The sequence below is a fragment of the Pararge aegeria genome, chromosome 9 (genome assembly GCF_905163445.1).
Source record: "Pararge aegeria chromosome 9, ilParAegt1.1, whole genome shotgun sequence".
In the NCBI taxonomy this organism is placed as follows: Eukaryota; Metazoa; Arthropoda; class Insecta; order Lepidoptera; family Nymphalidae; genus Pararge; species Pararge aegeria.
The window spans coordinates 16,003,313-16,075,401 of NC_053188.1; the positions used below are offsets into that span (position 1 = coordinate 16,003,313).

A 72,089-nucleotide genomic window follows, 5' to 3' on the forward strand; every position below is an offset into this window, starting at 1 on the left:
GGCCGTAGTCCACCACGCTAGCCCAGTGCGGGTTGGTGGACTCCACACACCTTTGAGAACATAATGTAAAACTCTTAGGTATGCAGGTTTCCTCACGATGTTTCCCTTCACCGTTAAAGTAATTAATATTTTGATACGTAGGTATTTATAAACTCATAATAACTCTTGCTCGTAAACTTCGTCAACTTTTGTTGCGGTTTCATAAAAAAATAGAGATAAAATGTATTTTATGTCAATTTTTAGGATGCAAGCTATACTAAAATTCGCACAATAAGGTTTAGCTTTACACCGTCCGTAGGTAAGAAAAGGCTTTTTTAATTTCGCTGGAACGTTTCACAATGTTTTCCGGTAGAAAAATATCCTATAATTATATAATGTGCAAAAATTATGAAGCCTCTCTCGGTCTCCTCTGAGAATGTGCTGGCCAAAAGCAGACTGGTAGACTTAACACGTCTTTGAGAACATTATACAGAACATTACACAGGCAAGCAAATGATATTTAATTGCTTAACATAACGAACAGTTGCCATGCCTAAAATAATACATATTTTAGTTGACTCCCCACTTCTTCTAAGTAATATCGATTTTGCATGTCGTAGGTTAAATGCAAGGCGTAAACCTCCCTTTGCGTAGGCTAGATGGAAGACAAGGTATTCGGCAAATAACTTTTTATCTCGTGCGTGCAATGCTTTTAACAACAAATATTGTGAGACGGACATTTTCATGACAAAATTGGCACTTTTAGGAAATTTATTATGACAAAATAAGTACTATAGCTTTAAAGTTTTTGTTTTTCATTTTTGTTTTCATTTTTGTTTTAATTAAATTATTATATTTTTTTTCTTTTTTTGTATAATAATAGCTTGCTAGGTACTTATTCCTAAGCAATTGTGGTCAATGTTATCGTATTATATGTATAACCAAGTTGTGGAAACTTCATTGGTTTATGTGATACAAAAATACGGCCTTACTTTTATGTGTAATAATACTGTTTGTTTCCCTTGAAAAGCTAATAAATAAATAAATGCCGAGAATCGAATTCATTACCTCCGAAAGGGAAACCGTAGTCTTACCCACTCGACTATCACCGCTTTTTAACACTATATTATGATTTGCTAACTATTTGACTACGTAAACATACGACATCAAGCCAGAAATTCGTAGGGAGTCTCTGGACACATATGGCACTGAACCGAGGAGTGTGGAGGTTCTTACAGAAAATCTTTGTCCAGCAGTGGACGTCTGATAATGTCGTGAGCTACATGACCAACGAACAAAATAAATGGCGATATTCAAAGTGGTGTTATAGTCGTTTTGAGTTCAAAAATCAATGCCCAAAGCTATCAGATGCCCCAAATAAAGTTTGATAACAGTATTATGCGATACTGCACAATTGCAAAAAGAGCGGGGATCGCTATAAATAAAAGAAAAAACGTTACCAACGAACGGTGAGAGTGACAGCGATCGAGGCCCGACGCACGCGCAAGACCGCGCACGAGAAAGTTCCACATTCGAAATACAAATTTGGCGCCAACGTTCACCATTTTGAAAATCGTGATCAACATAGATATTTTTATAAACTGTGTAACATCGATTTCATTAATTCTTAATTATTATCTGTGTCTGGATTGTGTGAATCGATAGTGACTTTCTCGTAACACATGTTTAGCAGGATGACTAACAAACGTAACATCAAGGTATGTTTTTTTGTTTGTATTTTAAAAACACTAGGTATAACGCATATTTAGTTTATAGATTTATTTTGAGTTGAAATAATACTGAAGCGTAAGGTATTTGTGTCTGTGATTTTCGAAATAATTGCTCATTTCTCATTATATTTAATACATAACTATATCTGATTAAATATTTTCAATTTTATTTAAATGCTCATCACGTAGGTTCCATTATTTATACAAAACAATACCAAAATGGTAAGAATTACCATTTAAAATTGACAACTAAAGAAATAAAACTTACCTATCTCGATTATGAAAAGAAAAGTAATAAATGGAATTTATAGAAAGGGCGTGGCCGAAAATTGTGTGGAAGTCAGCCCCGGAATGCCCAGATCTAAAATCTATGTCATTAAATAGTACAGACCTTCTTTTTACAGGATAACTAAGTTACATGTAGCTAGGCAGTCGCAGGTAAAAACTATGAACGTTGAAAAAAGTTGATTTCTTTGCTCACATTGCCGTAATTTTACTTTTTTAATTAATATATTTACTCTATGAACTTACTGATTAAAACCTTTGACGTTTATTCTAGGTCTTTTTGAAAATTAATAAAATTAGTGACTGGCAACATTAAAACAAAAGGTTTAATCATTGTACATATACAATAAAAATGTCTAAATGATTCTTACGTTTATTCAACAAAGGTCAATTGACTTAGAACAAAAAAATTGTTTATAATTATTCTTTTCTTTTCAATATATTTTGAGTGCATGCTATGAAACACAAAAAGTTGTTTGAAAATTCATTTTTAATTATATATACATTTTGAATTACGCTCATATGTGACACCAGCCTGGGGCAAAATTCGGCCATGTCGTTTATGTTGATCACGATAAAATTAAAACTAATTCTGTATAGTTATATATAACATTTATTATTTATATTTATATGCATATAACATATATATTTATACTTATATATATATAGTTATATATAACAGTTATTATTTATAGCTAGCACAGTTTTTTTTACAATTATCGGTTGAAAATGTTTCCCCTTGGACTGCGGATAATAAATGCAACTACCACCTCATTGGTCTAGTGGTCAGCGTGTTGAACTATGAATATTTAGTAAGGATTTTGTATGTTAAAATATGCGTTAGAATGTCTCTGCAAACAGTAATAAATAAATAAATCCTGTAACAGCCCACTATTGGACTAATAGTCTCTCGCTACGGGAGAGTTTGCCCATAATTGAAGCATAGGATGAACTTATATTTACTTACTATACCGATTTGACGACAAAACATTTCTATTAAGTAGTATGTTTTATTTTCCATATTAATATTTTAAAGAGGAAAGATTTTTTTGTTTGTTTGTACCCAATAGGCTCCGAAAGTACTGTACAGATTTTAATTATTTCTTCACAAAAGACAGCTCATCTATCTCAAAGTAACATAGGATATAATTTATTTTGAAAACAAATGGAGATCCTTAAGAAAATTGCAATAATGTAACGCAAAGTAGCAATTTTTTTCTTTCGTATGAATACTTGGTGTGCGCTAAGAAAACTATTGATGGTAAATAAATATTATGAACTACATAATTAAAGTACTATAATTAACTACAAAAAAGTACGTGAGGCAATATATCTAACCAAGCACATACTTATTGAAAACACAATAGTAACTTTTGTGTTCCAAAATTTTATTAGATCACAGATAGAAACAAAAGTGGGTTGCATTGATAACGCAGTAATTCTTATTCAAATAAAAAGTTTAATCATCAAGGCATTTATATAGTAATAAAATCCTTTTAATGTATCGGGAATAAAAAAATTTAGGACAACACGTAAACAAAACAGTTTATTTGTAAAAATAACCCCCGATTTACACAACTTAAATATATGCTTTCAAATAAAAAAAAAAACGCGGACGAAGTCGCGGGCAATAGCTTATAATAATGTAAGTAGCATATTGATTTATCAGCGGGTGGAATTAATATAGACCAACCCGTGATAGGTCTTTAACCTATGGTAAAACTAGTTCTTATTTACAAGTTCTAGAAAAAGCTTTCTATAATATATATGTGAATTAAGAAAACCCATAACTTTCGCAGACGATTTGTGCTCAGATTTAATCGATTCTAACCCGAATCTTATTTTTGTTGACATACTGTCTCGAATCTCGATGAAGCTCGTCTGAAGCGAGAAAGTAGTTTCGGCTTGAGCGTGATTGTCTATGGCATCGAAGCACGATCTAATAAATAAATAAATATACTACGACAACATCGCCATCTAGCCCCAAAGTAAGTGTTCTTGTGTTATGGGTACTAAGATGACTGATCAATATTTTAATGAATAATATACATAAATACTTATAATAAAACATATAAACACCCAGCCACTGAAAAACATTCATATTCATCACACAAACATTTTTCCAGTTCTGAAAATCGAACCCACGGCCTTAGAGACCCAGAAAGCATAGCAGAATCCAAATCTAATACATTTTGTACAAAAACTAACTTTGACACCTCTTCAATAAATTATTATATAAAATTACAAGCGGTCCCTCGCGACTCCGTCTGCGTGTAAGTCAACCTTAAAAGATAGACATATGCTGTTACGGATATTTAAGATTTTAGAACTTTTGAAGGGGAACAATTTTGTCATATACGCCTCGCACTTAGTGGAAGCTCTCAAAACGAAAACGAACCCTGATTTCGAAACATTCTTATTTTTGTGCCTGTAGTTTATTATGTTGCCCACGTGTATATTTTCGTGCCCACTTACATATTTTCTTAAATTAAGTCAATGAAATGTGGTAGTAAAACAATGTGTATACATACTTAAGTATAATAGGAGTCACTTAAAAAGAGCACGGAACTGTCAGTTGAGCTATACAATCGCACTGATTCACATGCTGTACATAGAACTTAATCTTAGTGTAAGATTTGAAAGTTCCTACCTGAAGATCGGTTGCGACTGTCGATACTCTGTAACGTCAGATTAAAATGGAATTTAGCGGCTTTGTTTTATAGCTGAAAGTCTTATACAACGTGTAACAGAATTACGAAATTATATCGAAAGAAGGAATAAGTATAATTCATAAAGAATCACCCTGTAAAAATATATATTTAAAAAATCATATTTAATTTTCCATACAAACTAATTCATAACATTTTAAGTCTTTACTTATGACAACCCTATTGAAGATAAAATACCATCACACGCATTGTACCTACGCCACGCTACTACTACTTATGCTACTATTAGGTTTTCGGTTCCACAGATGAGTCTCAGAGACAGTATATAATGCAGGTACATTATATACTGTCTCTGAGACTCATCTGAAGTATTATTTCGGTTTTCATTTACAAGTTGGATATAATAAAATTAAATACTATTACTGAAGAAGCCAAATACGAGCCCTTATATAAAGAGGCACCATGTGAATGTCCCACTGGGAAGGTCGACCGATAGCAACCTTTTTACTGTACATCTGCTATAAATCATAACATGCAGTTTTCACTGGTGAACAATAGTGCGAAGTAAAAAGAGCAAATAAACGCATTGTTGTGAAGAGCGTACACTTTTCCGATACCATGGGAAACTGCTGAATTTCATTCATATGAAGTAAAGTGAAGTCATGTCAAAGTTTCTTTAGAAAAACGGGTATGTTTATTACTAGCGCATGCCCGTGATTTCCCATACACTCTTTTGTCCCCTTATCTTAAAGCGCGGGGTATTTATGAAATAAACGCTTGTATGGGAAATTTATTTAAAACTTACTTCCTAAACATAGAATTTAAAACCTTTGAGAACATTATGGAGAACTCTCAGGTTGCAGGTTTCCTTATCGTTTCCATATTAATTAAACAACCGCAAATGATTGAATTTAAACCGCCGCCGCATCGCGACGTTTACACTCGATATAGGGTAGTTATAATTGACGGGCCTATTTGATGCTCAGTGCAAAACCGTCGGCTATAAACAAAGCAATACTCAGCACGGCATGGAAGGAACACGTGATGCATCATTCCGCCCTGTGTCCAAGCTGAGGCGAGGGTGTTAAGCCAGTAATTTCACTGGTTACCGCACCTTTCAGATTGAAAGCATTGCAATAACGCTGCTTAGCGGCACAAATAAGCATGGCGGTAGAACATTCCCGAAGGAGCAGGAATAATTAGATTTATTTCTATTCTTCTTCTTCTTCTAAAACATATCCAATGCATTGCACACTAGGTATGTTAAATGTATAACAATATTATCGTTACCTACACAACCTGTGTTACAAAAAGCCTAATGGATGTTGTATCGACCTGCATTCAACTTTTCCTGTCACGAAGTTAAGGACATCATCCAGATCGATTGCAAATATAATCCGTTACTGAAGTGCTACTAGCGATTTTATTATTTGCACTATATCGTTTTTACCTACACTAGGTGGAAATGTCATATATTTTTTTTTTTAATCTTGTAAAAATTTAGGAATTGACAGTATATACCTGCGACTCTCTGGCAATCGCGGCCTCTACTCTTTACGACCAAGCTTCGGCTCTCGTACCACCAGCGCCGAAATTAATATCTGCCTTCATCAGTCTTATAGAATTATATTATATGTTAGGAAACATTGACATTTCGATCTACTTTTTGAACTCTAAATCATTAGGTATATCATGCTGCAACGGCAGGAGCCATTTTTGAAATTAGAATTTTTAGAATTCTTTCTGGTCTTGTCTGGTGACTAGATCCTACTGACAAAGCCTTTTAACGATTTAACGTTCTGGTACGATGTCGCGTAGAAACTGATTTTAATATGGGAAAAAAATAATGACGTTCCCTTACCTACCAACCTACTAACCAATCTACCTACCAACTAGTTACCCAACTACCATTTTAACTATCTTTTAATTTTACTACTAATTAACCCTCGACTGCAATTTCACCTGGTGGTAAGTGATGATGCAGTCTAAGATGGTAGCGGGCTTACCTGTTAGGGGGCATGGCAGTTATATTGAACCTATACCCCTAATCGGTTTCGGAACGCTAAATCGCTTAGCGGCACATCTTTTTCTGGGGTGGTAACTAGCCACGGCCAAAACTACAACCAGACAAACCTACCACCAGGTAAGGGATTAAAGGAATTGCAGTCAGAGGCTAATTTGTAGTAGAATAAATAATATTGGAAAAGAGCGACTCGCTGGTTTCTCGATAATATCTGTAGATAGAGTACAAACACAAACACAGCACACAGACATGCTTGGCATTTCAAACGTGCTTAGAGATAAAGCCTACTTGAAAAATTAAATTAATTTGGAATTTGAATAAACAAGGGTTTGTTTTAATTCAAATTCAAAATTTACTTCTTTTACTAGGCCTAAACATCTGCAGGTACACATATGTACTTACAAGTGCTCAGGCACACAGACACATTCCTGTTTCTTTATCTATATTTGACGGCCGACTGGCGCAGTTGGCAGCGACCCTGCTTTCTGAGTCCAAGGTCGTGGGTTCGGTTCCCACAACTGGAAAATGTTTGTGTGGTGAACATGATTGTTTTTCAGTGTCTGGGTGTTTATCTGTATATTATAAGTATTTATGTATATATTCATAAAAATATTCAACAGTTATCGTAGTACCCATAACACGAGCTACGCTTACTTTGGGGCTAGATGGCGATGTGTGGTATTGTAGTAGTATATTTATTTATTATTTATTTATTTATATATTTAAAAGGAAGTTGTGTTAGTTACACCTTTTATAACTCAAGAACTCTATTTTTATGGTATTTGATTTTTTTAAATTCCTCTTAGGCCGGACTAGGATAATAAGTATTAAAATATAACATTCATAAAAAAAAAATCCGCGTTACGAAGTTCGCCGGGACCGCTAGTTTTTATTAATAATTACTATGTCATCTATAAAAGATACAGTATTAACTGTGTCTAACCTATTTCATAATAGTAATTAAAATCGATTGTTAGTTAAAGAAGTTTTTTTTTTTTGTTTTTTTTTTTTTTATAAATAAATATACTACGACAATACACAAATCGCAATCAAGCCCCAAAGTAAGCGTAGCTTGTGTTATGGGTACTACGATGACTGATGAATATTTTTATGAATAATATACATAAAATACTTATAATAAACAGATAAACACCCAGACACTGAAAAACATTCATGTTCATCACACAAATATTTTCCAGTCGTGGGAATCGAACCCACGGCCTTTGACTCAGAAAGCAGGGTCGCTGCAAACTGCGCCAATGGGCCGTAGATAGGTTTAAAAAGTTTAGCATCTACTCATTTGAAACTTTACTTCGGTAAGCAATAATCATATTTCCATTGACCATTGAACTTTACGTAAGATGTATAATAAAGGTTTTTATACATTCATGTACGTATTAGCGCACCAAAGTGGTAACTTTCACATATTTGACTCATCCAAGTAGGTAGTTACAGTACAGCAAAAAGCTTAGAAATACGTATAATTAGCGGACACCCGCAACTGCGTTTCCTGATTTATCCTGATATCTTTAATCATGATTTGTGTATAAAGAAAAAAAATGGAATGGAAATTGTTGGAAAAGAGAAAACTGCTGAGTTCCTTCAATATATTTATATGTCTTTTGAATTAATAAATTTGTACACTGCCCATGAGTGCATGGGTCTCCCCCCACAATGAGAAGGGGTTAAGGCCGGATTGGTGGGTTTCACACACCTTTGAAAACATTATGGAGAACTCACAGGTTTCCTCACGATGTTTTCCTTCACCGGTGAAGCAATTGATATATTAATTGCTTAAAAAACACATAACTTAGAGAAAAGTTAGAGTTGCGGGCAGGGATTCGAACTCGCACCCCCGAATGTGGAGTCATAGTCCTACCTACTGGGCTATCACTGCTTCCATTTGTTACTTGAAATAAATTTAATTTTTGAATTTTAATTTACATCAGGAATTCAAACCTTTCGTTGTAGTCCCTGTACATAACTTAAGAAGAAGAAGAAACACTTTATTGCACGTAAACACAAAGGAAAAGAAACATTAAGGAGTATACAGTAAATAATGTAGACATGCAAAGGCGGCCTTATTGCTGTAAGCATTCCCTTACAGGCAACCTTTGTAGAAAGGACTTACAGCAAGAGAACGGGATAGTGCCAAGCGTGTTTAATATAGGTATACTTAAATACCAAAAATGTATATTGTATACAAATACATAGATAATTTAGATAAATATAGTGTTATTATAGGACATACCATGCAAAATGACACTCTTATACAACGTCTAAATGAAAACATCATGTACTGTCTCTGAGGCTTATCCGTGAAACCGAAAACTTGTTTTTGAGTAAACCACTGTCATAGTTTTTACTGAAAGTAAAATGTGTCTCCTGTCACTTTATAAGGTACGCGACGCGTAGCGTAGGTACTATGCACTTGTCAGACTTTTATCTTCAATAGGGTTGTCATATTAAGCACACACACGCATCCTTCAATATTATTTCGTAATTCTGTTACACGTTGTATCATTGTTACTTTTGATCCAGAACCGTTAGAAACAATACTTTATACAGTATCAAATAGTCAGCCACTACTCCATTATATTTGTCAGACAGTGTAAAAGTCAGTCAGTTCCAGTTCTGTGTTATAATATTGAATAAGTATGAAAGGAAAAAAAATTTAAAAGGTATGAAAGAGTTATGCAACACTAGTAGTTAGTATATAATTAGGAGCTTCCTCAGAAAGTACTTGTAGGAAAGTGAAGTGGAGTAAAGTGAAAGCAGCGAACCTATTCATTGCGTTCACAGACGGACAGGTGAACTCTTGACATTTTTGATGACTCTGTTATAACAAAACAAGGCACAAATACTGAGGATAGATAATAAATAGGTTTCTCTAAGCACAGGGGGTTATATCGGTTAGTGAACAGATCGAATAATTACCGCTACACGCAAAGCTTACACACAAAAAACTAATTTAAGATTTAAGTTTTTTTTTGTATTTTCGGTGATTTATATTCAGGACGGCGCTGATAGACTCTTCCTTAATTTCTTCTACGAGAGAGGAGAGTTGCGCCCAGAAGAATAATAACTCTCGTAGAAGAAATTGACTATGAGCTCAGAAACGTTTTGGATCCCTTTGCCACTAATGGTTTGGACCACTGGTAGTGTTCTCAACGCCAATCTGCATGGTAGAAAATATATTATCTATCTATAGTATCTATCTATAAATATATATCTATTATCCACACGTTTACATGATGTTGATGTCATAATAATTCTATATAAGTACTTCCATTCAGAGTGGCCGTCTGCCCATTAAATCTTACAATATTTAATAACTCACAAATAATGCAGTTATGGCTACTAAAAGACCAAAGAAAGATTAATTACCAAACAGAAATGCATATTCACATTCTCATCTGACACAGTTTAGTTGCACAAGAGTCGATTACATTCTCAGTGAATGTTTAGTGTTTTATAATATGTCTGTATTAACATTAATGTTTGAACCTTGCGAATAATTTCAAAATTATACATTCCAAATAGCATGAAGCTTTTATTTTTTTGGCACACAAAACAGATTATGCCATAACATAACAAACAGTTTTCACAATATTTTGACAAACTTTCGTTCTACGATTCTTTTCCTAAAAACTAAAAACCTAGTAACACTACATCCCGACATAAGAATTAATAAAATGAGTGAATAAACGCTTCAGTATAACTTTGAAGAGATATAATTTAAAGAAAGATTTTTAAAATTTAGATTTTATAGATGGAAAGATAGCAAGAAGAAGTCTCAGTTCATACCAACTACTGGATTTTAGATTGATAACTTGTTTTTATTATTAAGTAATATGATGTTATATAATATATATATAAGAATATACAATATTTTGTGTCAAAATAACAGCAATGACAACATGTCCATGTTGAAACCCCATTCGTCGAAACGTCGCTGGTCTTCTTCCCATACGACCGTAGCTTATAATATCACAACAGCTGACACTGCGTTGCTTAAATTCGAGTTAATACCAGAACTGACAGCTTAAAGTGCTCTCTCAGACAATTTGGCGAACTGACCTCCGGGATTGTATTGAAATCTCTTGCAATAAGTACAAGCCCAAAGTTGTCACAATATAAAAAACAAATATTTTCAATTAATAATTGAATAAATATTATTTTCAGTGCTAATAACTTGCTTATAACCGTATATAATCACATCCATCTTGTTATTTCTTTTTATTTACCTTCACGCATTTATGGAATATCGGTATTTTATAATAATTACGCGATCTTGAGGCCGAGCCCTTTTCTGAGTACGAACAGCTTTCTTTCCACCAGTGCATCCGGTTAAGGAATTTCTTGACATTTATACTACCATTTTGTCAGCTAGTAAAACAAAAGTCCATAATAAATGAGAAACCAAAAATCAATGTGAGACATCATTATTATACTTTTATCATTAATTATCTCCCCGTGAATGTGTTTAGTAGGGTAATAAATTAATAACTTATTGACTTGAATAGGACCTCTGTTTTAACAACTGATACGCTGGATCGCTTTCCGGTCAGGTCATAAATTAAAATGTATAAAGTAGTTTTAGATCTTTAATAGATGAAGGTAGAACTAGTAAAGTGTCTATCTTCGAAGAAATGGGTCAATGGAAATTTTAAGGTCACAATCGAAGGACCAGTCTTCTGCTTTTGTTCTATAACTTAAACGTAGTTTCAACATTCGTGATGGCCAAAGGCTAAGTGTTAAAGAGTTCAAATCCCAGCCCCGTGAATCAATTCGTAAGTTTATATGCTTGGGAACTCACAAAACTAAATGATTATATTTGTTCAGCACTTATTGGCGGCGTGGTAAAACACTTTATCCGATGAATAAAAAAGTTTAAAAAGTAAACCATCAAGTTCCGTTTTAACCTTTTTGGTTAACGTAATGACTCGTCTCGCCAGTTTGGGTTTTGACACGAGATTACGTAACGTGCACTCATTACGTCCGTCGAATAGTCAAGTCTTTGAAAAGATTAAATCTCGCAAACTACTTATTTCCAAAACATAAATCTTGTTTTTCTAGGCTTGTTTATTTGCAAGATAGATAGTGTTGTAGTTTATTTGCAAGATAGATAGGTTTATTGATCTAATTTGTTTATGCAACAGAATAATGCTAAACAAGAAAGTAGAAGGACAAAGAATTAGAGGTCGAATTAAAGGGGAGTAGGACGAAGACCTGATTATAGTGTGAGTAAGGATGTAAATGAAAAATGTTGTAGAATTAAGGTTTTTAAATGATTTTAGTGGAAAAGAAATGATTTGAAAAGGAGTTGGGGGTTTATAGAAGTAACTGGAGAAAACAAAAATGTTTTGTCCACTCCAGAATACTACGTGGAACAGAAGGTAAGACAAGAAGAAGTATCACGCAAGAATTGTTCAATTCAAAAGCAAATATACAGACTTTAATACTTATCAACTTTTTATTTGACACAGTCTTTTAAAACCCGAAACTAGCCCGAATTTCACACAGTTGGTGATTAAAATGGTTGATGACGAAGATTAAGTAAAGATTACATTAGAATTTTAAACGGGATAAAAAATATCTTATACCCGTTGTCAATTAAAATCGGTCATCTTCTTTTACTTGGCCTGTTCTGGCCTGGCTTCTTCACTTAGAACTTCTAATCCATTTAACGCTAAGAACCTTTCCTCGCCAGCAATGCTACCCCAAGTATCCAAGCTCGCCCCAGAAACCCAGAAGGCATGCAAAAGAGTCATTCATAAATCTATAAATCTGTCTTCCGCTAGTGATGGGCGTCTCTACTTTCTATCTATAATAGTCACATGTCAAACACAATAAATATGACAAATGCAGATAATTTGTGGCACAGCTGTGGTTCAGAAAGCAAAACGGACTCACTTTCGTTCATACGGTTACGTTATAAGTCGTTGGCCGCAACCTGGCCTGCGACAAGGCATAACTTACCTACTCGCATTTTTCATACAAAAAACCCGTTATGCGCGTCGATATCGACGCCTTAATACTGCTTGCTTTATAACACTTACAACTCATTCATGGAGATGTTTTTGCAGTATTAGAACTGTAGTTATACCATTACACCAAAATAAGACGAGATGGAACAACTGCTGAAGAACATGGTACAGCTGTACATTTTAAGTATCGCGATTTGCCAATCAATACTTTTGTATGTTGGTCGCATTTGCAAAGTGTGGCAAACGCGCGACTGTTTTGGATGACATCGAGTGAAAAAAGAGCGTTATCGATTGATGTATTGCGACAATAACAATGCCGAATTGCGGTGAGGTAAGATATACCAGTGACAGTATCGCGACTATAGGTAAAACAGTCTTTTTGCGATTCGGTCGCTACTGAATGGCTACCTTTCTAAAAACTTCCTAAAGAATTAATGAATTAATGAATATACTTTAATTGCACACCACAAAAAGTACATAAAAAAGAATAACAAAACAACGTATACAATTTGACGGCCTTATCGCTTCCTTATTCTCCTTCGCTTATATATCTAAATAATATATGTTTACAGAAAACCATTTATTTTAATAACCATTCTTCTTCACCATTTTATGCTACACTGTCTCCGATTAAGCAGTGAAAACTTTCCGGTCTCTTGACAGATATCTATCATTTATACATTTGTATTGCACACGTTTTAATATTTTTGATCTACACCAGGAAGATTTTACCATGTAATGTAATTCTAAAAATGTACTATAAATGTTACCATTCCACTCAGGAAACTCTATGTCAATAAAGCATATCAGTAAATTGTCACACTGGACACCACACAATCATGTTGACCAGGCAAGCGTGCATTTCACCATAACCTATCATAATCACATATTGGTCATTTCCTTTAAGACATTTTTTATATGGAGTTTGAGGATATGAAAATTGAGGGTTGTCCGACCTGCTGCAATTTTTTCATAGGTACCTATTATGCCTTTCGTACCATTGAGCTTGTCGAATCATTCATATGGCAAAGTACGAGGATAATTACCATGAGTCTTTTGTTAATGACAAGGTTTCTTGGAAGTTAATTTTCTTAACTTTATTTATTCAGATATATCACGTACTATATTTTTCCATTGCTGTGGTGTGATGGTATAATAACTCTTTAAATTCTTCAACTTAAAACTTAAACAGCGTGGGTTTCAATGTGTAACTTGGAACTCGAGAGCCATGAGAAAAATAACATCATGAAATTATGTAAATAACTATTCGGTAATTACTAAAATATAAGTAGTGAAGTATTATAATAATTTAAATTATTCATAACAATAATTTACATATAATAAGTTCTAAAGTAGGTTTTATAAAAAGAAAATTTTCAATAAAAGAAAATAACAAACAAGATGTATAACTTGGTTCCGAAAGGATTTCAACTCTTGTAGTTTGACTTCAACATTCGCCTACCAAGGTATTAAGCATAGCAACTTCAGACGTAATATAATGAAGAATTGGTATTAAGAACAATAGGTAATCCTTTCTACATTAACCCACAAAAATTATTGACAACAGGAAGTGAAGCTATTAGCATTTGGCCACGAAACTTACTGACTTTAAATTATAAACCACTAAATAATCAAAGCGTAAATTTCTATTAAGTATGAAAAAAATTGATTACTAAAGGCCTACAAATGACTGAATGGATAAATTAAATAACATAATTTAAAAAACCTAAAACTAGGTTCAAATCATATTTACTATCTAAAGTAAGATCAGACGTTACGAAACTATACGTATTGTGTAAAATGGCAACTATCAACAAAAATTTAAATGATAGTCTAAAATGTTATGGCGTTTAGTGATAGTTTTTGACGTGACAACTTCTTATAATTCGATGGAACCGGCTGCACGCACGAAAAAACATGACGTATGCAGCGTTACCTCGCTCTGAGGCGTTCCAATCAAGGCTTGAAGTGCAAGCGAGAGCGCGGAACGAGCGACAAAGAGCGCGTTCGACATCTGTCTCTCTCCGCGTCCGCGTGGACAGCTTCTATACAATAATACATTTACATGTTTTCGGCAAGGATGAAGTGCAGTGAAAAGTGAATGTGGTGTCAGTTGTTTATAGCAACGATAATATCTATCAAACAAATAAAATTAAAATATTCTTTTGAAAAATGCAACCATTCCATCAGTATTTTCTTACGACGTTGTCACGTTCAACTATCGTCAGTAAACCGACTTTACAGACAACCAATTTTTTGAATTTCATTTCGTATCATCATCATCATTGGCCAATTTTAATGTCCCACTGATGAATTACACTCGCACTCGCACGCCTCTCACATTTAATAAACTTAGACCTCTCATACTGATGTTGCTCTAGAACTGATTACTGATTACTGAGGTTTTTGGGAAGAAAATCCCGGTACCCAATTTTTTTTTAATATTGTAATACATTTAAAATACCTAGGATGCAATGCAACGGATATATTTTAGTAATATGATAGAGCTTTTTGTGGCATCTCCTCTGGGGAAGTACTACCACCAAGCTTATTTCTTTGCTATGCTATGAAGGACGTGGTTGCCGGTATAATTACAGGCACATGAGCCTTAACTCTACGCCTCAGGTTGATGACCATGGCGGCACTTTATAAGACGTGTTGCTAGCATGCCCTGCAAAATGTTCTTATGTTTATAGGCGATGGTTTTCCACATACCATCGGGTAGACCATTCGCTATGTCCGTCAAAAAAAGATCTGTTACAATGCTAACATCAGTAAATTCATCCGCATATTTTGTGGCCGCACTAAGAACCAGTAAGCCGTAAGCGGAAGCAGGGCGGCTGTGGTAACGGCGCACGTATCACTTTCGCTTTTCACTGCCAAGGCGAGTACTTGCGGGATGCTTAAAAAGACAAACGTTGGTATAATGTATCAAAATGTTTCCCTTTAATAATTTATAAATTCAAAATTTCTTTATTCATGTAGGCCTATCACAGGCAGTTATGAAGCGTTCATACATAAATGTTTACATAATTGTAAGGGGATGGTGATAACTTCGTTCGCCAACTTAATCCTAAAGCTACGAGGGTTCCAAACGCGCCCTGGTCTAAGAAGAGCCCACAACAAACTTAGCCGAAATATATATGTGTATAAAGACATTGCCGTGACGGACTGGCAGACATCATCATCATCAATTTAACCAAATGACGTCCACTGCTGGACATAGATCTTCTAGGGAGTTCTACAATCCACGGATCTTGGCCGCTTGCCTCCAGCTGCTCTCAATGACTAGCCTGATATCGTCTGTCCACCTCGTTGGGGGTCGACCTACGCTGCGTTTTCCAGTGCAGACCACCTATGCCTAACCTTAACGACTCAATGTTGATTTAAAAAATTAAATCAACATTCAGCCGCTTAGCTTATTTACCGTCTATAAGGGGGATAAACAAGGGAAGAAAATTTATATGAAAGCCTGTTTGATATTTGTACATCCATGAAATTTGGAAGTTATTCTTGCTAAAAATAAGAAAAAACGCTATCCACTGGTTCTAAAAATTCCGACTCGGCCAGGTTTAATAAGTTTGAAAAGTATCTTATTTTGTAATATATTTATAATATCAAGAATTCTATGCAGACGATTTTTCTCGCATCTCCTATTTAAGAAAAAAATTAATTGTGTTATTGGTTCGCCTGAAAGAGCCGATGATATAAATCATAATCTTGAAGTTCAATAAACAATAATAAGCCTCAATGTGAACTGTATTTTAAATAAAGAACCTAATGACACTGACAGACATAAAGTGTCAACTGTATTTAAATAAAGAACTTCAAATGACACTGACAGACAAAGTTTCGATTACAAAATCGCAAACTATTACCGGAATATTGTAATTACTCTACCTGGAAATAAGACAATAAATAATTCATTAAGAATCATCCTCATAACTATAAACATGACTCCAACCACAATATATTAATAATTGACACCATATTAGCACACCATGCTTTTAGTTCCGCAATATCCGTCGCACTGTGTGGTTAACATAATATGTAACATGGTTAAGAGATCAACAAACTCGTAACGCTAACTTAGCTCTCAGTAACTATATCTGTCCTGTGGCACCGTTGACTAACGAACCGGAGGTTTCCTCATTTTAACCAATATTATACAATTGGCAAGTAATCTATATCTTGTGGTCGTGACAAATTCCCGCACGCTAATATCGTCACTCAAAGTTTTACAGTACAGGTGATTTTTCCATGCGTCATTTTGTCATTACGTACCGGACACTTCATAAAGTGTCGGCTATAGCAAGCTTGTTATTTGTGATGTAAGATTCGGATGTTTGTGTTGATCATGTAATGTGATGGGCATATCTAAGTTTAATGTCTGATTGTTCAGAACACAGCTAAAATTTTTGTGTCTTGTTTCAGTAGGAAATGCACTCTAGGAAAAAATAAATTGAGCGATGCTACGTTACTATTTTACAATACTCTGTGAATTGTTAGTATTCGTTATAGTATGTGTTTAGCTTCTCGGTGCCTTATATCTCTACTATGTTACAACGTTTTACAGTACCTAAGATAACTGATGCTCCAAATAGTCTAATAGAATATTGGCTTATTAGACTCGGAATACAGTTAATCTGGCATTCATCCATCTCTTATTATCTATGCATTCAGATATTCATTTCTCCTCTTCTACATTCCTCGTTGTTTTCAGATCTGTTTACTAGATTATTATTATTATTATTATTTTATTGCATACACAAAAACAAAATAAAAAGAGAAACATAATAGATAAAATAAAAAAATAATAGAAAACTAGTTTAGGTGTGCAAAGGTGGTCTTTTCGCTAAAGCGATCTCTCCCAAACCTTGATCATTAATTATATCCTGCAGATCATAAGTTCAAAGTGATATTCCTCATATTCCCCTCGTTTCATTTTTAATGCGCAACATTATTATTATCTTGATAATGCAGATAATCAACAATAACTTAAGGTGTAAGTTCAAGAGTTAATGATGGTCAAGCATCAAAGTGCATAGACAGTTAAAGAATTACGTAAACATACAAAAGTTTGGAAATTAAGATAAATCATTACCATTACTTTCATTTTGGTTTGTCGTCATGATTTGCTGCATGACTTGCAAACAATGTCTTAAATTATACTTTAAACAATTAAATGGCTATTTCATTCCGTCTAATGACTGTTTTGTTTACTTTGTGTCTTCTTTGTACACTATTTGTGACTTTGTAACCTATCAAAAATATCACCACATGAATACACTACAAATGGGATGTGTATTTTTTAATTATTCTAACTAATACAGGTACTCGAATTAAATTTGATTACTACAAATTTAATTTATTCCAATATTTTTCCTGTACGTAACTTTAATGTATAATCTATCATCTTACTATAACTAACTTAAGATTGACACCTGAGATATCTTTTTATTAGGTTTTGTCTTGACGAAGCGGTAAACCACAGGTTTTAAGTTGGAGGGCCCGGGTTCAATTCCCGGCAGGGGAGATTTGGGAATTTATTATTTCCGAATTTCCTCTGGTCTGGTCTGGCGGGAGGCTTCGCCGTGGCTAGTTACCGCTCTTAGTATGTTACTTAAGCTTAATTTGCTAAAACCAAAGCACCATACAGATTCTCCTGCTTGTCGCGGAGTATAGCAAATTAAATAATACATAACGTACCTCTTAAGCCCTTTGTAAGTGTGTAAGTACATAACGTACCTCTAAACTTCGGTTTTCATTTACACGTTGTATATATCTTTTATCATCTTCCCCAGGTCTGGATCTGCATGTTATGCATGGCTACCTCAATGGCCTATCCAGCACAGAATCCTGTACAGCTGGACATCATCGATATGGCTGCTATCAGTAGGATGTCACCGCAGCAGTTAGAACTATTAGCTGAGGGGCTAGCGGCAGAGGAAATTATGAGGTACGCCACTTAACAGTTCTAGACGTATAAATGTTTTGAGTAGACGACTAGTAACAAACTTTCATTTATGAGGATAAATTAGATAGTGAGTTACTAATTTACCGGCATCATTATCATCAACCATATACCGGCCCACTACAGAACACGGGTCACCTCTCAGACTGAGAAGGATTTAGGCCGTAGTCTACTGGCCAAGTACGAATTGTTAGGCTTCACACGCCCTTTGCATTACAAACAGACTGACTTGACGTTTCAAAAGTGCTTATAAATTAGGCCTACTTGAAATAAATGAATTTTGAATTGAATTGAATTTGAATTTGGAAAACGTTATGGGCAACTCTCAGGCATTCAGGTTTCCTCACGATGCTTTCCTCACGATGTTTTCTTCTCGTTTATGCGTTGAGGTTAAACAATATCGACAACCGGTTAGCGCAGTGGGCAGCGACCCTGCTTTCTGCGTCCAACGCCTTGGGTACGATTCCCATAACTGGAAAAAATGTTTGTGTGATGAACATAAATGTCTTCAGTGTCTGGGTGTTTATCTGTATATTAAAAGTATTTATGTGTGTTATATTCATAAAAATATTCATCAGATATCTCAGTACCCATAACACAAGCTACGCTTACTTTGGGGCTAGATGGTGATGTGTGTATTTTCGTGGTATATTTGTTTATTTATTTATATCAAAATGTATCAGACAAAGACAGTCTAAAGGTTTACTTTTCTCAACAGAACAAAACGATCATCCGCCAAAGCGTTAACATCAGCTGTAGTATCCAAAGCCTCATCAGGATTGCAGAGTAAAGTTGGTTTTCTCAGCCAGGCATCCGCTGGTGCCGCGTCTTTCATAGCGTCAGCATCCAGCAAGACCGGCCACTCTGCTGACACGGGATATTCATATGAACCGGTAAATATCTTCCTCTCTATCTTAAGTTAAGTTCTTAAACTACACTAGCGTAAGTCTTGCACTAGTTTCATGTTGTTTCACCTTTTACATGTAGACCGTTAAAATCTGCACATGTAACAGGTAAAAACTACTACAAAAATATAAAAAAAAAAAATCATTTCGTTTAGTAAAGTTGAAGCATAATACAATATGTAAAGGTTTACCAAAGATAATTACAATATGTGTGTCCACTTGTGGTGTGCTTGTGTGTCTGTGCGTGACAATGAATGAAGGAATGAGTACACTTTTATTGTACACCACATAAAATTATAAATAAAAATTTAACAAAAAGCATACAATTTCTCGGCCTTATCGCTACATAGCGATCTCTTCCAGGCAACCAAAGGCGTTAAACACAGCTCAAGAAGAGAGGTAGGAGCATTTAAATAAACATGCATATGTACCTATAAATACATTTATTATGTATACATATAATAAACTTACAATAAAATATATAGATACTGACAATGTATGGGATTCAAATTCATATCTACATTTGTTGCATCAAATCCTCCGCTTCATAATAGTTTAATTTATGCAACCTCTCAGTAAGCACTTTTTTACATTTATGAACTACTTGCACAAGCTACTGGTCCATATCTAATGCTTGCACAACTAATTGACTGGGATTACTTGCCCTTTGCTTTATGTCTGTGGAAACCCCCGACCCCAACTTGGGTTGGTTAGGTTAGATGAACGAATTCGTGCAACTCGTAACTCAATTGCAAGGATGACCCTGTTTATCGTGTACCTTAATATACTATCTTGCATCATAATAGCTAATTTAAATTAAAAAATTAAATTAAAAATATTTTTTTTTTTTTTAAATTAAATTAAAATTAAATTAAAAATATTTATTTCGTTTCGTACAGCAAAATAATACATTGAAATTGGGGTCATCCTAGTAAGTTACTAGTATTACTACTAGCACTTGTGGCGAGCGGCCCCGCTCTTCCATAACATCATATACAAATTGAAATAAATAAGTAGATCAAAGTTATATAAATCAAAATTAAGTATAATTCAAAGTTATAAAGGTAAACCAAAGATAATTATAACATGTGTGTCTACTTGAAGTGCGTTAGTGTGTGTGTGTGTGTGTGTGGGTGTGTGTGTGTGTGGGTGTGTGTGTGTGTGGGTGTGGGTGTGTGTGTGTGTGTGTGGGTGTGTGTGTGTGTGTGTGTGTGTGTGTGTGTGTGTGTGTAAGTGAGTGTATGTGTAAACGAATGGATGTATAAGTTATAAACGTGTGCTTGTGTGTCTTTTCATGACAATGTATGGGATGCAAAATTCATACGTTCATTTGTTGCATCAAATCCTGATACATTGTACAATACATTGTACGCATTAAATGCGCCCGCAAAGTTGCGCTTAATAAAGTATGTGAATGTATAGTAAAACAGTCATGACTATTAGCTCACTGCTCAGTCCATATAACTAGATCTTCAACTAAGTTGATAACTAGTTTAGGCCTGATCGACTGAGGTTACTGCACTCATTGAAGTTTAACCAGCAAGGTGACTCTATAAGTAAAACTAATTACGCGTTTATCTGTCCCAACATCGCAATGTTGATAAACCTCACTAATATTATAAATGCGAAAGTGTGTTTCTTTGTTAGTTTGTCCTTTCTTCACGCTTGAACTCAGCAGCCAATTGACTTGATTTTTGGCATTGGATTAGTTGAAAGTACGGAGAGTAACGTAAGTTACTTTTTATCCCAGGGAAACATACGGTTCCCACGGGATTTGAAATACATGAACATAAATGTTTTCCAGTCTCTGGGTGTTTATCTGTATAAAGGTATTTATGTATATTATTCATAAAAATATTCATCAGTTATCTAGGTACCCATACATAAAACTAGCTACGCTTACTTTGGGGCTAGATGGCGATGTGTGTATAGTCGTAGTATATTTATTTATTAATTTTATTATACTTATGACAACCCTATTGAAGATAAAAGACCGGCACACGCATAGTACCTGCGCTGCCCGACGCGTAACTAATAAAGTGACATGAGCCACAAGATTTTAATTTTGCGTGTGATGCTAGGGCTGTATCTGATTTCTTTAAGTAAAAACTATGGCAGTTGTTACTGAAAATCTCAGTCTCAGAGACATGATGTACCTCTAAACAGTGGCGTGCACTTAATATATGCACAAAAGCACTGCCTACCCTAAAATTTATATATAGCCCGTATAAGAGGAGAATTTTTGCTATTTTATGTATGTTTCCTGCTGTATGCATAACGTGGTAAGAAACTCAGTTCACTCCACTGCCACTCTATGATTTCGGTTTTCATATTTTCCGCATTTGTGAAAACTTCGATAATGCGATGTAGAATCTTGTAGCGCCATCTAGTTAGGTAATGTTAAGACCTTCACAACCCTTTTAATCGCAAAGTCAGTTAGTCTTGCGTTCCCATAATATCATTCCGGACCCTCTCGATAAACGACCTTCTTCGCTTCATAAATTGTAATAAAGAGGTCTATATTCGGTACGGTAATTTAGACCGTGCGATGTTGTAATCGATGTCAATAGTATTTTCCTCAGAGTCATCCTTATCGATAGTAATCTTAGTCTTTAATTATTATTAAATTTTGAAAACCCATGACTATAAATGACATGACTGTTGAAAGTTGAGCATGTTGTTGAAAGACCCGAATTATTAGCGGAGAAAACCGTGGTACTGACTTAGATAGGAAATTCCAACTTTTTATACATCCGATGGCAAAAGGTGAATGTCTCACGATGGTCATGGGTAGGTATTTCCATGCATTCATACAAACGATTTCTGATAAGGACAACAGAGGAGCTGCAAGTCTTATCTTCACAAACTTCTGCTATAGTCCGTGCGACAGCGCTCGTCACCTAAGGCGATATGTCACAATACTGTCTGAGGAGAATAGCACTTGCGCTCGATTTATAGCGACGCGTTATTCATTAATCGTAATTCGTAAATTGTTATTATTTTCACAGCATAGCGAAAAAGTGGATTACTGGGGCTTGAAAAAATCTATCCTATACACTCTCTTCCAAGCCGTAAAAGCTATCACTGGCGGTGTTACTATCCTGAAGGGCCAGCTTATTAAGGGAGGTGGAGCCTTAGCAGCCACTTTGGGCAAAGTGATATCATCAAAGGGTGATACTGTCAGCAACATTGGAAAGAAGATCGTCAGCTCAGCGGCTTTGAGTCCTAAGAAACCAGTTTGTGAGTATATAAATAGATTAAGATAGACAATAATCTATTGTAATATAGAAATATGTAAACAATATTTTCGAAACTAATATATTAAGTACCCAAGGTCATGAAACTGCAAAAGTTTGTAACTTACTTTCTGGTAATACTTAAAAGGTATCACAATTTTAACATGGCAATCAAAATATAAGCTAAAACAAAACGCTTCTATTAAAAATGTCTAATAGGACACTTTATTTTTCCATCTCATTCAAAAATCCTATCTTTATTTCCTTCCTACCCGTCGTTTGGGGTTCGCAAATTTATGAACAAAAAATCGACCTCCGACTACCGCGAGCACGTACTATTCGTGAGAACAAAAAATTAATATCGTTTCGCATAACGCCTTATTGAGTATTGTGGTGGTGAATCTATTGTGTACCTAAGTTAAAATAAGTGACACGCTGGATTCGCGAAGGGGTACCGTGAGTTGATTCCTTTTAATCCAGATTTTTCCTTCACGTCTTTTCCGAATCTTTAAAATCTTTTGTTTTCGCTTATCAATACAGACCACTTGCTTTAAAATATTACAGCTCTCAAAACGCTTTATTCCCACCACTTTCATGTAATAAAATGTTGACCCTTTGTAAAATTTAAGTGCTATCATTAAAACTTTGTTCATTTACCTTACGTAATAATACTTATCAAATTGCACAGTTAAAATTTTACGAGATAACTAATGCATGAGATTTTACATGAATAAAATAACAGACATGAGCTAGAATAAATTACACTCTTTGTTTTCTATTAGGTATGTTTTCGTCATATTAAGTAATAAGTAATAATACTAAAGATCATCTCGATGAGATGTGTACTTATGTGGAACTAATGAATAAACTTGCTTAAGCAAACGCTGAGCAACTTGCTCTGCAAAACCTTCTGATTTAAGTCGTACTTTTGAGTTTTACTAACATCTTATTCTTTTCTTATTTTAACGCTTTAATAAGCTTTTATAATATCATAAACGTAGAAACTATTTTATTGCTCTGCGAATTCTTTTATTATTTACGTGTGAAAGTACTTAGACCCAGCTCCTGCCATCACTTTCATTGCATGTTTAATTCTTTCACATTAAGTTTTCATATTTCCCATAACACAAGCTACGCTTACTTTGGGGCTAGGTGGCGATGTGTGTATTGTCGTAGTAGTATATTTTTTTTTTTTTTTATATTTGATATTACGGCAATGAAAATTAAGCTTAGTTTGCTTTACTCCGCAAAACGCAGGAGAATCTAACGAATGAAAGAAATCATCCGCAATGTACTCTCTACGCACGTTTTGCCCCGACATCGAAAGAAAGCTGAGCATCAGGAGATGTTTAATTTGTATAGTTTTTAACAGATTCTTCTGCTTTTCGCGGAGCATAGCAAACAAAGCATTATTTTAATTGTACATGATGGAATTCCGCAAAGTAACGCCTGTTTATATCCAATACCTATTGCGGCTTTACCAACGTTAATATGTAATGCTCCATCATCATCATCACATCCTCAGTCTATGTATACATACGTCTATGTATGTAAGTAAAAACATTTTTGTTTAAGTAAGCCAAAGCAGTTCACCTTTGAAACTAAACGCGATCAAGCAATCTAAACCTAGTTTTAAAAACTTTAAACTGGATTCAGGGCTGCAATCCGGACTTTTGGAAGTTTATTAAAACATATCTTACTTACTTTGAAAGCAAAAGCGAAATTAGCCCTTAACTATGGGCTTTTACACCGTTCGGTTTCAAAATCAATTATCAAAGTTTATATGGGAGAATTTAACGTATAGTTTCTATCGTATCGTAGCTGTAGCAAAAATTGTACACGGAATAAAACGCGGACAACCGCTGCTCTCTAGCGAATACAGACGACAGCGGCGTTCAAGTTCGCGTCATGTGAGCCACCAATTACAAGACTCTCGCAAGAACGTGCGCTTCATGATTGGTTGTACTCGTATGTTAACGCAAAAATAGAGACAGGTTGGTTGGTCTAAAGTAGCGTATAGTTTTGAACCGAAAATCACAGATTTTCGGTTTAAACGAGTACATGTGATTGGTAGCAAACAAGACGCAAACTTGCACGCAGGATGAACGCCGAATGGTTTGACTTACCTTAAAAAAAAAACCATTGTAAATTCCAGCCACAGCTGTCTACGGTCCTCCTCCCACACATATCGAGTACGGTCCACCGAGCGCGTACGGCGCCACCGCACCCGCTGCGTACGCGCACACAGGACCCTCTGCACCCACGGGATTCGCTGCACACAAATACCCTTCACAATTAGATGGTATGACGCCTTTTTAATGTTCCAAAACCTAGTATAAGTTTATTTTAAATAGAATGAAAACTTATACTTAGTTTGCGCTTAGCTTGATCTGTTAGGAGACTGCAGCCGTGGCTAGTTACCACCGTACCAACGAAGACACGCCGTAAAACGATCCGGCGTTACGTTTCTAATGCCGCGTAGAAACCGATTTGGGGTATTGGATATAATATAATTGCCACATAATTAACAGGTTAGCCCGCTGCAATCATATACTGCATAATTACTTACCATATTGCAGTCAAGAGCAAATTTGGCTGAAATTAATTAAACAGTGGCGTATCGTCAGCCTGGGGTAGTAAACATACTACCTCTCCCAGCCGCAACTGGCAGTAGTCGACTGGAGTGCTCACGCACCGGAAAGTAAATATAAATGATGATTAGACTAGCCCTATAACTGGGCCTTTATTACTTTGTCAGGCACAAGCTATTAGATACTAGACTAGTACTTATAGACTAGATGCTATAGCAGAGTTTCTAAGACCACCTTTTGCATCGATTATCATTTTTACCGAAGTATGTTTACTTAATGATCGGGCGGCGCGAATGGAAAAGCGTCTGGGTTTTGAATATACCAAAACACTCATGAGTAGCAGCGATCGGATAATCGCCCGGTGCAAAAGTCCCGTGGCCAGCACATAACAGAGTTATGCCAAATTTCAGCTAAATCGGATATTAATAACTTGGAAAATGGATTACAAATTTTAATCCTTAAAGCTGGTATTGAACAAAAACAGGTCAATAAAGACTTTCGTTGAGGCGATTAAAAAATTATAAAATATAAAACTTTGAATACGCACGGTACAGTTAATTCGTGCAAGTTTAATTATTTCAAATGGTAACAGTATGTATAATATAACTATAACAGCAAAAAGGCTTATATCTAAAAGTTAAATTTATTTTAATATTTTAAACAAATATTAAAATGTAGCGAAAGTTATGGTAAGAATAAAATTATAAAAAATAAGGTCATTGTTAGTATGTTTAATGAAAATATTACCAAGATATTGTTAGGTAAAATGGAATTTAATGTATACTTTAAACTTACCTACTTATTAATATTACTTTGTAGGAAAATTTCTTTTCTAGATAAAGTTCGACGAAACAATTTGTAATAATTGGGTAGGAATTAAAATTAGTTAAATGCCGACAAATGAACAAAGCAGAAGTAGAAAAAGAGCACACAGGCTAATAAAAATAAACCTTAATTCACGCAATACCCGTACACGCTGTATGGACATTATGTAATTTGAACACAGAATTAAGACTATGTTTTTAGTTAGTTGGTTTAGTTGAAATAATCCCAAACACTAATGCCTAGTTCGCACTATGTTAGAAGCGAGTAATTTAGTAACCAAACGTGTCTAACCATAAAAAAATTATGGTAGGTTAGAAAATTGTTTAGCCGAGTCCATCCATTTCATTCCTATATATTTCATATATTTTTCGGTGCCCCCCCCCCCCCCCCCACTCGTCCGTGCCTGCTGGTTCACCGGCTAAAACTAACAGAACCTGTCAATCTAGTCTACTTCATGATCTGTTGAAAAATTACTTTTACGTTGACTAATTACTATTGCATAGTAGGATGTTCATCTTGCCAAACAACACTCAATTGTAAACTGTACTCGACTACTGTTTGAACGATTTTTGGGTAGTAGCGAGTATTTTAGCTACTAAACTACTAAAACTACTAAATAATTTAGCTAACTAATTATAGAAATTATAGTTTTCTTAACTCTTAAACTTAACTAAACTAGTTCACCGAACGGATATATGCATCGCTAGATGATTCAAAAAATCATATAACATTTTGATACCGAATTACACAATACTAGCTTGTTTTGATTCGAATGTAGAACAAATTCATCCTTGCGTAAGATTAGGTTAAAGTTGAATAACTTGCAGAGCCGGTTAAATAAAGGGGGGTTATGTAACATTAAAATAAACAAGAGTCACCTGGACATGATTGTGGGAACAACGTTTTATTATTAATGCTGGGATTCATATAGATTCGTTGTTGAAATTTCTGTGTTCAATTCATACGCTTTCATAATACATTAATGCAAGTGAGATAAACGAAACTTATGACCTACTAGCGTACCCAGCCCGCTTCGCCGGGCTAGATTTTGCTTTATTTTATTTAAACAATAAACTTACATCATTAAATTTTTAATTTAGGTCTCATAATATATTAAATCATTTATTTCTCTCAAATCTATTTATTCTCTCTAATATCATCATAGTAAATAAAAGCTGTATTTGACAGTTCAAAAATAGGAGTGCTCCGATCGTCACCAAACTTTACAGGATTACTCGCCAGGTCAATCCGGAGATTCCCTGAAAGTTTCATTGAAATCGGTCCAGCCATTTCGGAACATACCCATTTATCTTTTATATATATAGATAACAAAAGTTATTGAGGCAAGATAAATTTTTGTAATTTTTTTTATGGTGCTTAATACGTCAATGATTAATTGACGTATTAACAATCATATTATAAAAGCGTATACTTAATTCTTCGTTAATATAGGTAAATAAACTTGAACTAGACTATACTTCAATGATACTGCAGATGTTTAATGGTGAAAAATGCAAATCAAATTTCAATAATGATATAACATTATTCATGTCGATTATAAAAACATAATTTTGTAGTATTCGTAAACTTAATAAAATGTCCAAATCATGAGGCAATCATGTTAGCCTAGTAGTCCCAATTCTATAAAATTACATAACTTCAGTAATTCAATAAATTAAACTTAATTTATAAATTGGTGACAGATCGTTTATATAATGTGAATTTGAACTGCATGACGTTATAAGAAAATGCTTGTTGAAAAGAAAATGAAAGTGATTGCTGAGGTAGCTTTAGCTAAAATGCTGTATGTTTAATTCTACGAGATGATTATCTTTACTTTTCAGAATACATAGTGATGTCATCCGTAGTAGACGATGACGTGTTATCAGAGCCATTTCACTCGATACCATTTCCTCTGGAAGAGCTTCCGTATCTAAATTACGATTTAGTAGATTACATCTTGTGGTAAGACCTTCATCTGTGGTCAAAATGTCTATGCCATGTGAATTATGCTTCTCCGATGATATACTTTCTGATCTTCAATATTGTATATAATCATCTCATATTGTACATATCAATAAATTACTTTTTTGTTTTTGTTTTGATATTTCAGTTCTTTTTTATATTTTTGATAAATATATAAGATGTGTATATTTGGAAGAAGTTTGAATATCTTTAATACTTCTCTCTGCTGTATACGCTTTAAATGCTTGCATTCGATAGGTTTGTAATCCTATGTATCTACAAAGGAATAAAATGTATTGATCTGCGTAACCACAAAGCATACAGTATTTCGTCTGATTTCGCCACAACAAAATTCAACATTCATAATATTTAGGAATAGTTAACTAATTTTAGTTTTTTGTATATAGGTATTTTTTTAAACTTAGGATGAATTAATTCTGTTACGTTAAATTAACTTAACTTCTTGCTGTTCCAAAAACATATGGTTTGCCTTATTAGCATAATCGTCTACTTTCCTTTTTTTAAGCGGAAACCGGCATTGGTTAACGTAACACTTTGCTTTGCATCAAGTAGCATTTATTTAGGTTTGACAATAAGTGAGAAATTATGTAATATTCCTTTGTAATATTTCGGGATCTGAAAACTTTGTGTAGTAATTTTTGTTTAAGGTCTTATAGTAAATTAAATGGCAAGGTAAAATTCATAGTTAATATCAACAAATATTTCATAATTCATAAAGGTAGGTTAGGTTCTTACCTATGCTTTAGCTAAATCACGTGATTAAACATTTTTTTTATATTATTTATTGCACGTGAATGACTCATATCTAGGATTCATCATTATCATCATTATTGATCCGTTACCGACCTTCTAGAGGGCGCGGGTCTCTATCAGAGTGAGAAGATCCACTGCGTATTGGTGGACTCCACACAACATTGGGATCATTTTGGAGAACTCTCTGGCATGCCGGTTTTCCCACGGTCTTTTCGTTCACCGTTGAAGCAAGTTATATTTAAAATTGCTTCATGCACATAACGTAGAAACAAAGGTGTGTGCTGGGATTCAAACTCGGCTCTCCGAAAGTGGAGTGGAAAACCCACGGATTACCATACACACCTTTGAGAACATTATGGATAAATCACAGGAATGCAGGTTACCTCGCGATGTTTTCCATCAAAGTTAAAGCAAGTGTTATTTATTTGCTTAAAACGCACTCTGAGAAGTTAGAACTAGAGGCCTAGGCGAGGTGTATCTAGGTTAATAAATCATAAGTTCGTAGGATCATAGCGCTATTTGCTAATAAGGATGTACCGAATTTCCAGAACGTTCCTTGTAACAGAAAAGCGAAAGCACTAGCACCAATAAATAGGTACATTATTCATCCCCTATTTTCAAATGTGCAAAGCCATTAAGGTTATGATTAACATCCGCTTGTAGAAAATTATTACTGTATTGAAAGTCATTAGGGTCGATATTTACATCGATAATATTATATAACCCGATGGAACCCAGAGCTCTAAAATGACCTAGATTTCTATCATTAATTGAAAACCTTTCACGTTAAAACGATTACCCAGGAAGACCCACAATGCCAGTGAGTTTATCGAATCACTTGTGAACCCGGTGCATTCAATGAAAGTGTATTATGTCACCGGTCCGGTTGACCCACAATCACAAAGTGAATCAGAAGTTAATACACGCACGTAACTCTTAAAGGATGCTTAAGTATATATTTCTTAAATTTGGCATACGAAGTTCGTAAATAAATAAATAAATTTAATAAACATACCACGACAAAACACGCATCTCCATCTAGCCTCAAAGTAAGCGTAGCATGTGTTATGAGTACAAAAATGATAGTTAAATATTTTTATGAATAATTTACATAAATACTAATTATATACAGATAAATTCCAGACACTGAAATCCAGATATTACACAGACATTTTCCATTTGTGTGATCGAACCCACAGTCTTGTACTCAAAAAGCAGGGTCGCTGCCCACTCCGCAAATCGGCCGTAAAAATTGCAGTTTCTGGTAGGAGTTTACTGGTAGAGATCGCCTCCGAACAAAAAGCGTTATACCGGCTCCGGCTATTAAATAGAAACCCATTTTTAATGCCATAGAGTTGAAGGGCTATACAGGATTCCTAATATTTTCTTGCAAAACGGCTGATTAAGTTTAACCTCCTCTGTCAACACAGTGCTATACCAAGTGCGGACTGGTAGACTTCACACCCCGTTGAGGACATTATCGAGAGATCTCAGCCCAGTTGGTAGGACTTCAACTTCACTTTCGGGGGTCCTAGTTCGAATCTCAGCACGTATCTCTAACGTTCCTAAGTTATGTGCGTACTAAGCAATTAAAATATCACTCACTTCAACAGTGAAGGATACTATCTTGAGAAAACCTGCATGTCTGAGAGTTCTCCATAACGTTCTCAAAGTTGTGTGGAGTCCACCAATCAGCACTGGGTCAGCGTGGTGGACTACACCTTTAATTTTCTCATTGTTAGAGGATACCGTGCCCTGTAGTGGCCCGGTAATGGGTTTGTATGATGATTATGTGTACTTTGTGAAAAAGGATAGAATTAATTTCAATGGTATGTCAATAAAGTTCAGTTGAGAGATTCGTTGACAACAGAATTGGCAACAGTATGTTATGACACTGAAGTTAATTATTGCCGTGTACCTACCATCAAAGCACCTAAGTTACGCGTCTTATGTTCAGACCTATCTGTTTGCCTATCTCTTTAAACTCCTTCCTTATATGACGCAATGCTGTCGTGCCAACAAATATATAACATATTTTCCTGATTTCAACGAGCACACGGGAGCGTAATGTCCACTATCACTGTAACGTAAATGTTACTTTGAGAAAATATATCTGTAGTATATATCTTTCTAACTATGAATCTTTTAAATACAAAACGTTAATTTGAATATAACTTGTAGTTAGAATGCCTTTTGTAGGAAAACGATTGGATAAACGATTTATTACCCCAAAATTTACGTTTGGTGAAATTTCTTTTACAGCCTTCAAAGTTTCGTATCGCTTCTAAAGTTGTGATTCTGTCAAAATGTATTGATAAACTCATACTCAATAACATTACTATACTATAGGTTGGTAATACATACTAATATTTTAAATGCAAAAGTATGTTTTTTCACTTGGTTTTACTTTACACCCTAACTATGCATAGTTAGGGTGTAAAGTAAGTTCTAACGATATGCCAAAAATCAAGTCGATTGGCTGCTCCTCATCGACTTGATTTATGCATAGTGTTAGTTGAAAGGACGGAGAGTTACATAAGCTACTTTTGATCCCAGAATAAACAAAGAGTTCTCACGGGATTTGTTATAAATCGAAATAAAAAAAACGGTAGGTATTATATGCTTCTAGACATCACGGTCTGAGATGTTATTTCCTATCAGAAAAAATCCATTTCTAATTCAATAAGCTTTAACGTTCATGAAAGATAAAATACAGCACATTATCTCATTAACACCCATAATAAATACATCGAATGCCGTATTACAAAACCCAATATGGAAATTTTGTTATGCCATAAGCATTTAGAGTTTCGCGAATTGATACAACGTCGATGTTGTTCTCATTTTCACAGGACATTACGTATGGTGACAACCTGTTATTGTTATGTAAAATTTAGGGGTTTGCGCAATGCAGCAAAAACACTTTGCGTGTTAAAAATTTTATGAAATGGTAATCATAGTATAGTGATATGAGAGCCAAACAATTAAGGCACTTAGGGATTCCCTTTGGGTGCACCTGCAATAGTATCGGCCTTGTAGGTCTAGTTTGCAAGTTTCCCTCGATCCTGGATTTGGTTTAAAGTTGTAAGGTGGTAACTTGGTTTTACATAACGAGAAATTCTTGAGGCTAGCCTGGAGGTACCCAGGTATAGCGCTAAATTAAAATCAGTTTAAACCCACATAACAGCTAAAGAGCTAGAAGGGTCTGGGTCTAAGCCCTAAAACCACTCTACTGTAAAAAATACGAGGAACATAAATACGCTAAAGATTAATGGTTCATCCAGTTATTTCTTCATGAACGATTTTCAATAAGAAAATTTATCATTGAGTCTTCTACTCTTAGCGTACAAAATAAAATCTAGATTAGAATATCTAACTACTAACTTGTCAATCTTCGAAATTGATAGTTCCATGACCTTTTCTTCTTCTACAAATACCCCTTTCTTTACGAATATTCACTATTTATTTATACTCATCCAGTTGCCTTGCCAGAAGCTCCATCTGCAGCTGAAGATTTTCCAAGGCAGTGACCGAAAGGCTCCAAACTGCGAGTTAACATTAGAAGTAGGGCTTGTGGCCGGGACAGCACCCTTTAGATCCTTCTGTAGACTATCTTTATTTTATCAATGTAACTGCTTGAAAAAACGATTTTGTTTTCGTTGCTGACAGAGATTCTAGAATCAGGTGGCTAATTGCATGCCAGGAATTTTACATACCATTTTGTCTAGTTTCCATGATCCTCCCTAGAAATTTTAGTTTTTTATGACTGTCCCCAAAATTTACGTTATGAAATATCCAGCTTGGTTTTCATTCTTTGCAGAACCATAACATGTGTACTTTGTCTGTCCCTTATTATTATGGGCGCGCCTTGAAATAAACTTCTGTTTGCATTCATAATAAACACAAAAATCTTATAACACAATTTTCCAAAGCAATTTTAACATCTTGCAAATACAGGAATGTGTCTTAGAAATCAATCAATAGCCTCAGTAGCTTAAAAACCTCGATTTGATTAAGCGATGGAAAACCTATATTAAACAGTGTTATTTAATCTTTAACAGTTGTTATGTCACTGTTAAATGAGCGACTAACATTGTCTATATAAATATTTATTCCTGCACTAATAACCCACAAAATTTTGTTACGTACCGTATAAAATTATAGGTATCGAGGTTCGAAATTGTGCCGTATGACACGGTCCAGTCATTCAATGGACACGTGTTTTGCAAAGCTGTTAACGGCTAGGACCGTCTTGCGTAACACCTTACTAGCCGAAAGAATTTGTGAAAGGCGTAAAAGACATCATCTTTGTTCGGTAGTTTGCTGTTACTTCGACTAAAAATGCAAAAACTATCGAATGTAAATCCCGTATATAAAAAACAATAAACTAAAGAACGATATAAAACAGCTAGATCGATCTGGCTAATTATTTTTTAGTTGTTTTCGTAATTGTCACGATAGGATGTGTATGGAAGAAATTAAAAATAAACTTTCATCTTAACCCGAAGTTGGAAGAGTTATGAATCCTGAATCCTGAGTCTTTACAACTTTAAGGGTTAACCTTAATACCAATTTTTATCAATACATTTAATTCCAAAAGTTACGTACGTAACTTTTGAAAAACAAAAATAATTCATTATCCAAAAATTTAGTTTTTTCGGAAGCTATTATGGTTAATACCAAACTAAGTCTAAGGCTAGTCAAAACGTCTTGTCGATTGCGAGCTTGAAAATTTTTTCACGCGTTATTTTACGTTAGTTTACTTATTTAGTCTACTTATACTCCATAAATGTACCTACTTATATTAAAGCCATCTGTATTAAAGAGAGAAAGGGTAAGTTTTTTACTAGGCCAATTAATATCCTACTTATTTTAATATATTATTAACTACAACGACACTGACCAAATAATGATCGCCCACTCAGCATCATTTGCAGCAAGCTGCAGCACTGTAAGACTTGTCCTTGTCTTGAAATCACAGTTTTCGCACCGTTATTTTACTGTATAATCCTTAATTATGCATATTGTTACCATTGCTTTAATCCCTCTATCTATTTATGATTTCATTATCCAAGTTAGTTTTCATGGAATAATGACTAAGTGTTATTATATTTTACCGCTTTATGATGACTAATATTATTCATCATGTTTTTCATAATAATTTGCGAGGAACCTATCTACTCCGATCAGATATTAATATTGCCGGTAATTGAATATAATTACATAGAATTTAGCTCATCAATATTGCAGTAAGGCGTTGTATCTATATTTAATGTTATAATCATCTGCATTGCATTAGAAAGGAGTACATATCTGATTTGGCATCATTGTGTAATCAAAAGTGCGTGTACTGACCGATGACGTAACTTATGCTTGACTGACATTTCTCTGAGACAGGAAGGGGAAAACTGAATGGCTTGCACGCTGGACTGGTGATACTAACACCTGTAGGAGATGTCGCACACAGCGAGTCTCAACATGCAACACATCAACACCAAGGATACACCGCATTAGACCCACCACCATCAATACTAAATACTGTATTTAGTGCAGTCAAAGACGTATTTACATCAGCAGCACCCATCCACGCAGATAATACAGCTGTAATCGATCAAATGCCGCCACCACCGCAATCATTCCCACCGTTCAAACCAATGTCTTGGGGTGCTGTAAATTCTTATGGAGAACCTGCTATGGCAGACAGTTATACAGATTACGACCCAAGGCACACATATTCTTACGACCACGCCTCATCTAAGCACTCAGTAGTACCAGCAGCCCATAAACACGAAGGTTTAACATCAGCTAAAATCCAAAAAATTAACGCTAATCTAGCGAAAGTTAACGCATATTTAAATGAGAACCAGAGGTCGTCAGAAGATCTTCCGAGATTTAACAATCAGTATGCAGAAATGCTTAAGAAGGGCGTCGTTTCTCTACTACCGACTCCGGTTGTGAGTGATAATGAGATCGGTGTGCTTCCGGCTGAACTACTACCAGATCCATTGACGACTACAAGTACAACGACTACGATTAGAACAACAACGAAGACGACGACTACACCAAAGACTGAGAAGGAGACCCCAGAAAATATTAGGAGAAAAAAGGAAGTTAAATTCATACTACGAGGAAACAGGATTGTTCAAGTGTGACGATTGACTGTTGACTGACTTATGAGGTATGTTGACTTGTATGACGAAAGACTCAGACAGACATTACTCTGAATAAAACATTGCGGCCTTTACAAACATTGCTATGAAGTCTCACTGTGCAAGTGCCACCAACACTTTATCTTTTAATTATCAATTAAAAGATAAAGTGTAATCGTCAGATTTAAATAGCACAGATGAAAAAATGTACTTAATAAAAATATTTCGAATGCGCAAATGAGGGTTCATATTGATTTTTGTGAATTTATCATGATTTATTTAACGTAGTGTTTTTTATCTGGCACCATACGGGGAAATAAAACTATAGCAGATACAAGACAGAGATGTTTTGTTAGACTGAATCGGGCATTCACTAACAAGTTGCCAACTCGGCTCCTTCACAAAAAGGCAAAATTTTATAGCGACAGTTTTCAACTCATCGCATATTTGGTTATAACATGTTGCTACTGTAAATAGTTAGAGAATCAGACAGCAGGGTCCTTTAATATGGAACTATTAAATCAGCATCACGTAAATACATCCCAGTAGGTACTGAAGGATTACTTAGTTAAACGAATTCTATTTTTTTTAAGTCGAGCAGCATAAAAAATACGTAATATTTATGGCTAGCTCACAATTGACACAGAAATTTACCGTGTAATCATTAGAACTTATGATTGAAAACATTTTTTTTAATAAAACCGAAGGATTACTTACTAACGTCGGAAACTATTCATAATAATCAAACCAAAACAAAACAAAATTAAAACAAAAACAAAACAAAATCTTCAAATCAAGGATTAAATTCTATTCTAATATCTATTTCTTAAGTTATATGTATCTCTAAATTTCTCGTGTTGATAGACGTATCTTTAAAGTTTATGCTATCCTGTGCTTTTGGATGGGTTTATTATAAAAAATAGTTACAACGTAGGTATCTTGTGTTGTTTCGGATTTCCCCATACTGTCCCAGGTAAAAAAACTTGTAACATAATAAACCATATTGACTGTATGTATCAACCATGTTGTATGTTTGACTGTTTCAGTTTAAAATGCAGTTAATGTCAACTGCATTTTAACACGACTTAATAACTATGACTGTACAAAACTAACAATTTGGAAGTTTAATAAGCACAAAGTGCTTTTTAAACCCTTTAGGTATACAGCTAATTGTACCATAAAACCGTGTAAATATTACTGCTTTATGATTCGTTATATTTAAATAAGAATATTGTAGGAACATTTATCTCTTATCCGATTAATGTGCATTATTCTCATTTAAATATAACGATATTATGTTGATTTTTCTTGAAAATAAAATCTTTCCTTATTTAAATATAATACGCTTTTAGGAGAAGATCAAAATGAGTTAATATTTCTGAATTAAGACCTAACTGGCTAGCTGAGCCGGTTGTTGCCATGTAAAACGATTAAGAGTCGCATATAATCGCTAATACAAAACTTAATTTTAGAGAAAGTATCAAACCATTTTTTATGAAAATTAATGAAGGATATGTTGACTTTTCAATAAATAATTGTAACAATAGTACTGAGGATGCTCCGTTTTCGGAGCGAAACGTGCGCAGAGGGTACATTGCCGAAGATCTGTTTGGTGTCGAGTATAAGGATTGAAGAAATTATAAATTACTCCATACAGATTCTCCTGCTTTTCGCGGAGTGTAAAACTTAATTTTCATAATATAACATGGATTTCCGCAAATTAACGTCTGCTTCTATCCAAAACATTTTTTTATTTTACTATGTCTCAAAAAGCTTGCCTTATCTCCTTTATATCGTAAAATATGATACCGAAGAGAATAATATTGCGCTACATGCGCGACTTCATTCATACAATGCGTAACAACCTGCGTACCTTTCGCAAACTATATTTTTCCTCTATGTTTCCGTGGCCGCATAAAACCATGTAATAATACATAGAATTAATACTAATAAAAATTGTATAAAAAATAACAATCATTCTATAGGTACAAAACTTGTAAAAAAATCATCCATAACACTAAAATTACAACTTAAATGTTGGATAGATCATAAAGAAGCGTCACTTAAAAAATTATATATATATAACATCATCAAATCTAGTTTCTTTAATCCGCGACAACCAAAAACATCTGTGTGATTTAATATATTCTCATTATGTATTTTTTTTTCCTTACATATTATAATATATCTTTTATCAGTCAGTTCCTACGAAATACGCTCTCAATGCACGTTTCGCTATGATAACTGACCGTCCAGGTGTCCAGATGTGTATGTTTCAACAGAATTTTTTTTTTAAATATATGGCAAAAATACATTAAAAATATATGTAACCCCAGACATATTAGTTGACGCGGATTAAGAAACATAACACAATGTTAAACGTACATCAGAAATGTTGTATAAAAGAACTCAATGATTCGATGAGCGTTTTAAATGCCGTACAAAAGTTGAGAAAGATACTAATATAGATAATATTTCTGTTTTCAGAGGTCCCTCTCTACAATGCCGTGATCAACGCGGAGCAACTACAGCACTACCATGTGTAGTCGTGTAAATAAAACTTAATTTATTACCAATAACAGCTCCATAAATTACTAACTTAACGATTGGCCGATAAATTGGCGTACTTATACGCATTTATACGTAAGCAGCCATTTTTTTTTGAGATCATAATGATTCTTTGGCACCATGGCTCTGTCTCAAATGAAGAAGTTATAACGTCGATTTCATAAATCATGTTTATAATTCCTAACACTGCTTTATCGGTAGATACCTGATTTTGCAAAGTTCTTAAAACACTTCTAATTTATTGTCCCAAAACTAGCATGATATGAAGAGCTAAAGAAAAGTTATACAAGCTATAAAAGAGTACTATACATCGTGTAACGGAATTACGATATACTGTTGAAGTGTGCATAAGTATATTTCAAAACCAAAGAGGACGAAAGACAAATTCAAAACATTCTAAGTTACCATACTAAGTTAACATTCTAACTTATGACAACCCTATTGAAGATAAAAGACTGACACGTGCACTATGCACGTGTCAGTCTTTTATCTTACGCCTACGCTAAGTGACGTGTAACTTATAAAGTGACAGGAGTCACTTGATTTTACTTTTGCATGTGATTTTAGGACTGAATCTGATTTCTGCTGATGGCAGTGGTTTACTCAAAAATTATTAGCGTTTCGGTTTCAAAGATAAGTCTCAGAGACAGTAAATATGTACTTCTAAAGCTTCTGAAGTATTATTTCGGTTTTCATTTGAACTTGATAAGATACCATTTTCATTTCTCTAACTCTTTGTCTTTGTAAATTGATAACAATTTCTCATTTTGGATAACCAGCAAGGTCATTCACCATAGAAAGCTCTATACACATTCATTTATATTTCATTGTACTGATTTTATTCGTTCATCGTTAGATATAAACTTCACTCATTAATTCGTTAATCACCGACTAAGCTATCGACCATTCAAAAGTAAGTAATTTGTGGGAGCTCTAATTTTTAAGCATAAAAATGCAATGCACACAGGAATATGTTTACTGAGACCATGGTGTTATATATAAGTTAGGTATATTTAAGTTAACAGACGAGACAGCGGCGTTGACTTGCGATCAAACGTGTTGAGTGGGTATTACTGTCAGTTTACGCACACCGAGTGATTCTCCAACTTTAAATGTCACTTTTTTTATTCTTTATTGCTTTTATAAGTGAATATAAATAGACAAATGTTGAGAAAAAACACTATTTTTAACACTCGTGATATTTTTAAATCTCTTTTTATTATTTAAACTAATTACAAAATTGCTTTAAAAAGTTCTGTCTTGGACGTCCGTGTGTCTGTATGTGCGGATCCCGTATCTTGTGGTCACGATAACGAGCGAAATACTTCACTTATCGAGTTTTTTTTATAGGTTTCAATATTTTGAGGAATAGAATTTTCACGGTATAATTAGATATAGTTTAATTATTATATACAAATAATCTCAGTTTTATTGTAATGAATGAGATTATGAGGCGGGAACTTTTGGATTTTGCAACTATTTAGGAATGCAAATAGTTCGTCGATCAAAAAAACTCATAATTTCCAAAATTATAACTGTATTTGTGCTTAATAAAATATAGCTTCTTGCTGAATTTCATAATCCTAGGTCAACAGAGAGTCCTAGCTTTTGATTCTCCAGGGATTGTCATAATTTGCTGCCTATACTACTGCATCTTTGTAACAACTTAAAAGTTTGACTTTTCCACAGCTATTTGATTCTAATTCTTACTTTATCTACACGCATCCCTCAAAAAAGAGTTTTTATATACAGAGACACGGACAGACCGACGACGAAATGATCCTATAAAGGTTCATTGTTTCCTTTTGAGGTAAGGTACCCTAAAAATAACAGATTGACTTTGGCGCCGATGTGTTGTTTGTTTGCTTAAAAACATTTGGCTTTCAGTTAAATTACTATCAGTCCCTTGTAGTATATAATTAAGTTATTGGATCGACTTGAAACGATATCGGAACCAAAAAGGAACTTCGTGCTTATTAGTAGTTCATTATTAATTCGAAAAAGTTATCTTAGAATGGCGGATCTGTATCTACATTTTTTTTATTAAGTTAACCGTCACGATAACTTCAGGGTGTAGGTAGCCATCAATATTAAAATAATACTGATTTAAGCGATGGTAGTAAGCGTCCATAGTTCATTAATTAAAACGGGAATGAAATAGAATGTTTTATTTACATACAGTATTAATTACTACTCAATTAGATAACATTTTTATCTGTTGTTGAAATTGTAAAGGATGTTCTGAAATTGTACATAAAATTATGCTCAGTTAATTTAAATTAATTTTTATTTATATTCTAACATACTCGTAACTATAAGTATTTAGTATTTTTGTAAATAAATGAATAAATAATGTGGGATTTGTTTTATTTTTTACTAATTACTACAGCGCCATCTAGACCCAAATGTAAAAAACCTATGGCGTTCGCGTACCTAACTAATTCCACAGAAAACATTAAGCTACTAGATGGTAGAGGGCGTTAGCTATTACTTTTTAATGGCCTGTTTTAAATAATAATTAGAACTTGGATTTCGAGAGACGGGCACACTGAATAAAAAAAAAATATATTTTATTTCTTTAATGGTGGATGGGTTACCTATTAATTTTGCTCTAATAAAAATAATAGATCAAGAAAAACTTAAAAAAATCGCTATTATGAATAAAACTAAACTAAACTAAAAGAAAGAAATTAGTTTAGTTTTTTATACCAAGCGTGTTTTTTTAGTTTGTTTGAACTATTTAATTATTCATAAAAATATTCATCAGTCATCTTAGAACCTACGCAACACAACACGACACAAGCTACGCTTTCTTTGAGGCTAGATGGCAATGTGTGTATTTTCGCAGTATATTTATTTAGTAATAATTTTTATCCTTTGTTCATTATTGAAGCGGTAATAGCACTGGACTTGGGCTTCACTTTCGGAGAGCCAAGTTGGAATCAAGCACCTCTAAGTTTTATAACTTATGAGCGTTTTAAGTAATTCAAATATCACTTGCTCACAAAAAACATCGTGAGGAAATTGAATTCTCCATAATATTCTAAGGCTCGTGAAGTCAATCAATCTGCAATGATGGACTACGGTCCGATCCCTTCTCACTGTGGGAGGCGATCCGTGCACATGCCGGTAATGGGTTGAAATGATGATGATGTTTACAAATATCGATGAATAAATAATGTTGTTTTCCGCTCTCATCTGAGAGAGAGCCTAAACCCACGGGTTAAAAACGGGTTTACGAATAGTACATGTCACAAGTTAGTAATTAAGTAAAGCTGGGATCAACAAGTTAGTAATTAAGTATAGCTCTACAAGACATGAGCCTTTATTCTCATTAAGATAAACTATTATAAAGACAGATTCTCAAAAAGGCGGATTATTAAATCGGCAGTTTCGGCAGAAAACTTCAGCCTTGTTTGACTTAAACATTCTTGAGAAAAGCACAACACCAAATAATTTTTGGATGGAAATCCTATATTATTTTATCCCTTTAAATCGAATTCAGAACCTCTAAGTCATTGATTACCGACGCCAGTTGCCACCTTGCTTAGCGTTCCCGTACGATGTGGCGTAAAAACCGATTCTTTATCCGTAAACGATATGGGTTTGATATAATCGCTAATTAGCCCGTTACCATCTTGGAACGCATGATAATTTACCATCCAGTGAGTTTACCGTCTATACCGTATATAGTTTTTATGACATATAGTAGTAAAAACAAAAGTTAGTACTAATTTAAAAGCTTCTTGAGTTTCGAGCGCCATCTATTTGTATGCTTCGGCACTTCTAAGGCAACACTGCACAAGATGATCAACTTGGCTTTAGACTAGACCAAATAGTTATTATAGGATATCATAGATGGCTCTAGTCTAGGCTTTCTAGAAATTGGGATCATGGAGTCTAAGTGCAAATAAAATCTTGCGGGTTCGATTACCGGCAGGGGAAATTTGGGAATTTATCTCTGTTTCTGTCTGTTTTGTTGAAAAGCTTCGGACTAGTTATCACCCTGCTGACAAAGAGGAGACGCTAAGCGATTTAGCGTTCCGGTACGATGTCACGTAAACCGATTCGGGCTTAATATAACTGCCATTTTTTGTACCACCTGCAGTCTCCATTTTCTTCCTAATTATAAGGTCGCCTAGCGAAAATCGCTAAGACCGCCTTTTGTTTTCTACTTCTTTCTTCATATTTCTTTTATTTGTTTGTTTTATGTATTCTTGATGTGGTGTACAGATAAACTGTTATAATAATAATAATACAGACAGTCCCTGACAGGTAAGCCCGATTCCAGACTGCACCATAATTTACCACCAGGTTAGTTTGCGGTCAAGGTCTTACTTGTAGTGGAATTAAAAATAAATATATAAAAACATACATAGCCCCGAAATGTTTTAAGTGCGCAATATTGTCTACTCGGTAGGTACCTAGCTAGTTTTCCGGAAGCGAAGCTCAAAAAAAATAACCGTACCAACCCGTATTACACAATCGGGCAATGGTCTGCGATTTAGCTTCGCTTCCTGATTCGTTGGGACCATTACCATAGATTATGTACCTACCTACTTTCCAGCGTAGGGTGTAATCATACGCTAGTAATTTATATTGTGATCGACATTGAATAATATCCACCACTTCAGGGCACTCCATTATTGTACCTACTTATCATAGCATCAATGTCTTCTATTTAATTCTACTTATACCATATTTGTGTACTTAGATGCATATTTCAATAGCTAATGAATTAACTGTGTTGACATTTTCATGATTAATAAATATCATAATAATAAATATACTACGACAACACACACATCGCCATCTAGCCCCAATGTAAGCGTAGCTTGTGTTATGGGTACTAAGATGGCTAATCAATATTTTTATGAATAATATACATAAATACTTATAATATAAAAATAAACATCCAGACACTGGAAAACACTATATGTTCATCACACGAAAATTTTCCAGTTGTGGGATTCGAACCCACGGCCTTGGACTCAGAAAGCAAGGTCGCTGCCCACTGCGCCAGTCCGCCGTCATAACTTTGACATAATTTTACTCATTGATTAATCTAATATTTGAAAAAGAACCCAGAAGAGAAACGATCGGTATCTGTTTTATCCGGCTGAGCTATCTAAATGGCCAGTCTTATAGAAATTCTAATTTGTTCAACAATTTATTATTTACTATATTAAAAGAAGTCTTTAAAACCATATACATATCTGTGACTTATAGTTACATTAACACATTTTAGGTTAGAGAATGTAAACAATGGCCGTTTCTAGGCATAAAATATTAATCCTTACAAAATGAGTCAGTTTATAATAAAAGCAATCAGCCAGTAAATATAAATATGACGGGTCTATGAGTAGATAAAACCCGTTAAAACTGTTTAGTAGGTATATCCGAGTGAAACCACGGGCTTGGCTTCTATATATATAATTCTACTTATACTAAAAGTATGAAGAGGAAAGATCAGTTTTTTTTTTAATTTCTCTCTTGAATCAACTAAAATTATATATAGGAATAATAAGAATTTGGTATCAGTTTGGTGTAGAAATACCTTACCATCCTGAAAATTGTCATAAGATACATTTAGAGCAAAGAAAACCACTTTCTTCCGCTAGATTTAAAATAACGAAACAAATGCGGACAAAGTGGAAGACAAATCTAGTTAAATTAAAACATACAAACATATTCTACTATTAAAAACATAAAAATGATAACGTCGCAGTGGCCAAAGCCGCTTACGGAGTAAAAATGAGGTAAAGTCCAAGTAAGCAAGTTTAATGTTACTGCGTTAAACCAACCAAGTTGTTACCAAGTGGGGGGCTAACATAAAATCACATGATGACCTATTTCATCCAACACACCAGATCGACTGTCTTTGAATATTGACGTTTAAAATACCTTTTTAATAGTTTTTACCCGATAAAATACCTTGTAATTAATGAAAACTTTTTCTGAGTATTCCTTGATTTTTGAAATTTTGATTTTCTTTGACTGTTTTTTAGTTATTTCTTGTGAAAAGTGTTCGAATTTTAAATTTTGATAATTTTATCGTGATTTTTTAAAATAAAGTTTGTGATTATGATCATGCGAAAATTGCGCATTTAATTTAAATATTTCGCGGCAACAGTTTATTTTCAAAATGATGAAGGTAAGTTTTTTTTGTTTATATTTTAATATTCTATTATCTATACGTAAAATGTAATTGTGCGATTAATTTAAATGTAATTGTGCAGCGATTTCGACATAGCTGCTAGCTTGTTTGATGACTTCAATCTGCCTCGTTAGTCGAGCGATTCGTATTTTCGAATACGGATTACAAGATCCTGGGTTTGGTTCCGGGTAAAGCCAAATATTCTTAAGGAATTGGGTTTTTATTTAAAGGAATTAAGCCCGGCATTAATATTTGACACAATTTACGTAATCATCGTTGACGACCACCAAGCCACATTGGATCACCATGGCGGGAGTAACTAAGACTAGGTAGTAGAATATTAGGAGGCTGAGGGTAATTATTTACATGGTTACATAACCCATCACATTCTGATTGAATGTGTCCATAGCGAGGTTCAGAGTAAACATTTGCCGATTTTAACATAAGTTTGTCAAACCCCTATTCTGAGGCCGCGAAATATTTATATAATAGATAGTAGAGTAGAGTAGAGTAGACGTAGAAAAAGGTAGTTTGTAAGGTAGTAATTGTAGACCCACAAGAGCTACATAGTCACTTTAGTGACTTAGCTCTTTAACAGAGATTTAAAAAAAAACATAACCCAAACACTGTTTTTAAAAAAACCGTTGGATTTTCTATGGATATCTTCATTTCAGCTGAACCTATTTGGGCAGGATTTTACAACCAGGAAAGCGTTATCACAATCTAAGGTTTTTACTGAAAGAAAGACTATCCGAATTCTACAGAGATTTTTCAGTAAGAAGTAGGACTTAAATTTCCAAATAAGACTAACAAAGTCGAACCCTAAATAGTCATTATTGTCGAGGACCAGGAAAATAATCTGACTCGAATTAAGTCACATCCTAGCCTGCGGCCCATATTTCGAACTCTGTTCGTCCAGCCATTAATATTTACCCGGTGATTTTAAAATATGCGAGGTAATAAATCAAATTCGACTTTAACGCAAAATCTTTTCTGCATAGGCATTTGGTCAAGTCAGTGTTCAATCATTTCGCAACTGTAAATTATATTATTTTGTTCATTTTCCTGCCATTGCGCCTTTATTCAGTGAAAGCTATTCGACATTAACATAGCCCCCAAAGAGTATACAAACAACGCTACCTAGCAGTGGCGTGCACGGGGTTTTTCACTAGGGTATGCATAAAGAAGGAAGATGGCATAAAATTCGAAAATCCTTTATGAGTTATACAAAAATGATAGGGTATGCTTTGATTTTGTGCATGTACGAAGTGCACGCCACTGCTACCTAGCAACAATGCTATAAAAAGACCAAAAAAAATGTTAAAAACTTGTCATTTTCTTCGTTATGGAGTTTTATTATTTGCATTTTAAAGTTCTGTACATACCAGGTCCGTTAAAGTGAGATATTTTGCGTATTCTTTTTTTGAATATAATTTGAATATTTCCGGCCATGTCTGAGAAAATAAACTTCTCAGACGATTTACATCGCATCCGTTCCTATATTAGGTAAAACAAATTGTTAGGCAAGTAATCAAATCGTGCTATTATCTACACGATAATCATGCATAAGTTGTTATATTAAGGAGAAATTTTCATAGTTAGATACATAAGCAATACATAACGTCTCAGAATAGAATAGTATTCAGAATATAATATCCATATTAACATTATTAAATGGCTGGATTATTCAACCAAGTTGAACGGCCGAACTAAAGTTTAATATATTTAGCACCTTGATAGATCATAGTCTGAAATAGCACATAGATAGTGGGATGCATTTGTTTTTGGTTTTCACAGATCAAGAGATCTCGGGAATATACGTTTCTGATACGCACCGCTCGGATGTGGAACGCCCTCCCAGCACCTGTGTTTCATGCCACGTATAATTTGGGTACCTTCAAGGCTAGAGTGAATAGGCTTCTTCTAGGCAAGCAAGCTCCAACCTAGACCTCATCATTGCTTTCTAACGGGCATGATTATCGTCAAACGCTGGCCTATCTTTAATAAAAAAAAAATATATATATTCAAAAGTCGCGGGCAATAACTAGTTTTTACGTAAGACGATAGTTTTTACGTTTTCCATGGCTCACCGGTGAACGCTGTGGTCTTATGAGCGCAGTTCTCGGGTGTTTTGCCCAACAGGGACACTTGGGGTCCACAAGTCAACAGTTCAAGGGTTTGACTTTAATATAGCAGTCCCCACAGTCCCTATGAATTTAACAAATTATCTTGGACAGCAAATAATTTACCACCAGACAAGGCTAGCATGAATGATAGCAGAAAACAATTTTCTCCCCGGGGAAAGGGTAAAAATGTATCTTCTCCCACAGCTTTATCAACTCTCCGAGCACGGGTGCACAAGTGGAAATAACATCCAAATAATATATGTGTAATAATAAACGGGGGTAAATTTCTCCTATTCCTTGTTCCTGTGCTTTAGCAGGTGGACACGTTAATTATATCCCTTGTCAGCAGTGGCGTGCACTACATACATGCACAAAAGCACTGCATACTCAAATTGTTTTATATAGCTTATATTGGAGGGGAATATTTTTATTTTATAATAATATTTCCCTCCAATATTAGCTATATTCTATACATCTGTTTTTTGCATACCCTGACCGAAGACCCCGTGCACGCCACTGCTTGTGAGGGGATATTATCGGGGGATATAATTTTTGTCTCCAGCCTGTGCTGCTAGCTCTGCAGATGATATTGCAGGGATAACTTGTAGTTTACTAAAAAACACCTGACTGATAACAATTTTTCTAAACCGACAAACCGCGTGATATAGTGCACAGACTAAGGGCAATATAAAAAGTTCTGTCTGTTTGAAAATCAACGGAATTTTTATATTTACTTTGTAAAATAATTAATTTTACATTACAACTTATGAAAAAAAAAATTAAAAATATAACTTAATATTCATATCTGTAATTTTTTTGTAGACAATATATTTAGCAATTCATTAATTTGGCAGTTGTACCCGCTAAACTATTTATCTTAAGATCTCAAAAGGCATAAAGATCTCTCTTAACAAGTTGAAGGTTTTCATAAAACGAAATTTTATTGAAAAATCTTATTAAATAAATAAAAAAATAAATAAATATACTACGACAATACACACATCGCCATCTAGCCCCAAAGTAAGCGTAGCTTGTGTTATGGGTACTAAGATGACTGATGAATATTTTTATGAATTATATATACATAAATACAAATATATTTTTGTACATATCTTTAATATGTTATGTTTAGTATATACTATGTTTTGTTTTATTTTTTTTATTTTTTATGTTAATTTAGTTTTAAGTCCTAATATTTAATTTTGTTTGTTGTACCACCTACTAATTTCTTATAACATTTTCTTGTATGCCTTTGGTTGCCTGGAAGAGATCGCTATTTAGCGATAAGGCCGCCAAATTGTACGTTCTACCTTATTGTGCTGTTGTATTTGTATCTCTGTAAATTTTCTCTGTGGTGTACAATAAAAGTGTATTCATTCATTCATACATTCATAAATACTTAGAAAATACATATAAACACCCAGACACTGAAAAACACTTAATGCTCATCACACAAACATTTTCCAGTTGTGGGAATCGAACTCACGGCCTTGGACTCAGAAAGCAGGGTCGCTGCCAACTGCGCCAGTCGGCCGTCAAACAAAAACTGATTACAATTATCTTTAGTATAGTCCGGCTATTCTAAAGATAAAAAAGCTTGGGATTGTGTTGCTTTTAAGAACTATCAAAGCTTTAAGAAGATTAAAGCTTCGATAGTTCTTATAAGTAATTCTGTAAAGTGTGTCCTATGTCCCCATAGGTAATATTTAATAACCTAAATGTACGTTCGTAAATCGACCATAAGCCATGTAGGTAATTAAATAAGGTCATTCTCAAGTACATCACAGGGAAATGCGTTTTCTTTTCATACGGATCGTGTGTGGAGAGAAATATCATACAAACCGGTCCATCCAGATTTCACATCGCATTTACACTTGTCCGGGCATTTATATCATTACCCGCTAATCTTAAGTAGAACACTTAAGTCAGTACTTTGATAATATTAAAATCGTTGATAAATAATATCCTACCTTAGGATCGTAACATTACCGGATTTTATTTCAGTGTGTAACGTTGCATTATGCAATATTTTCTTTAATGCAATTTTGAAATTTTATATCACGAAAGTGTGCTTTTCTATATCTGCAATTAAAAAAAAAAACGACCAAAATACTCAGTTTTTATAGTATTCTTTAATTTAATCCAAAAATGTATTAAATAGCTGAGATAAAAGTGCTATAAATTTTCGTTAAAATATTGTCAAAATTAACACATCTTTTTCCCGCTGTGAATAACTACATAAATTGTTTTAATAGTTTTAATTCTTTCAACATAATTTAGCAGCACTCAGCACTTTAATATTACATTCGTATACCTGGTACTCGTGGGTACTATATTAAGATTATAATTAAATGGGTACTCTTAATAATATTTGATTATTATATTTACATATAGATAGAAAGTCTTTATTGCACATACAGAAAAAAAAACAAATTGAACGAAACAAAATAAATAAATATATATATGCGCAAAGGCAAAGGCCTTATCGCTTGAAGCGATCTCCTCCAGACAACCTTTGGTAGATGAAGTATCCACATATGTTATCAAAAGCATGAGAAATACTTATTATTTAAAGCCCGCCAGGACTTTAAATGCATTGAAGCAGCGTGGACGGTCTAAACTCTTAATTCCTCGCTCCTTTCAGAGAAGGGGGAGAGAAGAGGATTTAGAGAGCAAGAGATAGGGATGTAGAGCTAACTTCACATTGCTTGAGTTAATATTATCACATGTTGGTGACAATACCAGATCGACAGTTTAAGGTGCTCTCCGAGGCATGTATACTAATAGTGCAGCGGTGAAAGCCTAGTAGTCAGGACTTCGGCTAGACTTTCAAAAACCTGTGTTCGAATCAGCACGCACATCTAAATAAAATCAATTAAAATATCACTTGCTTCAACGGTGAAGGAAACAATAGTGAGGAAACCTGCATGCCTGTGAGTTCTCCATAATATTCTCAAAGGTGTGTGAAGTCCACCAATCCGCACTAGGCCAGCGTGGTGGACTACGGCCTACACCCTTCTCGTTGTGGGAGGAGACCCGTGTCCTGTAATGAGCCCTTATTGGATTGATATGATGCAAGCCCCTTCTAAGTCAACTATTTTCGTCTGATTGGACGCCTTCTTTCAAATTGAGACAGAGTGACGGGACAAAGCTTATAGGCTGCTTTTCTACAAGAGTTACGCTAGACATCTAAGCATTGAGCGATGTCAAAGCTATGGGCTACGAAATGAAATGACCGTTTCCACGAATGCAAAGGGGTAACATCCTAACACACTAGGTTATTCTTTCTTCTCAGTCGGTTCGCTCTTGTCAGAACGGTCGTGGTCGTCATTTAAGGGTTGTGGCACGCTTGACTATTCGTCTCCACTCCTCTCTGGCAGCTGCCTTTCTAGCACACTCATGTAAGTGGGGATTATTTCTACGATAGCTAAGAATAACCTCCTGTCCCCTTACATGAGGTTATTCTTAGCTATCGTAGAAATTTCTAATCAAATTATAAGACGTACGTATTGATACCAAGTCCTTTTCTAATTACATCCGTTAATAACATCATTTTAACATCATAAATATCATGTCAACTAATAGGCGTTCTCTGCAGGTCATAGACCTTTTGTGGGGAGTTTTTAATACCACTGTCTTGAGCCGCTTGGGTCAAGCAGCTCCCTGCTACAAGCTTGATGTCATCCTTACACCTCGTTGGGTGTCTACCAAAGTTGCGCTTACCAATACGAGGTTGCTATTCACCACCGCAGCACCTTGGGACCCCAACGTCCATCGGTTCTCCTCTCTCAATTTTTTATGTGCTTTAGCTTCGTGACTCGTTAACCTATGTAGTAACTCTGGTTCTTCTACGGACCTCCTTATTCTTTATCACGTAGAGATACTCCATAGTTGATAGTATAGGATATATATATATATATCACTTAACGTAGGTAGTATAATATATTTAGACTTTAATTTGAAGTCTCAATATTTTAGACCTGCATATTATGTACATTTATTTACTTATCCAAAGAATTTTAAATGAGCACCGAGCATTAATTTCTTGAAAATCGTGTTTAAAAGGATTTCTCCAAATATGAAGGTAATAAGTAACTATTTCGCAATTCCTTCGCAATGTAACCATACTACAAGTAGGTAGTGTAACCTCATCAATATTAATAATTTGGTCAGCGTTCTAGCAAAATTACTACCAAATGCTCAGCGTTCGAAATAAATCTTATTTTTCACTGTAAGATATTGCACACTTCTGTTGCATTTTTCTTCTTTATATTATACTAGCAGTTGCTCGCGACTTCATCCGCGATGAAATTTTGTTTTGCACCGAAATTAAAAGAAATCCAGCACCAAATCTTTTGCATGATTTATTGATTACATTTATTATTAATTTACAGATTACAGTCAGACAGAAATACATACTCTCGATAACTCTCTTTATAAAACCGTAGTTCAATAAAAGTAAAATTAAAAAAAGGATATTAGTAGCAGCCTCTTATGATTTAAGCGGATTCCCGCAACTTCGTCTGTGTACAACTGTATACGGTAGAGGCTATACGGTACGTTAGATGGAAGTTTCAAAGAATCTGTTTATCTCTAAAAACCTAGGTGCCAACTTTGGGCCTACTTGAATAAAGATATTTTTGACTTTGACTAGGAAATAAAGATGTCTATTGAAGGAAAGACAAAGTTCAATGGTTTATACAGTAGATGGCTATACGGTACGTTAGGTGGAAGTTTCGAGGAATCTGTTTATCTCTAACTTTAAAAAGCTAGGTGTCATCTATGGGCTTACTTGAATAAAGATATTTTTGACTTTCGGTCGATGGCGCAGTTTGCAGCGACCCTGCTTTTTTGCAGGTTGTGGGTACGATTCCATTAATGGAACATGTTTGAGTGATGAGCATGAATGTTTTTTAGTGTCTGGGTGTTTATATGTATATTCTAAGTATTTAAGTATATTATTCATAAAAATATTCATCAGTCATCTTAGTACCCATAACACAAGCTACGCTTACTTTGGGGCTAGATGGCGATGTGTGTATTGTCGTATTATCTATATTTATTTATTGATTTTTGTCATTGACTTTTGATAAAAATTTTAACTCGGATTTTCACAAAGTGAACTATAATTTCACAAGCCGTGGATTACGTGTGACGTGTCACGTAGGTATTAAAAATAAAAATGGCACTTTATGATACATAACCACCGCAGCCTGCCGCGATTACGGCGCAGAAAATTCATCATTGCAGTAATTTCTCTAGCGGGCCGCAATTAGACTGAAGAAAAGCCGTTAGCGTTCTGCCTTATTTGTTGCACGTAACGTACTTGACTCGAGAATTGTTTAGTATAAACATTATTTACTTCAGTTAGTATGTAGGTACCGACACTGTTCTGTTATAGTTGAGAAAATAAATGATGTATGTAGGCTAAATAATAGATATCTATTCTAACTAATATTATAAATGCGAAAGTAGGTGTGTTTGTCCTTCCTTCTCGCCTTAAATAAGCAGCCGATCAACATGATTTTCGGCATTGAGTTAGTTGAAAGGATGGAAAGAATTTTTCTTATTTGTGCAATTCGACAGCCGATTGGCGCAGTGGGCAGCGACCCTGCTTTCTGTGTCCAAGGGTTCAATTCCCAATGCTGGAAAATATTTACCTGGGTGTTTATCTATATATTATAAGTATTTATGTGTATTATTCATAAAAAATATTTATCAGTTATCTTAGTATCCATAAAACAAGCTACGCTAACTTTGGGACTAGATGGCGATGTGTGTATTGTCGTAGTATATTTATTTATATTATTTATTTAATTGTGTTTAATGTTTTTGTATTTAGCTATTTTAATGTAGGTTTATAATAATTTTAAACCACCTGTACGTTCTCGCCCATGTTGTTCTAATCCTAAGGTTGCCTGGCAGAGATCGCTACTAAGCGATAAGGCCGCCTTTTGTATTCTACTTCCGTCTTTGTATTTCTATTATTCTTTTATTTCCCTTACTTCATAGTGGTGTACAAACTGAAACATCACTTGTCGCGTGATGAACTCACAGAGCACTGGCGCACAAGTGGAAATAATATCCAAATAATATATATGTGTAATGTACGGGAGCTATGGTGATACGCTCGACCGTAACAATAGGAAGATCTTCCTCCGAGCGGGTGATCGTGCTCGGGGACCGAGGTCCGTACATTCTTTGTGAACACTTCGCTAGCGCGATGCAGGATTTTTGTGGCGCCATCTAGTTCTGTAATGTGGAGACCGCTACATGTAATACTAAACGATGGTTAACTTCTCCTATTCCTTGTTCCCGTGCTTTAGCAGGAGGGCACGTTAATTAAATCCCTGGTCAGGGGATATAAGTTTTGTCTCTTACCTGTGCTGCCATCGGCAAGTGTCCTTCCAAAAAGAAAAAGAAATACTTCAGTCCTATATAAATAATAAACAAATAAATATACTACGACAATACACACATCGCCATCTAGCCCCAAAGTAAGCGTAGCTTGTGTTATAGGTACTTAGATAGCTGATGAATATTTATTTTATTATTATAATACACATAAATACTTATTATATACAGATAAACACCCAGACACTGGAAAACATTCATGTTCATCACACAAACATCGAACCCACGACCTTGGACTCAGAAAGCAGGGTCGCTGCCCACTGCGCCACTCGGCCGTCTATATGGACTCGAATGATGCAAAGATACCCCCCGGTATCTTAGTCGTTGCTCACAAGCTATCTAAATGTCCAAAAACTATAACCAAAGGTATATTATATATCTGCTTACTAGTTTAAACCAGGAAGTCATATGCGAAAGTGAAAAGACGTTGACGACAAAATCATAAATCATTTTCTAACACATAAAAAGTTGAATTTTGTATATAAACTGAGATAAAATATGACGTCGCCACACGCTACTACGAGTAGATTACCACTATGCCAGTTAATTGCACGATCATGAGACATGCATTTTAATTCATTTTTTTCACTATAGAATAGTTTTGTTACGTGACGACAAACGCATTTTTTTAATACTAATATAGCATTGAATAATAGAACATTGACACACAGTTACGTTTAATACAATACGTCCGTAAAAGGTACAATAAATTCAAATTCAAATTCAAAAATGTTTTATTCATGTAGACCTTATCACAGGCACTTATGAAGCGTTCATACATTTAACATGTTAACACTAATGTTAGTGATGGTGATAACTGCATTCGTTAACTACTATAGATATATATATATATATAGATAGAATAACTAAATTACAACAAAACAAACAAATATCTTAAGTAGATACATCTATTAGGTTGCAAAACAACCTGCATTTTTCTCCCAGGGGGAAATGACATAATTTTATCTTCAGTGACTGCTTCATTTAGAACTCTCCGAGATTTGGCGCACATGTGAAAATAATATCCAAATAATATACGCGGGTTAACTTCTCCTATTCCCTGTTTCCGTGCTTTGGCAAGTGGACACGTAAATTTTATCCCTTGTCAGGGGATACGATAAGGGGATATAATTTTTTACTTTACACACCTTTGAGCACGTTATGAATAAATCGCTCGCTTTGGATCGTGAACTAGGTAGGTATATGGGCATTAGAAGAAGGCTCAGCGTCACTCAGCGGGCGATGGAAAGAGTCATAATCTGTAATATTTTGTTAATTTTTTTTTATTCCACTACAAGTTAGCCCTTAGCTGCAATCTCACCTGGTGGCAAGTGATGATGCAGTCTAAGATGGTAGCGGGCTTACCCGTTAAGGAGTATGGTAGTAAATAATAGGTTTCTATGTGACATCGCGCCAGAACACTAAATCGCTTAGCTGCACGTCTTTGTCAGGAGCGGTAACTACCCGCGGCCAAAGCCTCCCACCAGACCAGACCAGATAAAATTCAGAAATTATAAATTCCCAAATTGCCTCTGTCGGGTTCGATCCGGGACCTCCTACTTAAATTCGCAGCGCTCACCGTTGCGCTAGGGAGGTCGTCAAACTCATATATTCTAATTCAATCGCAAAATGAATCCCGTAATATGGCAGAAGCTAAAAATGCTACATATTATCTCAATTCAATCACCGTGACTCGTTTCACTCTAGTCATTGCACTCGCATGCTTCAAGCTATTATCCTCCAAACGGTTTGTTATGCGAAAGTGAAATGAAGAGATAATGACCTTCGACGCAAATTGAGACGTCGCTAAAATTTGTTAAAATGAAGTTTAATTTGATTAAATTATCATCATCGGATCGAATTAGTCGTGCTAAATTAATGTAGCCGAGTTACGAGTAACTGTATAGTTACGAGTATGTTCGTGTTTCAATGCATTTATATGCTTACAATGCCTTAGTAACTACCTAGTATACCTACATAAGTTTATAGATACGACTCTCCGATCTACAAAAACTGTAGGATATATCAAAATACATCGCGACAGGTTAGCCCTTGACTGCCATCTCACCTTACCACCAGGCAGTGGCGTGCACTTCATACATGCACAAAAGCACTGCATACCATAAAAATTTTGTATTAATCATAAAGGGTAAGAATTTTTTTTTTATATTTATAGACGAGCGCTTGACTGCAATCACACCTGATGGTAAGCGATGATGCAGCCTAAGGTGGAGCGCGCTTGCCTAGAAGATTCACTCTTGATTTTATGCCATTTTCCTTCTTTATGCATACCCTGGTCAAAATCCCTGTGCACGCCACTGCCACTAGGTAAGATGGCAGCGGGCTAACCTGTGGATAAGGATTATGTTAGTCATACCCTTAGCGGCACGTCTTTGATGGCAGGGTGGTAACTAGACACGGCTAAAGCCTCCCACCAGACCGGACCAGAGAATATTCAGAAATAAAAAAATCCCACAATACCTTTGCCGGGAATCGAACCTAGTACCTCCTACTTAAATTCACAGCGCTCACCATTGCGCCAGGGAGGTCGCCAGAAATTTGTAATCTTAATGTACATTTTATATTTAATATTAAGTAAACTAAATTTTTCTTTTAAATAGTGTAGGAACAGAAATGTGGTCACAATTGCCTACCAGAATAAAAAATATTATTGTATTTGCTCAGTAGCTGGGAACTAACGTCCGTTTTCTATATTCAATCAATCTGTAATCTGTTGATAAGTTGCTTAACGAAGTTGTTATTAGTAAAAAAATGTATGGACATTTAATGACAATAGCAAGTTTGCTGAGTTATAAATCTAAAGATTACGGATAGATTAAATATAGAAAATGACCATTAATAGGTTACGTATCTATAGATAGACAATTCCGACAGTAGAAACGAACAATGTTCTATAAAAGTATGGCGGTGCGCATACACCTTTTTATGTGATATAGAGCCGGTTTTGACGTCTCAACTTGAAGTGAGAAGACATTCCCGGAATCAACTTAAAAGCTGATGTCTGTTGAACCATCAGAAGTAGTACCACTATACGTAGGTTTTACATATAGCGATACTACTATTGGTATTAAGTACCTACCTAAATAGTTATAATAGGTTTAGGTTTAAAGACATTTATTCCCATAAAAAGACCTAAGTCACTTACATAGGAAACTTAGTTTTCTATAATAAATTAATACACTTCGCCATTAGACTAAACTAAATTCAATTTTACTATTATCTACTCATTCAATGTAATCGTCTTTAAATTTATTGGTATAACTTAATATATAAGAAGCTAATTTAGTTTTGAATACATTGAATGAGTTTACATTTTTTTTCAAGTATAGGTATTTTATTATAAAATTTGGCGCCTTCAAAGGTAAGGGATTTTTTACCATAATTGGTTCTTGTTCTAGGTAAGGTAGGTTCCTATGTAAAATCCTATCTACCTAGTCTAAAGTCTACTGTATTCCTTTCCTTAAATAAATTAAATGATATTTATTCGGAATTAGGTAGCATCAATCTGAAACTCGAAACGAGAACGTGTTGGTCACACAATTAAAAATTTGGCACTGGCAACATACAAATATTGCTCGAATAAAAGCGTTCTTGACAAAATATATTCGATTGGTAGGTATATAACTAATTTATTTTATTTTATTACACTTATAATTTTTATAGGCAAAAAGTGCAGTGTTTGCTTTCTTCGGAACTGATTTTTATCAATATTTTACTTCCGCTCTTCACTGTTCCTCATTTCCTATATTTTACTATACTTAAAAATCATTAAAAAATTCTCTATACTTGTTTTTCGATTGTTTCCTAGTATTATTATATTTATTAGTATTAATAAAGAAATTAAGGTTATAATATTCATCATTCATCATGACCGATGTTCGGAAAATGTAGATATCATAACTATTCCAGTTTATAATACGTACTCGATGTTGTCCGCGTTTTACGACCGCGTTTATTATACGATGTTTTCCTGGAATAAAAAGTAGCCTGTAACTCCGTCCGTTCAACTAACTTCATACCAAAAATGAAGTTGATTAGTTTAGAACAAATAAACAAACGCACAATGTCACATGTAGCCCATATTACTTACTCTCCGTACTTTCAACTAACTCCACATCAAAAATCAAGTTGATTGGTTGCTTATTTTATTAGGAGGAAGGACAAACAAACAAAAACAGATTTACATTTATAATATTAATAAGGATTCTCCTGCAGATACTGCTAGTGATAACGCTATGGACGTTATGCGAAGCGTCGTACCCTAGTCGGATGGCGCTGAAGATGAGGAATCCCGTAGCGTTCCGTCCCGGCGTGATGCTGCAGCGGCCGATGTACCAGCAACGGATCGTACCAACCGCGTCGAGGAGGGCCCCTTTCATTTTGTACAGGAATTTCCCGCACCATAGGTTAGTTTAAATTTTTTTGGGTGATGTCGACATTCACGTCATAAAATAATGAGCCGATATCATCAAACGCAATGTTAGCACATTGCGTTGACGCAGTGGGCTACGACCAATTTTTTTATTTTAGCGTGGTGGAAAAGCTTTATTGCCACCTCCGACCCTTGGGCAGGACGGAGGTTATGTGGAACTCCCCCCTCTAAAGGGGTTATACCCAAACTAAATACCACCACGGCATGTCCCTCTTGTTGGCTTTGTTAGACGCCCGGAGAAAAGTGTGCAACGATCCTGCTTTTTGAATCCAAGGCAGTGGGTTCGGTTCCCAAAACTGGAAAATGTTTCAGTGATGAACATTTATGTTTTTCAGTGTCTGGGTGATTACATGTATAAAATAAGTATTTATGTATGTTATTAATAAAAAAAATCTTCTGTCATCTTAGTACCTATAACACATGAAAATTAAGCTTCATTTGCTATAGTCTGCGAAAAGCAGGAGAATCTGTATGGTGTAATTTCTTCAATTCTTATACTCCACACCAAACAGATCCTCGGCAATGTACCCTCTACGCATGTTTCGCTCCAGCACCATAGCATTCTCAGGAGACGATGACTTTACAATGTTTGCTTAACAATTATTCATTAGGTTTTTAAGCTTAATTTTCATAATATAATGCGCAAAGTAACGTCTGCTTCTATCCAATAATCCTTGGCTCGATTTATTAATACATCAGCACATCGACCCATTACCGGCCCACTACATAGCACGAGTCACCTCCCGCAATGAGAAAGGGTTAAGGCCGTGGTCCACCACGCTGGCCCGGTGCGGCTTGGTGGACTCGACACACCTTTGAGAACATTATTTAGATCTCTCAGGCATGCAGGTTTCCTCACGATGTTTTCCTTCAACGTAGAATCAAGTGATATTTTAATTACTTAGTCTAAGATAATAATTACTTCCAGATACGCCATGAAGCATGTCAACCCAGTTCCAACTCGCAACGTCTTCAGCCCCTGGAAGACGACTAGGCTGCCGATACCCAGCTCGACGCAGGAGTATGACTTCGTGCGACCCATGGCCTCTCCACTTATACAGCCAGATGGTACAGGTTGACTAGCTGGGATGCACTTAAGCACCTTTATTAGCACCTCTTTAACTATAGAACTACTTATTACTGAAGAACTAGATTTTCTACCTTCGTTTACCTATTCGATCGCGTGAAAGTTATCCACGATTTATATGAAATCGAAAGAGCGCCATCTAGTGAGAATAATGTTTTAAGAGAATTAATTACCGACAAGTACTTATTACAATACTGGTAATCGTAATTAATTCTCTTTACCTATTTTTATTAATTTCTATAAAAGAGTTTATAACATGACCAGGTTTCGATTTTACAGCGTTGCAAACCTAAAATTCTACGTAGCCGCTACGTGCACTTTTCAGTTTCAACCAATTGTTAACCAAAACCGAAATAATCAGTAATCTCTACATATGTATAGTATTTTTAATTGATCCCAAAATCCCAACAAATAAGAAAACCTTACTGATTTACGTTAGAGGTAGGTAAATTTGCACATTATTTCTGTAAGGTAATTTTAGATAGTCGCGTATAGCTGGGGTATCCAGAAAGATGGTCAAAAATAAGGTATATTTTTTCACCTAAGTAGTTTTAATATCTAAATTACTTTCGGTTTTAATAATATAGTTAGTTGATACCTATATGCTATCATATAATATCATATATGAGTAAGTTGTTTAAACCCCTTTTTGGAATACTCACCACCTTAATATTAATTGATAAGTATTTTCTTTTCAGTGCACATTGCACATAATTTTTGTTAGTGTCCACAGCAATATAAACCGAACACTCATTTTCATAGTATAATAACTACTGGCGTTTGATAGCCTAATACTCAACGATACTACTCTAAGGAGTCGATCAAAGGGTGGTCGATGAGACACGGTGGGTCGTAGTAAGCGGGTAGTGTTTTATATTATGATCGAGTGGTGTTCGTATGCTGTGGGCATAGACAATTCGGTTCAGAGTGTTGTAACCGCAGGTGCTATCCACACTATCCCAGCGCCTAACCTCAGTCTGTCCGAGAAGCCGATTGTCGTCATGGACTCCTCGGAAGGCAGTAGTGAGAGCGAATCTTCTGAGTCGGTGTGTATTTATTTTCCACTATTGTACCAACTATTTTACCTACTCAAATGTATTGTTACTAGATATTCTTATAATGCGAAATAAGATTTAGCAATGGCAGAAGGAAAACAATAAAGAGGGCGCGTTATAAATGTCTATTCACTCTTGCACTCTTAAAGGGCTTCTAGGTGTCAATATGTCGTCCAATCTTAACTTCGGACAATGCATCCAATCCAAGGCAATAAGCAACAGCTGTCAATTTAAAAACTTTAGATCCTCAATGAGGTCTAGCGGTACTTCACGCCTGAACAGATTCTCACCAACGGTACCAAGCTCATGTTCGATCGTGTATGGAGTACTGGTCCCATTTATCGGATGGCTGGATCGCCGTGCTATAAGACTCATCGGTGACTAAGGCACTTGTCTCACCGGCAACGATTAACGAGTAACGAGTAGAGCTAGAACTAGAAACGAGTTAGCGAGACGCGGGGAGCGAGTGCGTAGTTCCGATATTTGTGTAGCTCGGCTATAAGTGAGTGTGAGTTATCTTTCATGGCTCTTGTCGCTCAGCGACAAACTAGTGAAGCAATTGCTCGCCGGCAGTGTGAACAGTCAGCGATCAACTGTTTGTATATGCATCTCTTTTGTTCACACGGAAAGTATATCTATTGTACGTTTCTTGAGCGAGAAAATAGCCGATAGTTAGTCGTTTTCTCGTCGTTGGTGGGACAACTGCCTTAGCCACTAAAAACTTTTAGAGTTTGGATCATCGTCGCAAGGTTGCCTATTTTTCGGTATTGTACTAGATATAGTTCTCGAGTGTACTCTATTCCCTTCTCAATTTTTTTGGTAACATCGAGCCGCGAGGCAACGTAAGGCTCTGCACCCCTATGTGGATTTTATACCATGTACACATACGAAGCGCTTTGCATCCTCGTTTCTGGAATGCCGTTTCAGCTTCCATGTTCCTCCTTACCTCCTACATATAATATACCTTTAAATCAAGAGTGAATAGATGAGACGAGAGAGCCAAAAGAGATACCAAGTTACAAGCGAAACTGAGCTTTGAGGTAACTAGTATGCATTCGAACTGCAATCCAACCGTAAAATTGCAGTTATGAAGTAGGTACTTAGTAACATTTCAGTTAACATATATTAGACGTCTAGTTTACTTCCCGTGTTAGTTTAATCAAGAAATCTAAGTAATTCCAATAGGAAACTTGGGTTAGGGTGCAACTGGCTTTATTTAGCCAGTTGCAATCAAATCGTGTGCAAATAAGCTTTGTAAACTGGATTTGGCGTTCAGTATCAACTTGTGACAAACAAAAATTTAACAGAGCCGATAGCGGATCGTTACAAAAATATAATTCACGATTCAACTATTCAACTATTTTGAATAGTTGAATCGTGAATTATATGAGGAATGTTTTTTATTTTCGCATCCTCAAGTAATACTTACTTATTACCTTTATAGCCTCGGCCGACATATGAAGTAACGGAGAAATATGCTGATCAATCGATCTATCAACACAATCCAAGAATCGAGCATCCAATCGGATTTTCCAAAGCATCTGTAAGTGAAACTGGAAAAAATTTGCATAACTAGAAGAATAATATCAAGTCCCATCGACAGCTGAGCTCTGACTTACAAATTCTTAATTTTTTTCACACGTTTAGCTTGTGATTACTGATTCAGTATTCATTGTATCAGTAATCACCAGCTAAACGTTTTGCATTCATTTAATCATTCATTAAAACTCACTCGACTGATTGTGTCTCTACAAATAACTGTTTTAATTTTATCCCATTGCACTCTTATAAGAGTGTCTCCCAAACAAATAACAGTATTCACTGTCATTTTAGTTCTTTGGACACTCGTACAGTATCACAGTGACAGCAGATATTATGAAAATTAAAATTAATTTGCTATTTTTTACACTGAATAATTGTTAGGAGTCTTAACAATTATTTATTGTAAAGTCAACATCTCATGAGGATACTCCGGTTTCGGAGCGAAACGTACATAGAAAGTAAATTCCGAAGATCTGTTGGGTGTGGAGTATAAGGATGGAAGATTCTCCCGTTTTTCGCAGAGCATAGCTAATTAAGCTTAATTTTCATAATATATCATGGAATTCCGCAAAGTAACGCATGCTTTGGTCCAATATTGAAAGTGACAGCAGCATGTCCAGAATGTAGCATAAATAATTATTCACTCACCCCACTGTTATAATAATAAAAACACGACATTCTTTAACTCGAAATAACGGATAACGTAAAATTTTCTTTTAAGACACTGTCCGCGGCAGAACTGCAAACTATAATGAGGAATAATGCAGCACTACATATAGCCTCTGAGTATGGTCTACCGATACATCTAGGAACCCAACCTGTCTCGGAGAATTCTGTGATCCCACATCAGTTCGCAATGCAGGTTCGTTTTCATAATATATCTATAAACAAATTCCGTAATAAAGTCAACATCATTATCATGACAACAAATGGAATCCACAGTTCAAAGAACATAGACCTTTACAGGCAGTTCATATTTTCTTGTGTGATGAAGCTTGCATCTATCGGGCTCCCTACAGTTTGCTTTTTAGTACTACACTATTGTCATATCACGTCTAAGTAGGAAACTGTGAAATAAATTTAAATGCGACATTAACGATTTCATATTACAGGGCTTCCATGGAACTCCCCAAGACTTTAAAGCGGCGGAAGGATTAATAATGGCCCCGAACGGAATATACCAACAGTTCCCAACTATATTCCAGCAATTTCCGCCAACTGAGTTCCTCCCATTCACCCAAGATTTTCCACCACAAGTACAAATTCAAACACAAGCACCTGAGACCGAACCTCCTTTGTATTTGTTACAAAATGAACAGATTACCAAACAGGTGCCATCGTCATTCGTTCCCAGTGAAGAAAAGAACTTAGTCCAAAGAGAAACACAACAAAGTCCAGTAATATCTTTAGTGCCTCAAGCATTTACTATCAAAAACGTTTCGGAAAATATAATTGATGTTGACCTTACCACTGCAGCCATACCACAAAATTCAACCGTTGACTTAGTAACAACCGAAACACAGACCACTAGTACAATTAAGCAAGTTGAAACGAGTACAGAAGATCATAAATCAGTACCTGTATATTACGCTCAAATAGGTCAAAGCGTTGGTAATGTTATTGCAAATGGATTTTACACTGCATTAAACGATGTGAGAGCTACTATGGGAACTGAATTCGACAAAGTACAAAATAAAACGAATACACAAAAAGACAACAAAGTTAACATAACTACAACGATTCCACCCACGACAACCACAAGGGAAACAAAAGCTTTGTTCATGCAGCATCAAAATCTTGATAAAAATGACAAAGTTGATGCTCTCAAAAATTTAATTGCAACACCGTTCGAAAAGACAGCTGAATCAGTTAACGTGGCTTACACTTTACTGCGAGCAAATGAGAAACAGGCTAAAGTTAACCAAGACGGCGAAATATTTGCAGGACAACTAGTTGAAGCTAAAATAAGCGAAGATCAAGACTTCAACAAAGAAAAATCTGTTTTGGCTAATCGGCCACCAGTTCGTATGTTTTCCGTAACAGAAAAGAGGGTCTCTGAACAAACTCCACAGAGAACAGTAGTTAAGGCCAAGATACCTCCTAAAAGTAAACTGACGTTTGATGATAAAACTGGTGAACCAGTTTTGAGAGTTTACGCTAGTTATGTTGATAATCCCGCACAGGTGAGCTTGTAGATAAATAATATTTATGTAGTACAATTTTTGGAGTTTAGCTATTTAGGGTAGATATATAAGAATTTGGATTTGTTGCATACAACTAAAACAACAAACATACCATTTGACTGGCAAGCTTTCAAACTGGAAAACTTTCAGAAAAAAAACATGGAGATAGCTAAAATACAATAGAATAAAATTAAAATAAAGTAAAATTTGGAAGTAATAAATGGAATAACAGTAGATATTCACTATATATAGATATTTAGATAGCGAATTATCTATATTAATTAATAAAACAGAAACTACACTGGAAAAAAAAATCAAAACAATAGGTTAAAATAAAATTGATGTAGAGAATGCGAAAGTAACTGAAATAGTTGAAAACCAAATATAAGAATCAGAAATGACAAATAGACACTCTTTTGAACCATTCATAAGTTTTAACGTATAAACTACTAAAGTATAATAATATAACAAATAACATTTTCATTAACAGAAAGAAGCAGTAACTACGAAGCTAGCAAACATGAAACGTAAAGAGGCACCAAGGAAACAGGATAACTTTGATTGGAAAACGGATACTATTAAAAGCTTCGACCAAGATGAAGCTGGTATAAACCATATGGCTCAGTTCGGGTTGAAGATAAAGTCGAGAAGCGATGATTACATGCCAATATTTGACGACTATGAGGAGTAAAGTTGCGCCATACGATGTTTACATCCTTTTACAAAAACATTATTAACTATGCAGTGTCCGAATGCACAGGATAGGTTCTACTTGTAAAAAGAGGGTTTACTACGAATTCTCAAAGCAGTAATATTTCAATCATTATTTAGTATAATGGATTCTTATTTTTAGGATGTTATATGTTTTAATTTTTAACTAATAATGCTTTTAGCCATAGCAGTAAACCGTTTGAATACTATTCTTTGTCCTGAGGGTTCTAAAATCCAAACCTACTGGTATTTTGACCATTTGAACCAGACATTCAATTTGTATAAGTATATTGCACATGTATCTTTTTTCAGTTCTTTTAAGAAAACGTCACAGAATGTATTTTGTGGGTAGTTTACAATTTCAGTGTCAAACATTGGCAATATCCATGTTATATAAGGGCCTACCTTTATTATTCATTGTTCTCAGGGCCTACCATCTATTTCCACCGATGATATAATTATAAGATAGCCATATCGCATTATATAATCATCAATTTTATCTGTGTGGAGGTGCTAACACCGTGCGTTCGTAACCAATGTGACTTCATTGTTATTTTCATATTCAAGTAACTACTAAAACAACATTACATCAAAAGGAAATTACTTTGGAATTAGTTACATAGCAGCATCTTAAGTTATAATCCCCATATTATTAGAAAAATCTCTAGTTGTTTATAGATGCCCCAACGTTTAATTAAAATTTTAAACTGATGTCTCAAGGCTTAAAATAAAGCAGTCTTAGTTTTACACATAGGAATCCTAATAGCAAATACAACCTTTAAGTATAGAAAAAACTTGTCACCGAACGACTGCTCCCAGGGACCGTATTACTAAAAGTTAAGAGTGGAAATACTACACGCTGGGAGTACAACGGCGTAAAATAGCTGTTTTAGAGCGTAACAAGAAATGTAGTTTAAAAATTACAGTGAAGGCGCTGTTACAAATTTCTTTTTCGTATCAAATAACAATTTGTGTGCTCTGAGTCTCGTTCGCGGCAACAAGGTGACACGTACACATTTCTAGTCGGATTTTAATTTACTGCAGCAAACTGACATTTGCTAGTGTCACATGGTAAAATAATGTTGCCACATTTATTTTAATAGTGATGTTCCAGCTCATTAGTGATTCAATTCACTTGCAAAAAACTATACCTTATAATAATAATAATAATAATTCTAAATATGAATTAAAGTAAGGTGTCAATAGGTATTTATTAATAAATAATTGCAATATAGGCAGATTAAAAAAACGCATCGTGTCAATCATCTCTTTTTATCACATCACTATTTTCGTCCCATTAAAATTCGATAACACAGTTAACGTCCGTTTACTCCAGCGAATTATTATTCCGACTTTGTCTTGTTATTAAGATTTCTATAGTTTTATACATTCCTTAGCGTTAACATTAATTAACTACTACTAAGTAAAAATAACGATTTTAAGTATTTATGTGTAAATATACTCTGTATTATGTTTAAGTGCCTAACCTTATTATTTTTAACGAGATATTTTATGCATTTAGATATATTGATTAGTACCTATACGTATCAATTTATTTTGTAAAATACCAAATTTATTTAATAAAAAGAACTAACGGAAATAAGTTTATGGAATATTATTTAATTTATTTTAGTATGTAGTATGGTTGAGTAACTTTAAGTTGAGCATATTGTAAACAAATTCAGCAAACTTGTTTGAAATCTGGCACAAAAAAGACTAAGATATACAATAAAATCCCAAATTGGTCAAAGCTTAGCACACTTGTTTTGCAGTGAGGTAATTGTTATTTTCAGCTTGGTCTCATCTCTATGGGATATTACACACATACAAAATACTTGAGCAAACTATTTTACTCTTACTTTTTGACTATTTTTCTCTAACTTTTACTTACTTACGAGTACGTCCAGCATCATATACGTCAATCGGTTAGATAACGTTGCAATGGTGAATTAAAAAAACTGTGTACTTACATAAGTACACACACGTATTACACGTGTACACGTACACGTACGCGTTAGAAGTTATACTTCTATAGCGTAACGAGATAAAAATATTTTCGAATTATTTATCTCATGCCTTATTGTTGAAAAAACCACACTAACAATAGAAAAAAAGGTATTTAATACATTGAAAGTTTTATTTATTAACTTCATTTACTTAGATACGCATTTTCTATAAAACAAGGTTTTAAAAGTTTAGTTTATAGTTCTCAGTTCTCACGCAAATATACGTAGATGTCATTACTTTTACTTTGTTGGTAACTTTTTTGAAAACTAAAATGTTGACTATAGCTAACTTCAGGGTGTCGGTTTTTAATGACGGTGTCTGTGAGGGTGTTGTGACGGTGTTTTAATGACGGCCCATCTTAAAAATTTACTCTCATAATATTTCCCTAACGCGCCAGAAGAAGTATAACTTCAAAAAAAAAGCAATAAAATTAAAAGATTCCAACAGTGACAGTTTATTCATTCAAAAACAATAAATCACACTCTCTTAATAAAATTCATACATTTTCGACTAATTGTAGGTATAAAATAAGGCCAACCATCCACTGAGATAATAAACAACTTAATTTAAAACTAATATGAATAGGGGGCAGTCTTTTTATACAATGTTACTGAGCATCAGAACCCGGGGGCCACGGCTTTTAATGTGTTATAAGCGACTACATAACTGCCTCTGTTAATCTTATAACTGGTCTAGTGGTTAGTTTTAATAGTAGGTTTGACCTACGGATCAAGGGGTTCGTTTCAAGTTCGAGGTAAAAATTTTAAAGTTTCTATGAAGAAATTTTCCTGAAAAATTGGGGAAGTAAGGTGACCAGTAGGACAGAGTAAGCTTAGAAGGATTATTGTGTTTGTCATTATTATACCCACTAGCTTCTGCCCGCGACTTCGTCTGCGTGCACTTCAGAATCAGGAAAGCTTTGCGCGTTAACAATTTTTAATCTTACCGTTGGAACTATTTGAGAGATCGATATAGAAAGTACATGTCCTTTTCCACAGCATAGATAATACCGAATTTAAAATCTGTCTAACCGCGAAAATTGAAAATAGTTTATGTTACGAGCTGCTTTCGTAACATCCACACTTTTTCATTTATAATATTAGTAGGATAGTAGGATTAAAATAGCAAATATCTCTACTGTGTCTGGCAAATACAGAATGAGAAGGATTTACAGCGTAGTCGACCATGCTGGTCAAGACCTTACACAGCTTTAAGAACATAATTTTTTTAAATATTGAACTCCCAGCCATGACGGTTTACTCACGGTGATATCCTTCACCGTTGAATAATTTATTGCTTACAACGCACATCATTTTGAAAGTTAGAAGTGCGTGTCAATCGTGAAATGATCGTTCAAGGACCCGAAAGGGAAGTTGAAGTACTAACCGCTATGCTTTTAACCGCTTTATGCATGTTATACAGAAACTTTTTAATTATTACAAAGGATCATTAAGCAGGACGCGCTGGGGAAGTTTATACATTTTATGATATTTTTTAACTAAACTGTCGCTAGTAACGACACTGCCGTGGTCCTAGGGTCAGAGTCAGATGAGGTGGATACAGTTGATTATTTTATGTAAAACGTGCAAAAATCATTGAATCTATACGAATATACTGCAATTAAGAGTGTGTGAAGACTATTCACATACTCGTAATGGCTGTATATTCATAAAGTACACAAAAAATTAGTGTAATGTTTTAAGGGTACATGTATGATGTATGATATAAAACGTACGTACTAAGATCCTGTACTTATTTGAATGTATAGAACAACGTTAACTTCCTTACACAATCACGTCCGTCAACGCTGTAAAAAAACAATATGGCGGCTGTGTGGCGCCATTTTGAAATATTCGAGCAGTGTTAGTCAGTCGTATTTTTTTACTTTACAAATACGTACGTACTTGTAAAATAATTTAATTAACTTATTCAATTTCTCAGTTCAAATTTACTTCTTTTTTGACTATTAGGTGTGCCAAATCTGCATATTGTCCCGTATGAAATACGATGTATATAAAAATAAAGATAAATATCGAAATGGATCGATATATCGATAATAATTTGCACGCAACAAATAGATTGTTACGGCTTGCAGGGAGTCTTTGTTTATGCTTTGTTCAGTTTTAATGGATTTTGATGACCTCTGGGTCAACAGGAGCTGTAGCGCTGCGGACGCAACGCTTTTAGAGTCAGTATATGTCCGGCGTTTGCGTGAGTAAGGCGTGTATTTCAGTCTTCATTTGTAAAGACACCTTGTTCACCTTTTTTATATAGGATAGTTGCAGTATCTCAGTGGACGCCGTAGAATAGTTACAACTATTGTAATTTTTCCAGCTGGTCCATGAACCAGGGTCGTCCCGAAGCGCGCTTTGTGAGTATGTCGCAACCGGTTTCCGTTACTAGAAGAGTTTGTTCAAACTGGAACCAAAATAAATAAATTATAGTAACAGACTAGTTTTTCCCCGCGATCTTCGTCCGCTTTTCCTGAGATAAAAAGTACCTTATATTACTCTCCGTTTTTTAAAGTAACTCTATGTCAAAAATCAGGTAGATTGGTAGCTAAGTTGGGACGTGAGGGAAGGACAAACAAACAAATAAACCAATACTCTTTCGCATTTATAATATTAGTAAGAAATATATTATGGTAGGGAAGTAAGCATTCTTAGCCCAGTGGGTAAAACTGACTTTACTTTCGGGGAGAAACTTTTTAAGTTATGTGCGTTTTAAAGAAATTAAAATATCACTTTCTGACGGTGAAATAAAGCAGCGTGAGGAAACCTGCATGCCTGAGAGTTCTCCATAATGTTCTTAAAGGCGTGTGGAGTCCACCAATCCGCACTGGGTCAGCGTGGTGGACTACGGCGTTCTTCCCAATGTTGGTGCCATGCCCTGTAGCGGGCCGGCAATGGGTTGATAAAATGATGATGATAATGAAGTAAGAATTGAATGACGCGATGGTAACGAGCTTTCATACACGTTTGTCTAGCCTAGCCTATCTTGTTGGTTGACAAGACTCCTCTGTCTGACGAATTCTGGGCAAATTTGAGCTTTAATACAATTTACATATGATTCGAAGTGTCTTTTCTTTCTTTTGTTTTTTTAAAGTTGATGTGGTGTAGAAATAAAGAGTACTCCGATGTTCAAGTTTTTCGATACTCAAAAACGACTCTTCAATTGCGAGTTATAATTCAATATTATACCCACCCTGTAACAGAGTAGGTCTCTGTGATTTTTTTTATTATACATAAACTGACCTGCGCAGATCTTGACCCGTCAGCAGTGACGGCGGTCCAATGATCCGGCCACTGCTCGTCGCGCCACCCGCCTTCGTTGATCATCGGCTCTATTGTGAAGCAATGACCTGGCTTCATCACTCCCACTGCTTTGTTCTCTGTAATGAAAGTATAGTCTTTAAAAACAATAAATAGCGTTTGAGCTGCTTGGAAGCAGGCCGCTCTCATCTCTCGCAACATAGAAAATTTACAAAGAACTGTTGAATGATGTTGAAAAAGTGCTATCTGCTGAGTTTTTTGCCGGTAGAATCTGCCTTCCGAACCGATGCGGTGGTAAAGTCACTACAGACAGAATGATTTGACGTTTCAAAAGTGTTTATAAACTCCGACTCCGACTTGTAATGAATGTTTTTTATTTCGTCATTATAAACCTGTTACCAGTTGACTATGGAGCACAGGTCTCCTCACAAGGTGGGAAGGGTTTAGGAGTTTGTGGGTTCCACTACACCAGCCCAGTATCGATTGGTACTCTTCTGAAATATCTATCTATCTATATCTTTGAAAACATTGTGGGGAACTCTCAGTCAGGCAGGTTTCCTCACTATGTTTTCCTTCACCGTTAAAGCAACTGAATTTTTTTTTGCCAGTGATCACATTCCGTCCCCCGGAAAGACCTGCTTAACCTAATTTGAACACTACTGGCTATGACTATCCCTACTTATTGAAATCGATTCAGTCGTTTAGAACTTATTAAAAATACCCACCGCTAGTTCTAGAGAGAGAAGTTCATTTTAAAAAGACTTTTATTCCAGTAGTTTAAAAATCAAAATCAAGACATTTTTTATCCAATAAGGCCAACAAATGGACTAAAAACATATTATACCACTAGATATTGTACCCATTTAGTTACTGTTTTTTTTTAATCCAACCAATTTAATGCTACTCTTGGTCCTTTCAGCTAACTCTATGCTAAAAATCAAGGTGATTAGTTGCTTGAATACAGGGCAAAGAAGAGACAAACAACAAACTCACTTTCATTAGTAAGGATAACGGAAATCAACTTTTTTTATCCAGTAAGGCCAACAAAAGAACTAAAGGTAAGTGTAAAGAAGAGACAAACAACAAACTCACTTTCATTAGTAAGGATAACGGAAATCAACTTTTTTTATCCAGTAAGGCCAACGTAAGAACTAAAGGTAGTATTCTTTATTCAAATAAATCGAATTCCTTTACTTACTTGCATAATGTGGTACATTAGGTGCTGTATGAAACAGTCTGTGTATTCCATGGCCACAATATGATCGCACTACGCTCAACCCGTTCGCCTGCGCGTGCTTCTGTATAACATTTCCGATTTCCCTATACTTCTCTCCGGGTTTAACAATATCTATAGCTTTCTGTAAGCACTCGTATGTGACTTGCACGAGTTTCTTTGTTGTTTCCGGAACGTTGCCCACAAAGAATGTCTCATTCAAATCACCGTGGAACTCTCTGTGGTATACGGTTACATCGACATTGCATATATCGCCGTCCTGCAAATAAAGATGTTATACGTTATTAAAAAAAATCTATGATTACAGACAATATACATTCTTTATCTAGGCGCTTTAGTACAGCTTTTTTAAATAGATATGAGAAGAATATAGAAGAGTGTTTGTTTACTTGAACGCGATTATCTCAGGAACTACTGGTCTGATTTGAAAAATTATTTCAGTGCTGGATAGCCCATTCATCGACGGAGTCACACAGGACAACAGTTCTATGTAGACTCTGCAAATAGACTGCGGAGACGCCGCTGCACTTAATCTGTTCCTAACTCGCGTTGATGCATAAACGCTGCATTCTTATGGGGAAGTATACAATACAACCAGAAGAAGCTAAATTTCTTCATGCCAGGAAAGTGCTCCTGTTCTACGCGGCGACCAATGATGAGCTGGGAGATCTAGACAGCGGCGTCACAATAGATCGCAACCGGTCAACGTGACACCAGGGAGTCCAAGGAGGTTGCGGCTCAGCGCGAGCAGAAGAAGAAAGAAAGAAGTTCACTTATGATATTAGTATAAACTGTCTCAGCGTCGTTACCTGTAGTGGACGCAAATCAGGTATCCCATGGCAGATGACCTCATTGACGGATGTGCAACAGCTATTGGGGAAATTGTGGTAGTTGAGGGGACTCGGATAGCACTCTCGTTCAATGCACGCCTCGTGAACTACTCGGTCAAGTTCATCGGTTGTCACACCTACGTCACACACTCTGAAACAAAAAGTTGTAGCTTTTTACCCCCGACGCAAAATCTTAGTTATAGTTTGTGAGTGTGAGTGTGTGTGTGTGTATGTGTGTGTGTGTGTGTGCTTGTGTGTGTGTGTGTGTGTGTGTGTTCTTCTCTTCGTTTTGCACTGCTCTCAAAAACGTACATGTACACTTACATTCTAAACTAGGTAAACTCGGCAGTTTTTAAAAACTAGGTTCAACTGCCGAGGTATTCTGCTCAGCACGAGTCGAATGGTTGTGGATAGTAAACACTACCAGTTTCCATATTTAATTAAGGTACGTACTAAAGTTGCATAAACGCCACTTGCTTCTTGTAAATGAGTCGTACTAAACTTGCATAAAAGACACTTGCTTCGAACTCACGAGACGTACTAAACTTGCATAAAAGACACTTGCAACCCGTATACGACACGAACAAAACTTGCATAAAATATACTTGCGACCTGTATACAAGACGTACTAAAATTGCATATACGACACTTTCTTTCTATACGGAAGAAGTACTAAACTTGCATAAAAGACACTTTTTTTGTTTATTGTAGGAGGACATCCTAATGGATGTCAACAGGTGAGTTAATACCTCTTAACATGCCCGACTTTGCACAACACTCCGCGACCTACGGACTAAAACCTACATACCCCGACCATCCTTTCCGGAACCGCAAGACGCATTACTTCAGAAAGGGGGCTGTCTGAGCAGGCTTCGTCTGCCTTTTGCCGATCCCATTCGTTCTTTACTCGTTCTTGCATAACGTTCTGAAGCATTGTTTCATAAAAGACTTGCACACTTCGTAATAGACCATCGCGACCTGTTTATTTGAGTCTTACTAAACTTGCATATACGACACTTCCCTCCTGTATACGAGACTTACTAAACTTGCATTTAACGATACTTTCTACCTGTACAAGAAACGTACTAAACTTGCATAAAAGACACTTGCGACCTGTATACTAGAGTACTAAACTTGCATATACGTCACTTGTTCTTGTATACGAGACGTACTGAACATGCTTAAAAGACGTTTGCAACCCGTATACGAGACGTACTGAACTTTCTTAAAAGACGTTTGCAACACGCATATGAGACGTACTAAACTTGCATAAGAGACACTTCGACCTGTATACTAGACGTACTAAACTTGCATAATTGTAATTACCACACACTCATTCGCTGGAGACAACTCCA

General features: G+C 35.2%; 3 protein-coding genes across 5 annotated transcripts in view; 2 read left to right on the forward strand and 1 right to left on the reverse strand.

The window, feature by feature from the left end:
- The first annotated feature begins 1,636 nt into the window (after nt 1–1,636).
- On the forward strand, nt 1,637–35,019 carry LOC120626500. The gene is given in 9 exon segments (XM_039894027.1): nt 1,637–1,697; nt 18,481–18,635; nt 19,369–19,543; nt 22,564–22,795; nt 24,947–25,093; nt 28,052–28,172; nt 31,634–31,640; nt 34,340–34,946; nt 34,949–35,019. Coding segments are annotated over 9 exon segments (1,551 nt in total). The 5' UTR covers nt 1,637–1,661.
- Nucleotides 35,020–43,742: 8,723 nt separating this feature from the next.
- On the forward strand, nt 43,743–64,915 carry LOC120626559. Of its 2 annotated transcripts, none has more exons than XM_039894109.1 (8): nt 43,743–43,817; nt 56,597–56,787; nt 57,742–57,887; nt 58,843–58,946; nt 60,400–60,498; nt 61,219–61,359; nt 61,610–62,680; nt 63,171–64,915. In XM_039894109.1, exons 1-8 carry the CDS (start codon nt 43,809–43,811, stop codon nt 63,369–63,371), a joined length of 1,962 nt encoding a protein of 653 aa, XP_039750043.1. In that variant the 5' UTR covers nt 43,743–43,808; the 3' UTR covers nt 63,372–64,915. The 2 variants fall into 2 exon arrangements, with proteins under 2 accessions (XP_039750043.1, XP_039750044.1); XM_039894110.1 differs by having other exon boundaries at nt 57,742–57,881.
- Nucleotides 64,916–65,827: 912 nt separating this feature from the next.
- LOC120626338 (methionine aminopeptidase 1) overlaps nt 65,828–72,089 on the reverse strand; it is an 8,961-nt gene continuing 2,699 nt past the window's right edge. For both annotated transcript variants that reach the window (XM_039893832.1, XM_039893831.1), the window contains exons 3-6: nt 70,714–70,885; nt 69,869–70,163; nt 68,653–68,789; nt 65,828–67,816 (exon numbers count right to left, since the gene is read on the reverse strand). In XM_039893832.1, coding sequence (XP_039749766.1) covers nt 67,715–67,816; nt 68,653–68,789; nt 69,869–70,163; nt 70,714–70,885 — 706 coding nt within the window. In that variant the 3' untranslated portion in view covers nt 65,828–67,714. The remainder of the gene's footprint in view (nt 67,817–68,652; nt 68,790–69,868; nt 70,164–70,713; nt 70,886–72,089) is intronic.

Bases quoted from the DNA above. Each gene is read 5' to 3' on its own strand.
- LOC120626559 (XM_039894109.1), top strand. The intron at 61,360-61,609 runs GTTCGTTTTCAT...TTCATATTACAG, and splicing joins CACATCAGTTCGCAATGCAG to GGCTTCCATGGAACTCCCCA. The intron at 62,681-63,170 runs GTGAGCTTGTAG...TTTCATTAACAG, and splicing joins ATGTTGATAATCCCGCACAG to AAAGAAGCAGTAACTACGAA.